Here is a 72,089-nt window from a genome sequence, read left to right as displayed (position 1 = left end):
GAATTGTAATCAAGTGCATAGGAGATGCTATCTTTGTAGTTCACTCTTCTTTCTAGATTGAACACTAGATTCATTTTATTTTCAGTGAGGCTCCTTTTGTGATGAGTGGTGTGCTCTAGGATGTTGGCCTTCCTACATGTGCAACCCCCTCATTTTGTAATCACATACTTACTGCAGAAGTATTTTCTGACTGTGGGTAGGCTTCCCACTATGGTTTTTCCCTTTATCGAGTTTTCCACGTATAAATCTTGGTGTCATGTGTCTGGATGGATGGTAACTATTTTTTGGTTTATGTTTATGCTTAATTTCTATATCCATTATTCTAGTAGTTGGTTTATGCATTCTGGTATTTGGTTTATGTGTTCTAGTAATAAGGATTTGAATTCTTAAAGTTCTATAATATGTTGACAACTGGTTCACCCCCCCTCTCAGTTGTCCTCTGGTTATCTAAGTTGTCTAAAATGTTTTTCATATCATCAATAAACCTCATACTCAAATCATCATCTCCTCCAAAACTAATGTCATCAACAAAAACTTCAACAATCAAGATGTTGTAATTATCAACCTTAAAGTATAAATTACTATCAGCAATACCTTTATAGAATCCCAACTTCATCAAATACCTATCCAATCTATCATACCAATCTCTAGGGGTTTGTTTAATTCCATATAGTTCTTTCTTTGATCTACATACCATTCTCCTTCATTTGATAATGAAAATACATCCAATTGCTTAATGTAGATTTCCTCTTCCAAATCACCATTCAAAAAGGTTGACTTTACATCCATGTAATATACCTTGAAATTCTTATAAGCAGCATATGAAAGAAGTAATCTAACAACTTCAATTCTAGATAGTGGAGCAAAAGTCTCCTCATAATCAATTCCTTCCATCTGTGAGCATCCTCTACATACCAATCTTGCTTTGTTTCTAACAACTTCACTGTCTTCATTTAGTTTATTTCTGAGTACCCATTTTGTACCAATCACATTCTTATCTTTTGGTCTCTGAATAAGTTCCCATGTATTGTTCTTCTAAATATGACTCAACTCTTCTTCCATAGATTTTATCCAATTCTCATCTTTACAAACTTCAACAACATCTTTAGGTTGAATCCTGCAAATCAAAGATATCTCCTTAGAAATAATCCTTCTCCTAGTCATCAAACCCTTATTTTTATCACCAATAATCTGATTTTATGAATGATTTAATCTCACATACCTCATAGTTTTTTTATTACTCTATTTCTCAGGTTCTTGAACTTCTTCACCGGCTACAACAATATTTGGATTAACTGTCTCTACTAGATCATTATGTTTTAGGCTCACAGTATGCACTTTCTTTGAAATAACATCCTGATCATCAAACTCATATCTCCATGCTCTGATTTTCTTTCCATGATGTTCATAAACCTTCACATTTTTTCTTTCCATTATCTTTCTCAACCTCTTATTGTAACACCGGTAGGCCTTCTCTTAGTAGAATAGCCCAAGAAGATTCCTTCATCACATCTTGCATCAAACTTTCCTATATCCTCATCTCTTTTGATATAACATTTGCTTCCAAAAATTCTAAAAATCTAACTATAGGAACATGAACAAACCATAACTCATAAGGAGTCTTACTGAAATCGCCTTTTATATGCACCTAGTTGAATGTGTATACAACAGTGCTAACAGCTTCTTTCCAAAAGGTCTTCATAACTTCTCCTTCAATCAACATAGTCCTAGTAGCATTCAAAATAGTTTTGTTCTTCCTTTCAATAACTCCATTCTATTGACGACTTCTAGGATCAAATAATTGTCTTCTAATTCCATTCTTTTCACAAAATGAATCAAACTCGTCGGATGTGAATTCTCCTCCCCTACCAGATCTCAAACATTTCAGGTTCAATCTTGTCTCTGTCTTCACCTTAGCTTTGAAAATCTAAAATTTCTCCAATGCTTCTGATTTCTCCCTTAGAAAGGTAACCCACATCATTCTAGAATAGTCATCAATCACCAACATGAAATACTCGTCACCCTACATACTTATCACTCTTATAGGACCACATAAATTAGTATGCACAAGATCTAATAATTCATTATATGTATACAGTTTTCTCTTGAATGAAATTCTTGTTTTCTTTTCCAACTGACATTCTTTACATACCTGATTAGAAGGTTTCACAATCTTAGGAAAATCTCTAACAACTTGAGTAGAACTTATCTTAATCATGTATTCAAAATTAACATGACACATCCTTCTATGCCACAACCAGCTTTCATCTATTTGAGTAATCAAACAAATTTTCTCACCAGCATTCAAATGAAAGATATTACCTTTAGTCTTAGTTCCTAAAGAAATCTATATACCGGATGCATTCAGAATCTTGCATTTACCATTCTTTAATTGAAAACCATATCCCCTATCGACCATCTATCCAACACTCAAAATATTATTCTTCAAACCTTTAACATATAAGACATCCTCAATATTATGTTTACCTTCAAGAGAAATAGAAGCTCTACCACGAATTACACAAGCTTTATCATCTCCAAATCTTACTACACCACCATATTCATACTTCTCCATATTCACAAATTGAATTTTATCACCTATCATATGATGGGAACAATTGTTGTCAATTACCCATTCATCTTTCTCTTCAATCTTAGCAGCCAAATCTTTCTCCTCAACAATGCTGCTTGTAGAATCCACTAGTACCGGATTATCTTCCTTGATAGCAATAAATAAAAATTCATCTTCTAAATTCCCATTCTCAGACTCTTCATCTATCACACCTTCATCAGCAGCATAATAACATTTCTTCTGATATTTGAACTTCCAGTTAGGCTTATAGGGCTTGTCATACTTTTCATGCTTCTCATATCTATCATACTTATCAAATTTATCATGCTTATCATAATTTGACATTCTTTCAGGACCCTTAGAAGCAAAATGTCCTATCTTATTACAAGAGAAACATTTCAAAGGCAACTTCCCATTATACTTATTGGCTCCCTTAGGCAATCTCTGAGCAATAAGTGCTTCAAGTTCATCCAACTCTCTTTAATGTTCTTCTATATCTCTCATTTCTCTTTCATATTTAGAAACCCTAGATTAACTTTCTCCTAGATCATACTTCTTCTTCTTGGATACAGAGGCTTCAAATGCAATCTCAAATTTACCATGTGATTCTCCAAATTCACTCAACTCAAAAGCTACAAGTTTACCAACCAGTATGTCTCTTCTCATAGTGGTCACAATCTACATATCATCAATAGCAGCAACTTTAGATTTGTAAGGAGGGAAGGATCTCAACACTTTACCGACCATCTCATCTTCTTCAAGAGTTCCACCAGCACATCTGATGTTCATGACAAGTTTATTCACTTTAGCCATAAAAGATGATATATTTTCATCTTCTCCCATCTTTAGCATCTCATACTTTCCTTTAAAACTATGCGGTTTAGCAACTTTGACATGTTTATCTTCTTAATACAAGGTCTCTAACTTTTTCCAGATCTTATGTGCAGTCTACAATCCCATCACATTAGTCATCTCTGAATCACTCAGGGCACTCAACAATGCTTCTTTAGCTCTTATGTTATGTTCAGCATCCTTGATCTCATTTGCAATAATCAAACCATTCTAAGGAACTTTGTAAATATTATTTGTAATCTTTCAATAATCATCTCCAAGACACTTCAAATGACACTCCAATCGGTCCTTCCATACAGTGTAATTGCTTCCATCGAATCCCAGACTCTCTTTCTTGAAAACATAGGTTGCCATCTCATATCTCCTCAAGTGGTCAAGCTTCTTCTCGAGGATCTAGTTCTAATACCAATTGTTGGCAACAACAATGAAGGAAAACTAAGAGGTGGGGGGTGAATCATTTTTCACCGGATCTAACAATTTAAGCATAACTTCATATCTGATGAATTGCAACAAGAAAAAAGATAAGAATAATAACAACACACATAACACCAAGATTTTGACATGGAAAACCTAGTTAAGGGAAAAACCACAATGGGAGCCTATCACAATAAAATGATACTTTATAGTAGTAGGTGAAAATATTATAATGGGGAATGCACATGCATTCAGGCACACTGCCTAGAGCTCAATGCTGAAAATAAGAAACCCAGAAAGGCTACAACCTTAAGGGAAGGCTCACTACCTTACAAAGATCAGACAACAATCCAGATTACATTAACTGAAGGAATATCATATCCTAATGCCCAATGACAGTTTCGTTTAAGCACATTTGTCTGCTCTACAACATAGCATCTACCAATGCCAAATTATAGTTCTAGTTAAACTCATTATACATACTACACACACTTCAACTCATGTTGCCCTACCCCACTTTTTTGCTATAATCTGGAGCACAAATCCTTCACTTGCACACATGAGACTGCACACAATCGATCACAAAACCTTTCCACATACCCACTGATATACAAAATGATCATTTTCATTGATCTTATATATCCACAACATGAGACTATGTCTTATACATGTCAGCTTCAACAACACTATACAAATAATGAAACATGCATACATAGTCGGCTCAATCTGAACTCCAATGCATATGCAGACCAAAAATAATTGTCCACACACTTCCCAGATATTGGCTAAACATTCTCGATCACAAAAATAATCAAATTTACTCCATCAATTATGCACAATGATCAATTATACAAGTCAGCCATATTACATTGTTTAACCCAAAAACTTGTACATTGGATCTCCTAAATCACTTAAAAATCATAACCAGATGCTAAGATTCTGGAATAATGTTCTCCAAATTTCTAACTATCTTCCTCTATCTCCGCAACTGATAGGGAGACTCTCACAAAGAAGTAGAATTTAACTTATACATTAGAAATAGGTCTCATTGTGGGCTTTCTTGTTTGTCCTATGCCCTTCTCTCCTTGTTTGAACCAACATCAACCTCCCAAAATCCTTTGGAGAACTCTCTATCAGTATATTTTCTCTAGTTACTCAATCAAGGTTAGGACTCACAGGAGTAAGTCCAACCACCAACATGTCAAATTCTTTGTCCTTCACTTATAGGGGACTAGGAGGAGTCTAAGATGGTTTAACAACTCCTACCATGAGGTTTTGAACTTTTTATCCCTTCATTTCCTCATCGCCTCCATATATCCTATTTTCAAGGCCTAGTAGCCCTATGAGCCCCTTTTAGCCCTACCTTCATGAATTTTCCTCTTTTGTGTTAAAATCTTCCAAATGACTCTCTAAAAGCTTTGATGATTTGGATACCCATTTGGACACTCTACAAGATTTAGGGGATGAGGTGGCCTGATATATCCGTATAGGTACGGCCCCCAAAATGGCTCTTTTGATGGATTTTAGGCTTAATAACTTTCTCTGATGGGGTTTATTGCTCTTCACACCTTGTCATATCTCCCTACTCACACTGGAGCATTGTACACACTCAACTTCAATGCCAAACAAATGATCCCAAGAAACTTCCAGGATACAAAATGAAATATTTATACTATTTATAGACTCTATCACTTGAATACCTAAGGGCATAGAGGAACCACAAAGGAAATTCAAGTTGGAGCCATTCTTTTGGCCTTAAACCCCTTGCTCAGACCGAGAGTAGTAAGATAAGAATGAATTTCAAAACACTAGTTAAATCTGCACAAAGAAATATCACAAGTACTTTCTAAGAACCACACCAGTACAGACTAAGTACCCATTAAGGTACAGTACAAAATCTAATCCATCTAATATGGACTGCAATAAGCAATTTGCCAAATTTTGTGAAAACAAGAAAATGTTTGAAGTTGCTTATTGAGGAATTTTATTATCTGGATCTTCCAACCCACTTACAATGATTTGAAATGCCTTATATATGCCTACTCACTCACAACCAACCACTCATCGGACTTCTACCCACCGATTTGAGCATTTTTCAAAAATTGCTCATATTGTTGCAAAATGTTGTCAAGCAAACATGACAACTTTTGCTCTATAATGCATTTTTGCAATTTGTGCATATCTACACACTCTAAACCCCCTAGGATGGTTTTCTAACATCAAACTAACATTTCCAAAAGCCTTATGAGGCCTTACAAGGATTTTTACACAATTTTGGTATATGATGTTGTTTTAGGCTTACAAAGGCACATTGGCCAAAACTGAGAAAACAAGTTAACATACTTTTGGACCTTTTAATAGTCCTTTATTCACTCATTGACCCAATGAGGATCATTCACTCCAAAATCGTGAAAATTCATCAAGAAATCTAGGTGCTCCTACACCAGCAACACAAAATATTCAACTGAAATGAAATGCCAACCAAAATATTACATTCTATCAGATGCTCTATTATAACTCACCTAACTTAACCAAATCTTGATTCCCACTTCTGGTAGGATCATATCACACACTATGGATAGAATATCTGACTTGAGTTGTCATCAATGACAACACTGGATGACCTATACAATGTCTCTTGCTAGCAAGGAGAATCAATTTTAGGAATGAGAGAAATAAGTGTGGCATTAAATTGCTTGAGGCTATTACCATTCTGTCTTGACTCCTCCAAATCTCTCCAAACATTGCGACCAACAAAATGCTAGTATTTTTGGAAGAACATAACAATGAACCCATCTAGTCCTAGAGATTTATCGAGAGGCATATAAAAAATTACATTTATTCCTTCTTCCAAAGAGAAGTGCTTAAGAAGTTCTTTATTATCCTAATGAGATATTAGCTTAGGAATGGAGTCTAATAATTCTTGGGAATTGGCAAGTTGATTCCTAGGAAGAGCTGAGAAGAGGTTGGAAAATAATTGCACTGCTTCCATTTGGATCTTCTCTTTATCATTTATTATCTCCCTTGATGAACTCTTGATTTGAAAGATTGAGTTAACAACTCTCCTCATATTAGCTAAAGAATGGAAAAATTTGGTGTTCTTATCCCCTTCTTTTAAGCAAACTTCTCTAGATTTCTGCCTTTAGAATATTTCCTCCCTCCAAAGAATTTCCTCAAACTAATTTTGAAGTTATTTCTAAAGGAGATAAGATGACTCATTAATTCCATTATGGGTAATGAGCTCATCGAATTATTTCAAATGTTGTTTTATATCATATTTTGATGTAAATATGTTTCTAAATACTTTAGAATTCTAGAGTTTGATCTCACTTTTAATAAATTGTAGATTTCTACATAATTGGTACACTCTCAAACCTTTGAAGAAAGGAGCAGTTTTCCACCAATGTTGTAACAGAGGGAGAAAAGAGGGATATCAAAACCACATTTGTTGAAATTTAAAAGAAGACTTTGGTTTTCTATGCAACGTGACAAAGCTAAGGTCTAATCGAATATTAAAGTGGTCAAATGCAAATAAATTTAGGATTAGAGATGTGGAAGGCCCAAATTTGAAAATCCATATTGGGTTCCAGAACAACCTATCCAACCTTTCTACAATATGTAAAAAATTTCTTCTCCTGTTAGTCCAAGTAACAATGTCATTACTAGGAGTCCAATCCTTCAATCCATTATTCAAGACAAAGTTATTGAAATATTGCACTGTCCTCAAGGGGGGACTATTCCTCCTGGTTGTTCTTAATTGAAAAAATTGTATTGAAGTTCCCTCCCAAGATAAAAGGTTCATCAGGAAAACTTGCCAAATCTACTGATAATCAGTCCCATAATAGCTATTTCCCAACAGTTGAGTTTAGACCATAAATGTTGAGTAAATGAAATGAATGGTTGTATATTATGACTTTGACATGAATGAAATTTTCTATAGCTTGAATTATTTGCACCTAAATATGTTTGGCATTCCACAAGATTGCTAAACCCCTAGATGCTCCAAGGGAAGAAGAGGCCACATAGCCCACTTTTTCCACCAATTGAATGATTGTGTGGCCTCTGTCTCTAAGAATTTGGTCTCTTGAAGCATAATCAAATTCACCACACAAGTCTTCAACTTAGACTTGACAAGGAATCTTTTGTTAGAGGCATTCAAGCCCCTAATATTACATGTCATAATCTTCATGATTCTCATGGAGAATGATATATTCTCCACAGTCTCATATTCTCATCCAAGGTTGACTGTATCCCCGCTTTGATTTCTTCATTTGTTTTGGATGACTTTTGCCATTTCCCACCCTTATCTTTAGACATTTTCAAAGAGGACTTCTTGGGTAGTGATAAAGGAGTTTGATGAATAGCTGATTCAAGTAAAGGACTACCAATAGAGTCATCTAAGCATATCTCAATTTGTGGATCCTCTTCATTATTATCAAGAAAAGGTGAGTCTTGGGAGTTGAAATTTGTCACTATCATGGCATTACCCATTAAGCTAGCAGATGTCTCTTCATTCTCTAATTTTGCCAAACCCAAGTCAGTAACAAATCCATCCTAAGAAACTTGAGAGACATAATCCTTTTCCTACTCTACACCATCAACTATTTCCTCTGTGATTTGTATATATGTTTTTAAGAGCATTTTTTCAATAGTAAGGTCCATATCTCTAGCTAAGAAAGAATCCTTGAATTCTGAAAAGATCTTGAATTTTGCCTTATAGGCATTTACAACTTTGTTAGGTGTGACAATGGCCCCCTTAGTGGGAATATTGAAGAACCTATCAACCAACAGGGGAGGGTTGACAATTAATTTATTCATTACATATCCTGGCCAAATCTTACCTAAGGAGGAAGACCCTTTATAAAAGCTCATGGGAATTTAGAGATTGAAGTAGATGCTGCCTATGGTCATTCTTTACTTAATTGACTTATATTTTATATAGACATAACCAATTTATATTATTTAAATTATTACCTAACTTGTTATTTAATTCTCTCATCTTTTTAGACATAACCGTTACACCCATGTAATACAATTCATCTATTAAATATATTTAACTTATTACTTAATTGTCTTACATTTTATATAGACATGAACAATTTTCTTAATTTAACTTATTACCTAATTTGTTTCTTTCTTCTCTTATAATTTCTATAAATACAATCAATTATTGTAATTTATTTAAGCATAACTACTACCTCCACATAATACAAATCATCTACTAAAACATATTTAAATTGTGACATGACTTAATACTTTATTGTCTTACATTTTCCATAGACATAACCAATTTTCTTAATTTAACTTATTACTTAATTGTCTTACATTTTATATAGACATAACTAGTTTTCTTAATTTAGCTCATTACCTAATATTTTTCACTCTTCTTTTATATTTTCTACAAATACAACCAATTCTTTTAATTTTTTTAAAGCGTAACTACTACCTCCACATAATACAAATAATTTATTAAAACATATTTAAATTGTTACTTAACTTATTACTTGATTTTCTTACATTTTCTATAGACATAACTGATTTTCTTAATTTAACTTATTACTTAATTGTCTTACTTTTTATGTAGACATAACCAATTTTCTTTATTTAACTTATTAGTTAATTATCTTACAATTCATATAGACATAACCAATTTTTTTAATTTAACTTATTACCTAATTTATTTATTTCTTCTCTTATACTTTCTATAAATATAACCAATTCTTTTAATTATTTAAAAACATAACTACCACCTCCACACAATACAAATCATCAATAAAACATATTTAAATTCTTACTTAACTTCTTGCTTGATTGTCTTTACATTTTCTGTAGACAACCAATTTTTTTATTTAACTTCTTATTTAAGCTATTTGTTTCTTCCTTTATAATTTTCGAAAAGCCTAACAATAACACCCACATAATACACGTGAAAATTATCAGAAATATCACACTTACCACTTTACTGGTTTGTTTCTTGCCTTGTATTATTCAAGAAGTTCGATGATTGCACCCAAATAATAAAGATGGAAGCTATGATAAATATCACAGTAATATCTTTCTTCACCTACATAATACAAAAGGAAGTTATAGAAAATATCGAAGTGTTGCACCCACGTAGTACAACTGGGCGTTATGGGGAACATCACATTTGAATGTTTTTAATCCAAAAGCCTGAAGCTTTACAATTATCATCTTTAGGAAATCCGATGTTTAAGCGACATTAACCATGGGGAATATACCAGATCTTTTTATAGATCTCCAGCCGTATAAAGAGTATATACTGTTGTTCTGTTTGAGGACAGGTTCGAGTCGGGTATAAATTCACAAAGGCAGATTAACATTCACTAAAAAGAGTATCTTGCAAGATGAAGAGCTTTTTCTCATTATCTGTGGACATGCTCAGTCTCTTAAGCTTTCCTGCCCTTGCCTTGATTGTTGGTTATATAATCTACCTACTGATATGCCAGAGAGACGATAATACTGTGCCTGCGTCTTATCCAATTGTGGGTTCATTGTTCGCTTTCCTGAAGAACCGAAGCAGGCTCTCAGAATGGCTGACGGAGCTTCTCGAACACGCTCCCTTCAACACCATCACTTTTCATCGCCCCGGAATAAAGGTGGTTATCACGGCCGATCCAGGCAATGTGGAACACCTTCTCAAGACCGGTTTTGAAAATTATCCCAAGGGCAACTATTTCAGGCTCCTCCTCAACGATCTGCTCGGCACCAGAATTTTCAACACAGACGGTGCTCCCTGGAAAGTGCAGAGGCGAGTAGCCAGTTACGAGTTCAGCACCAACTCTTTGCGCGACTTCATTGTGGAGAGCGTGCATAGCGAGATCACTAATCGCCTTCTGCCACTGCTCAGAAAAGCTGCTGCCACTAACCAGCCGGGGGAGTTTCGGCTGGATATGCAGGACGTCTTCAAGCGATTTGCCTTCGACAACATATGTCAGGTGGCGTTTGGCATGGACCCCGCTTACCTCGACATTTCTCTCCCTCTCAGAATTCGCAGAGGCCTTTGATGTAGCCACCAATTTGAGCCTGAAAAGATTCACGGATCCCCTGCCCTTCCTCTGGATACTCAAGCGGATGTTCAACGTCGGATCCGAGAAACGCTTACGGCAGGCAATCCGCATCATTCATAACTTCGCTCAAGATGTTATCGATGCGAGGAAGAAAGAAGTATCTCCATCCCACGGATCATGGCGTCAAGATCTCCTGTCCAGATTTCTTCTCCTCCACGAGAGTGCTATCGGTGCAGCAGGAAAGGCTTCGTATGATGTTTTCCTCAGAGATATTGTAATAAGTTTTATCTTGGCGGGCAGGGACACACCGTCTTCCGCGCTCACCTGGTTCTTTTGGCTCCTCTCCTCTCATGCCGGAGTCGAAAAGAACATTTTTGTAGAAATTACCCACATTATTGCTGCCAGAGAAGAGAGCAGTTTGTTAGAATGAAGAAATCGAATTGAAAAACAGCAGATAAACAAATTAATAACACACACAACAATAAACAATGAGACACAGATTTATCGTGGTTCGGTAATTGCCTACATCCACACTTGAAGCAAGGGAATCACTATATTATTCACCAATTTGGTTTACATCTACACAGCTGCAATCAGCTCTAGCAATCAACTTCAGAAAATGAATTACAATCAGCTCTTAAAGAGCTTTTAGGAAGAATATGAATAGCCAAGAGTTTTGGCGGCAAACAAGGAAGGAGTCCGTTGGACTTCAACTTCCAACAATCTCCCACTGAAGGCCAACGAACTGTTGCAACAAGTAATTCCCCCACTTAGTTCTGCTATCAGTTATTGGAAAGGCCGAGAGAAGCTCGACAGAAATTGAATTTCTCCCACTTAACTACTTTAGTGAGTACATCAGCTAGATTCAGATCGGTATGAATCTTATCTACATGAAACTTGCCTTCTTCAACCATATGGTGAACATAATGACTGTGAATATCAACATGTTGTGACCTCGGCTGAGATGTTTGATGTTTAGTCATAAAAATTGCACTGTTGTTATCACAAAACAAAGCAAAATCTGATTGCTTCAAACCCAACTCGCTGAACAACAGTTGCAGCCATACCATTTCTTTTGCTCCTTCAGAAAGAGCTATATATTCAGCCTCCGCGGTTGATTGAGCAACTGTATGTTGCAATTTTGAAGCCCAACTAATCGCTGCCCTGGCAAATGTGAAAGCATAACCAGAAGTAGACTTTCTTTTGTCTAAGTCACCCGCAAAATCTGAATCAGTAAACCCTTGCAAAACTGCCTTATCCTTTCCAAACCATAAACAAAAATCAGAAGTACCTTTGAGATACCTCAAGATATACTTAACCGCCTCCCAATGTGATTTGCCCGGATTAGCCATAAATCTTCTCACCAATCCCACGGCATGAGCAATGTCCGGTCGAGTAGACACCATAGCATACATGAGGCTTCCAACTGCAGATTTGTATGGAATTTTATCCATAAACTCCTTATCTTCTTGTGTTTTAGGACACAAATGAGAAGACAACTGAAAATGAGAGGCTAAAGGTACACAAACAGACTTAGCATCCGCCATACCAAATCTGTCCAAGACTTTTTTAATGTAGTCTTGCTGAGATAGTTTGAGTTCTCTCTTTTTTCTATCCCGAAAAATAGTCATTCCTAAGATCTTCTTTGCTGCCCCTAAATCTTTCATGGCAAATTCCTTTGCTAAGTGAGTTTTAAGTTCACTCACAATCCTCATGCTTGTGCCGGCTACGAGCATATCATCCATATAAAGGAGAAGAATGACAAATTCGCCATTAGGAAGCTTCTTGTAATAAATGCAAGGATCAGACTCGCTGTGAGTAAACTTGTGATCAATCATGAATTTGTCAAATTTAAGATACCACTACTGGGGGGCTTGCTTAAGCCCATACAAAGTGCGTTTCAATCTGCAATAAAGGTGTTCTTGCCCCTTTTTAATGAACCCTTCCAGCTGATGCATAAATAATTCCTCATCAAGGTCACCATGGAGAAATGTCGTCTTCACATCCAGCCGTTCAAGTTCAAGATCCCACGTTGCAACTAATCCCAATACTACTCGGATGGTAGTCATTTTAACTACTGGCTAAAAAAATTCTTTGAAGTCAAGGTCTTGCTGCTGAGCATATCCCTTTACAACTAGTCTCGCTCGAAATCGTTTGTGACCATCGGCTTCATCTTTTAGTTTATACACCCATTTATTTCTCAATGCCTTCCTGTCAGGCGGAAGTGACACCAAATCCCATGTCTGATTCCTCACTAGTGCATCTATTTCTTCGCACATTGTAGCATGCCAGTTATCACGGTTTGCATTTTTACAAGCCTCTTTATATGTTGCAGGCTCTGTTTGATCAGAGATGAGCAAAGAAGGTTCAGCCTCTTCACAAAACAATAAGTCATAATCAGAAAATTTTGCAGGAGGTCACCTCTGTCTAATTGATTTTCTCAATTGACTCTCTGTTTCAGTAGTAGAGTCTTAATTTTTGTGCTCCCTGTTTAACCATATTAACATCACTTCCTTTGTTTTTTATGCTGTTATTTTTACTGACCTGTGGATTTTGTTGGGGATAGAGACCACGTGAATGCTCTTCCACGAGACTTTCACCGTCAGCAGTAGAAGTTTGTAGTGGCGGTGAGCCCATGGAGTGAGCCTGCGGAGAGGAAGAGGGAGCTGTTGGAGGACTGCGGGAAGTCTGCAGAGAGAGCCTGCGGGATGGGGAGGCATGGAGACCAGCAAGGAGCTCACGGGGAGTCTGCAAGCTTGGCAGGTCCCGCGTGGAGTGAGGGGAGGTTGCAGGGGATCCGCAGGGAGAAGGGGTTGTGGGAGGAGCATGGGGAAGGCAGCAAGGAGCTATGGAAGACTCCCGGGAAGGACTGCAAGCTATGGGGTGTGGGGAGTGAGGTAGGTATGCTGTGTGGGTAGGCTGCGCAGTATGTCGTGAGGGGAAGACAAACTTTGTAGGGTATGGTGGTGTTAGAGACCACCGTTGAGTGTGCCCAGCCAAATGTGAGCCAAAATCACTTTGAGATTGATCTTCCAAGTTTCCTCTAACATTGGTGTTATTTTGAGGAGGATTTGCTCTGTTTTACATACTCGCAAATTCTGAATTAAATGAAGACCAAACATTTTCATCACTCCCTTCATCATTCTCAGCCTGAGAATTATATTCAATAGATGTAGATGTCATAGGAGCTCCCACTGAATGAGAGACCGGAGGCAGAGCGCTGGTAGTCTCATTCTGAAATAGAGACATAGGAACATATTTTGTCTCTGATTTACTTGCATCTTGCAGTGCGGGAAAGGAGGTTTCATAAAAGACTACATCTCTGCTATGAACAATCTTTTTGTGAACTGGATCCCACAATCTGAAACCAAACTGCTCTTCTACATACCCCACAAAGATACATTTCAGTGACATTGGATCCAATTTCGTTCGTTTTTCCTTAGGTATATGCGAGAAGGCTTCACATCCAAATACATGAAGATGCGAATATGAAATCCTCTTCCCTTGCCATTCCTCTTCTGGAATACCAAAATCCAATTTAGATGATGGACTTCGGTTAATTAAATACACTGCTATATTACATGCTTCTGCCCAAAAAATCTTTGCCTAAACTTGCATTAGACAACATACATCGTGCCTTCTCAAGGATTGTTCTATTCATCCTCTTGGCTGCACCGTTTTCTTGAGGACTGAATGGAACAACCTTGATTCTTCTAATCCCATTATCAGCACATAAATTATCAAATTCATGTGAACAAAATTCCCCACCATTATCTATTTGTAAGCATTTAATCCTATGCCCAATCTGATTTTCAACTAATGCCTTGAAAATTTTAAAGTTTGAAAACACTTTTGATTTCCTAGAAAGCATATAAATCCATACTTTTCTTGTGCAATCATCAAGAAATGTTACAAAATAGTTAGCTCCTCCAATGGAGGTTACCTCAGTTGGTCCAAAAACATCTGAGTATACAAGCTCTAGCAGTGTTGTCTTTGTTTCACGCCCACCTTTCAAAAAACTGACTTTCTTTTGTTTGCCATAGAGGCAATGTTCACAAAAGGCTAAGTCCACAAGCTTGAGGCCCGGTAGCTGATTTCTTGTATGCATAACATGGAGACTTTTCTTGCTAATGTGCCCAAGTCTTTGATGCCAAAGATCCGCTTTGCTATCCTCAATCACCATTGCAGCTCCCACTTCACCACGAGTCTTAAAAATGTAAGGATTTCCCACTTTATTACCATTTGCAATCAGCATGGTACCATGTGTTACTTTCCATGTATTCGGAAGAAGATTGACATTTAGACCTTGACCAAAGAGTTGTCCAACGGATATCAAATTCCGCTTCAATTTTGGGACATGGCGAACATCTTTGAGCAGCCAAGTTTTACCACCTTCTAATGGCAGCAATACATCCCCTTTGCCTATAATTTCACAAGATTTGTTGTCTCCTAAGAAAACATTGCCAAAGTGCCCTTCATGGTAGTTGATGAATGCTTCAAGACATGAGGTAGCATGATAGGAGGCACCGGAATCAAGCACCCATGAATCTGAAGTAGTGTCAGTTGTTGAAAGGATTAAGATGCTACCATCTTTATCATAAACGGTATTTGCTTCGCTATCCCGCACTCTCTCTTGTGCTCTTTTGAAATTTCTGCAATCCTTTTTCACATGACCCACTTTGCCACAAAACCAACATTCACCATTTTTGTTTCTAGACTTCGATCTCTTTGCTGATTTCAAACATCTATGGTAGTTATTTCTGCCTCTATTCTGATTTCTACCTCTATTATCGGTGCTGACCACCGTTAAGGCTTCACCGGATGAAGGTTCATCATTCTTTCTTCTCAAATCCTCGCTGAGAAGAGTAGCTACTACATCATTAAAAACTAATTTATTTTTACCAGATATAGATGTACTAACTGTTGTTACAACACCATCCCAGCCGCTTGGTAAAGAACACAATAACAAAACAGCCTTGCTTTCATCATCTTGTGTCATCCCCACCGAAGTCGCTTGACTAATCAATGTATTGAATTCATTGATGTGGTTTGCCATAGCACAACTTTCCTTCATTTTCAGTTTGTACAAGCGCTTCATAATGAAAACTTTATTTGTAGTCGAAGCCATTTCATACATGGCTGAAAGTCTATCCCATACTTCTTTTGTTGTTGCATCACCCGTGACATTGAAGAGAACATTATTGGACAGCGAGAGAAAAATTGTCGCTCTCGCCTTCTTGTCCAATTTTACAAAATCTTCATCAGTCATCCCAGCTGGTTTCTTTGCTATCCCTTCAAGCGCGATTGAAAGGTCTTGCTTTATCAGCAAATACTCCATGTGCACTTTCCATAATCCGAAGCTCTAACCGGAGAACTTCTCTATCTTCGATTCTTCCATGATTCTGGAAATTCAAACACCAAAATCTAAACAATGATTTAACCTCGCTTTGATACTAATTGTTAGAATGAAGAAATCGAATTGAAAAATAGCAGATAAACAAATTAATAACACACACAACAATAAACAATGAGACACAGATTTATCGTGGTTCAGCAATTGCCTGCATCCACACTTGAAGCAAGGGAATCACTATATTATTCACCAATTTGGTTTACATCTACACAGCTGCAATCAGCTCTGACAATCAACTTCAGAAAATGAATTACAATCAGCTCTTAAAGAGCTTTCAGGAAGAATATGAATAGCCAAGAATTTTGGTGACAAACAGGGAAGGAGTCCGTTGGACTTCAACTTCCAACACAATTCCTGTTTCTCTCTTACGAGGAATTGAAGAAAATGCAATACCTGCAGGCCACTTTGTGTGAATCGATGAGGTTGTACCCACCCATTCCGTCTGACACGAAACAGGCATCGGGAGATGATGAGCTACCGGATGAGATGGTGGTAAGGAAGGGGATGCGTGTGATATACCACCCTTATGCGATGGGAAGGATGGAAAGTATCTGGGGCTCCAACTGTTTGGAATTCAAGCCAGAGAGATGGTTCAACAAGATGGAGAACGGTTCGTTAGTATTTGTGGCACACATTGCATTCAAGTATCCAGTGTTCTAGACTGGGCCAAGAGTTTGCTTGGGGAAAGAGATGGCGTTTATTCAGATGAAGAGCATCGCTGCGAGTATTATCGAAGAGTTCAGTCTGCAGGTGGACCGCGAATGGAATCCCAAGTACGTTGCCATGATCACGGCTAAAATGGAGAAGGGGCTTCCGGTACGCGTTGTAAAAAGACCAAAAAATGGCCCATGACTAGGATTATGTGCATTTGTATGAAAATATGTATAGTAGCAATCTAAATCCTCTCCAAAAATAGTTAATTTATTCTTCAAGCAAACTATAGACTGTTATATCTGAAAAGTCATATCTTGACCAATTTGAATTCAATAAGAGTTTTGTTTTACCCTTAGAGCTTCTATAAAATTGATTGAAACTATAAATATTAGAGGAAAACTTGTAAAACTAGTTAGGAAGAAACCCACTACAAGACACAAAATGCAAAATGCAAAATGGAGTTGAAGACAAGGGATAGAGGTTACTAGTAGAGTTACAAATATGTAAATAAACATTAGTTTTAAAATGCAAATGGGAAACACAATTAGATTAAATCTCCCATTCCAAAGAAAAACAAACCTCAAATTAATAACACAAAGGAATATAAAGCAAAGCAACAAAGCAAACAACCAAAAAAAATTACCCATGAACTTCATTATCCATTTGATTTTTTCTATGTGATTGAAATGTGGATGCTCTTGTGCACAAAATAGTGCTAATTTTTGAATAAACGTAGTTATCAAAGATGGAATGAGTGAGATGCATAGGAGTGTGCCTCAATATGTAGATTTATGGGAGAGGCAATTGATAGTACTGGTGGTATAAAAAGATCAATATTGGATGATGAAACAAAGGACTTTCCTAAGATGGAGGAGAGAATGGAAGGTAGATTTTATTGAATTTGAAGAACTATGATGCACTTACTTTGAATAATAAGTTGCTTCAACCATGAGGATTATAGGGGATAGGTGTATTTAAGACATTCTTTATTCTTAAAATTTGCTGTAGGCAATATAGTTTTAAGTATATTAAACTGAGAGAGGCCCAAACCATTACATAATGGCTACATAGATGAAAGAGAAAGAAAAACCATAGGACTCGTGAGGAGTGAGAGCCCAAAACCTAAGTGTCAGCTACCAAAAAGAAACAAAATCCAGCAAGCACCCAAAACCAAACACCACAAAACCCAAAGACATACAAGACTATAGAAAAACATATAAAAAATACACAAACCCACCGCAACCAAAGGCATGAACTGATGGCCTACTTGGTTGGGGGGCTTCTCAATGTTCCAATCCTAAATCATAGCCTTCACATTATTGAAGAAGGGGAGTCTCTTGTTATATCCTTTACCAGACAAAATAGCAAGTGATTCTTGAATCGCTTTCACCCTAGACACTAACACCTCTAAACCAGTAGCAGGCAAGGAATCCACATGTCATTTCTTCCTAGCCTGCCTCTTATCGATATCCTCTTGGATGGCCTATAGAGTCGAGTTCCTTTTAAACATTTCACTATTCTAAGCAATCACTTCCCCCATTTTTTTTAAGGCAAACTTGGCTACTCTAAGGCTGGGGTCCCATGGAGGGGGGCTTCCTAAAAAATAGAGTGGGTGCTGCAGAGATTTTTTAGGAATTTTTAAAGCGCATGGTCCCATGAAATTTGTAGTGCACTTCTGCTTAAAAATTTAAGCTCCTAAATTGAAGGAAGTTGGTGGTCCCATGAATAGTGCTTAAAAATTTTAGCTCCTAAATTTAAGGATTAATTGTGTCTATTTTTGTAGTGTGCAATTTTAACAATAAATTTTTATTGAATTATAATTGACAAGTGGTATAAATTATCCCTAAGTTGTAGGGGCTAATTCCAACCCCACCCCATTTTCACCTGCTCAAAAATGAGAATTTTAAAAGTAGGAGCTTCTACTTTTTAGGAGAAGATTCCAAATAATCTTGTAGCCAAAAAAAAAATTCATGGGACCGCATTTTCCATAAAAATAGAGCCCAAGACCCTCCCATGGGACCCCGACCTAAATCCCTTCAATTGCCTTCATCGTTTCCTTCATGTCCTCTTTCTAGTCAATCTTCTCATAGAGACCCTTCAATTCCTCCTCCATACCTTCCAATTTATCAAGCAACTCAACCAAATCATTAGCCACTTCCCAAACCCTCTAGTCTTTTTCCTCCACTACCCAGCTAGAAGCTTTGGAACCTTCTTAAGTGAGCCCTTCCAATTTGTTAATTTTCTTCTTAGCCACAATAAGTTAACCTCGAAGCCAATGGATGATAGCTTCCTTCTTATAATCCCATTTCCTTGGCAAATTTTCAGGTGAGGGGGGAGAGGAACCAAAAGAACGGGTGGAAGGGGTAGCCACTTTGTTAACAAGGTTATCTAGGATCCACTCTGACCTAGTAGACCAAGAGGAAGTAGAATCCTCAGAAGAATTTTCCTCTTCATGTTTCTCTTCAACAATGCTTTCAATAGTGGGATAGGCCAGTGGGCTCTTGGATTTATCCATTCTGCTAGGGTTAACCTAGGTAGGGTTTCCTTTAGGTTTAGAAGTGGAGTCAGCATCTTTTCTCTCTAGGATGTCCAAAATCTCAACACAGAGAGTGGGGTCAGAAGGATTACAAGTCATGCCATTGGTAGGGGTTATAAAATCAAATGAAAATTGGAAAATCGTGGGATAAGCCATTGGTGCAATGGAAGGACATCTTTTTTTTTAATACAACTATAGACTAAGAGATAGACTGTAATAAAAGCGAATAAGGAAATTCATCTTCAACCCATACCATAAATGGTTGAGCATGGTGAAAATCTATGAGTGGAAACTTTTGAACCTCCTATTCAAGGTGATGAACTTAATGAGAAGCAATGTTGCCTCTTTCTAGACCCCAGGTAAGTCATTCCTATTGAAATCACTCTATAGATAGGCCACCATTTCCCCTAGCTTCAAGAACCTATTAAAATCCTCTTTGTAAGTGCCCTTCAACTTCTTAGGGAAGGTCATTCCTTCCACCACAAGACTTGTTGTGGCTGCAATAGTTTGCATAGACACAATAAATTTTACCCCACCCAGTTGAACTTCACTTTCATCCCATGATTGGGTGAACTGCTTAGACAAAGTAGGGTTATAAGCCTTCTTTCCTTCAACATAAGTCACTTGGGTACCCTTCACCATCTTATTCCAGAGAACCTCATTTTGTTTAAGCTTGTCACAATTTTCTGGCTCCATCTAAATAAGGTCCCCACCCATGGTATATACAGTAAAGCAAAGAATAGGGCTCAACAAGGGATAGCTAAAATTGGATTTGGGAAAAAAGAGAGAAAGGTGATCATATTGCTAAAAGCATAGTAATCATTATATTTAACAAGGCTAGTCCTTTCCATTAAATGATTGTAGTACAACATGGTTAGGATGAAGATTGAAAAGGTAATTATTAAATATTTAATTCTCATTGGGATAAATGTCTTCAAGGATCGTGGCACAAATATCTATAAGTAATTCATGTTGCACCATCCAATTTTTAAGGCTCTCAAAAAAAGGACCTAAGTTGGCTAGCTTGTGTGTAGTCCTACTTCCTTCTTTGAATGTGTTATGAAATCTTATGTGGCTGAATGTAGCAATCATGTCTTGACATTTGGTAATTAGATCCTCCACCGACCATCAAGGTTTCACCTCCCCTTACAACATCATAATTACAATTTTTGAATCACCTTCAGTGATGATTTTTTGGTAGCCTTTGTCTATCGCAATAGTGATACCAAAGAAAGTTTCCATCACTTATTGCACGTTAGATGTTTGAAAGCCCATATTTACCACATAGGCCATCATGATTTTACCACTCAGATCTTTAATGACCCCACGCCCACCTGCTAGACTTGGGTTACCATTAGAAGATCCATCAAAATTTAATTTCAACTAAAGAGTGTAGGGGGGGGCATTTATTGTTCTTAAACCCAAGAGGTGGGGAGTTGAAGTTTGAAAGGACTTCTTCCAACTCCCAATTCCTATCAATATTCCACTCCAAAGATGGGGGGGGGGGGGAGAGACTAAATTTTGAGAAACACCAAGCTTTATACACACAAAACAGAATTTACCTTGATAAACATCAAGCCTTAGACTTGTATTTTCCTTCGGCATCCAACCAAAAGGCTTGCACGTTTTATTTTGCAAACATATAAAATTTCTAATATTTTTGTTCATGCTCTCTGTTAGGTTTGCACATGTTTAAATCCAAACAAATATAAAAACCATGAAATTGTTAAGCTCTCTCATAGCTATCCAACCATATAATTCTTTTCACATTTTGATTATGTTAAGGTCTTCATCTGTAATTTATTTTGTTAATGTGTTTGTTTTATGTCAAAAACCAACATGTCATATTTTGAGCATAGATTTTTACTCGTTCATCGAATTTTGAAACAAATTACATTTTAGAGACTAAAATCCTTTCTACACAATTTAAGAACAATTTTTTTTTTATTATTTTTCACAATTTTTGGGGGGGAGCACACTCAAACTTCTATTTTTCCAGGATGTGTCCATTTTGGAAATTTGAAAAAAAACATATCTTCATCCAACAATTAGCCAAAAAATTCGGCATAAACCTTATGGTGTTAGCTAACTTTTCTCACCAAAGTGATTTGCAAATTTTGTTTAAAAAGTTAACATTTTAGGGGCACCACATTTGATGCTATGTTATATTTGTTTTGATACAAATAGGACCAATAAATGTAGTGCCCCTTTTTTAATACCTTAATATCCACTATTTTAAAAACAAATTAGTAATTTAGAAAGTAGATTCGGAGCACTTCAACTCTTTTTCTTGTTGCATCTTCAAATTTTGAGTGTACCTATCTTCAATTTCTCTTCGAAGTTCAGACTTTGTTGATTGGAGAAAAAAAAAAGTGGCATCTTAAGACCCCTTTTTGGTTCCCATCTTTGTGCACTTACCATACAACATCATAACATCATGAAATTATATAAGCATCATATTATATAGGAAATAATGCATACATAAGCATAACATAAGAATATCATATAGTCACCCTCTAATAGTATTTACATCATATATATATATTGTAAATTATATTAGAGTGCAAAAGTCAGAGTATTAGTATCAAGTGGAGCTCACAGGATCAGTAAAAGTAAAAAAGTGTTTACAAAAGAAAAAGGTCTATGTGACTAGAAGGATCACTCGATTCTCTCTCAATCCTCCTGGCCCTTGTCATATCCTGGGGATGAAGCTTCTCTTTTCCCTATTCCTACCTATTCTGACTCTCGTGGCCTCAATGGTCTTATCACTCCTACACTTCTTTATCTTGAAAGAGTGTGTCCTATTGCACAACCTACTCTAAACTTGAACTACTTGAAATGATGGTACCCTCTGCTCTGGTGGTACCACACCCTCATACAAGTCTCTCAAATACCTGATCTCCTATCCCTTGTGTAGCATATGATCTAGTGCATCATGTATGGTAGATCTTGCACCCCATTAATGAACTTCTGGACAGTCGGGTGAACTCACAATGCTAGTTCCCACTTTTTGGTACATCCTAATTTTTGTTGAAATCATACATTTTTTAGAAAATATAATGATTTAATATTTAAGAGGTCCCATTTGAAGTAATTAATTTAAGAGAGTTAGATCAAAGGCTCTTAGATCAAAATTTATTAGATAGAACCTCTCTACTTGTAAATCATACTTGGAATGGAGTCTCCTTTGCATCTATCAAATGCTGATAAAAACCCAATTTTACATTAGCTTTTATGGGGTCAAATGAATTCATTTAGAAGTTTTGTTTTTTAAAGTACTTAGTTCTTATTATAAGCTTTCCAAATAGTATAATTTTAAATATATTTAATTTTATTAATATATTTTTATTTTATTTCTTATGAATGTAGGCTTTTCACCAAACATGAACTTCTTTGTTCAATCCATTGGGAAAAATAGTAAACTAATTTTAAAAAAAATGTAAAATGTCTATGCTCTAGGTATTGATGCCTTCTTTCTAACAAAAAAATAAAATTGAATTATATATATATATATAGAACAAGTTATGTGTTCAAACGTACACCTATATCCAAATTATAATTAGTCAAACTTCAAAACTTAATCAAATGAAAATATTCAACATATCACTATCAAACCAACTGCATGCCCTTGGCATTGATGTTACAAACCAAAATTCAAAAGAATTAAGTTTTTATCATTTATAAAAAAAAAAGTTATGCGTTTTGGGATGCACATCACTCTTAAAAATGTCGTTTGCTGTTAAAAACTACTTTTTGATGAAGATTGAAAAATCAATAAACTTTTATTCAAAAAATTTGAAAAAAAAATATTTAGAATCTAAAAACAAGATGTTACAAATGACTAGTTTACATCATCTACAAATTCTTAACGGTTTAAAAGTTAAAAGTGTCAGAAAATGAAGTTTTTTTTTCAAAATGTTCATCTAAGTGTCAAAATTGGTCAAAAAGTGAGAACCAATATTTTGAGTTCACCCAGTCTTGTCTACTCTATGTGCCATGGACTATGTTGATTATGAGAGGATATAAGTGTAGCTCTATCTACTATAAACTTGTACCTCTTTACCAATAGTGATGCTCTCTCTATTGTCAATTGATCTCTCTCTGCAGTCAGAGATGACTGCTTTGTCTTTGAAGTTGTCCTATCTTTTGTGTCTCAAGAGGCTACAAGGTTAGCCCTTTCTACTATCAATTGATCTCTCTGCTTTCAACTGATCCCTCTTCTATTGATAAATTGTACACCCTTTCTAAGGTGGTACAATTCTACACTTAGTTTAGCACCCGTCTTATTGTGTTTGCATCTTGCATTGTAATTTCCTTTTAAGAGTTTAATTAATTAATTTAATTAAATCTAAAGTCATATTTCATCACTCCCTACATAATAAAATTGGGACCTTTACCCTAAGTGTGCCCCTTTTTATTTTATTCCTCCAATAAATCATTAAATCATAAACTCTAATTATGTCTTATTTTGACCTTTACGGCCTGATTTTGCATATCAAAACATCTCAAAATTAGTTGTAACTTTGAGATTCGCTCTAATATCGTCATATCTAATGACCTTGAAAATCTGGTGAAAAGTTGGTTGGACCAGGTGCAAAGTGCACCTAGTCCCTGACATTTTCCCCAAAATTTCAAGAACATAATTATAGTATATTATAATACTTAACCCCAAGAAATTGGTAGGAAATTCAAATCCTAGGTCAGTCTAAAGATGGAATTAAGATCTAGGGTTTTATACATAAGAGCTCTCTTTCCTCATTTGAATGCATCTTTCTAATCTAAGGAAGTTTTTAGCAAAGCGATTACAAGGAGCCTTCTATGCAATGAAAGAGTGGATCTTTTGGAGTCTTCAAGAAAATTCATCAAGCATTAATCAAGTATTCATCATCAATTAGGAGCCTTGAAGACATTGAATAATAATAGGATATCGAGTGGCTTGTATCTCTCCCTTGGGTATTGGTATTATTCATGTTATTTTCATGTCTTTGTATGAGCTTCTTTACACTCATTTTTACATTTACATCCATTCTTTAGATCATTTATCATATTTGATCTAGATAATTCTCATTTACATTTACATTTACATGCATTTAGGGTTTACTCTCCAAAGCGTAGGGTGGGTCTAGTTTCTTATCTTTCTCATTTTAGGGTCTTGCACACACACAAGATTCCTGCACACATTATTTTACTATATAAATCGACTATTTGTTGAGGTCAAAATCACCAAAACAAGGGTTTGACTAAGGAAAAACCTTATATAGCCACTTGAAACCCTATTTTCAGTTACAGGTGTAGGTACAGACACCCAGAGGACTTTGAAGACCACTGAAAGGCAGAAGGGTGTCCTAGACCCTCAAAAATGTCCCAAAATCATCAGGTACTAGGGCATGGCACCCTGGTCCTACCCAGGATAGGGGCCTGGTGCCCTGGTCCCCCTACTTTCAGGTGATTTTCAGAAGGGTGGAAGCTTAGAACCTTCAGTTTGTAGTCTTTCAGTTGCAGCTCTCTGTCAAATACAATAGAACCAAAGCGTAGCACTCCTGTCCAGGTCAGTTTTGCTCATTTTTCAACACTGGGTACACATCCAAATTCCTCCCCCTTCTCTACTTTCAGTATCTCATTTTATGTCCTACAATTTTTTGCAATTTCAGTTCATGTATGCTTCATTGTCCATCTCCTAGTCTAGTTGATCAATCACACCCTAGTCTTCACATCTTCCCTCCATATACAACAAGAGGAATACAAAACCTAAGAGATAATCCTTGGCTCTCTCTTTCTTACAATAAGTAGCCAAAGTGAGCTATCTCCCTAAGCTCCTTCATATTCCTAATGTGTTGGCAAAAGTGGGATTAGGTCCTAGTCACCCGGTCTCGCTTTTTCCCCTCCACATTTTGGTGAACCTGATGTGAATCCAATCTTCTTTAATTCTGATTTTTTTTCTCACATCTGAGTGTTTTTGCTATTTCAAATTCAAATTTACATTTACAAGTTTGAATTCCTTGCAAATTTCAAAAATTTAGATGTAAATTTTTTTAAAACCCTAATTTTTCAATTCAAAATTGAACTTGTGGATATCTTAATTTGGATCATTAATTTCAGATCTGATTTAGGAACACATTTAACTCAAAATTTTTATTTTTCTAAATCAACATTTAGAGTGCCTGCATTGGTTAAAATTGAACATTTTCTTCTATTTTTCATATGTTATCATTTGAAAGAGGAAAATTGTTGCCATGATGCATTCATTTCATAAATGTGATAATGGGTTAGCTTCCCTTGCTTCAATTTTTCCATCTCTTAAATAATCTCCTCCTATCTATGACAATGTTTTAGTGCCTAAGAGAGTTGTTACCAACCCCTTCAAAACTCTCCCATGCTCTAAGGATGAAGATTTGAAGAGTGATCTTGACAATTCTCCTAAAATGTGCCCTTCCCATCTAGCTATCTTGGAGGAAGAGGATGATATCATAAACACTTTTCTTAATGTTACTTTACCTTCTTTACATGATGCCTCTCTAAGTGAAAAGGTATTGGTGGATATTGGTTTATCTTCTCCTAAATTTGGTCTAACCAATGTGGGCATGTTAGTGCAACAAGAGGTTATAAACACTCCTTTCAAATATCTCCTTCTTAAGCATGAATCTCTGGAGAAAGATGTGCATCTCCCTCCTAAAGAATACTCCCCTCATGAGGATCATTTTATGAAAATTGATGGTATTGTCCCTACTTTTCCTAGAGATGGCATTTCCTCTTTTGACTTCAACAAAATTCCTGCTAGAGATGATGCATTAATGAGAAATGCTTCTCCTTGCCCCGAAGATGCCTTAGAAAAAGAATATGAAATCATAATAAATCTCATTAATTCTCTCTCCCCTAAACATCCTATTGAACACATTTTGAGCCAAGAGGGTGATTTAAACACCTTTAGTGATTCTCTCCCTCCTAAGGATGAAGAATTAATGAACAATGTTATCCCTTCTCCCAAAATTGGCAATAACAATAAGGACATCTTTATGAAAGATATTTCTAATAATTTTCTCAAAGACCTCACTATTTGGGATGAACCATTAGAAGAAGGTGTTGATTAATCTTTACCTTATGAGAGTAACTCTCTTTATATCATTTCATCTTCCATGAATCTCATTCATTTTTCCTCTACGGGTAAGGCATCTCCTTCTCCCCAACTTGGTTCTACTCATAAGGATACTTTAGTTCAAGAAGACATTGTTAACATATCTTTCAAAGATCTCCCTCTCAAAGATGAAACTTTAGAGAGTAATTTTGATCCTTCTCCTAGAGAGTATATTCCCCATGTAGATCCTTTGATGATAAAGGATGATATGACCTTTCCTACTACTACTCTTCCTTCAAAAACATCAATGCCTACTCCTAGTCTACCTCCTAAAATTGATCTCATCCATTATAACATTTCAGTGCAAGAAGAGACTATCAACAATTCTTCCAACAATCTTCTCAATTCTTATTCTAAAATTCATAAGGACACCTTTGATATTCCTAAACCATCTTCAATAAATTCAATACATGTGAATGAAACACCTAATAAATCCCTCTTCATGGTTCAAGATGCTTGTCCTTCTCAAAGTTTTCAATGTAATCCTATCTTAGTGGTTCAAGGTGGTTATGCTAATGAGTCTTTTTGAACTCCTAAGAAACCTATTAAAATTGTGCAAGGAGGTTATCCTACTAGGAGCCCTTATGAGTATGCTAATAAAACCACTAAAGAAAGTTATCATACGGTTTCTCATACCTACAACACAAGAAACAATAGGAAACCTAATCCTCTTCCATTTATCCCAGCTTCACTTCCTCCCTCTCAATCTACTCTTCCACAAGTACCTCGTATATCATAGACTCTTAGTAAGGAGTATGATCTCATTGAACAAGTTAAAGCTACTCCTGGCAAGATTTGAATTTGGGATTTGATTCAAACTTAAGCTGGTTATCATGGGATGTTACAAGATGCTTTGAAAAACTTAGATGTCTCACCTGCAATGACACCTAATAAAATGGCTTCTTTGATTGATCCTACGAACATACCTAAAGCTCAAATTGTATTCACACAAGATGAGTTACCTTCTCATGAAATTCAACATCAATATGATCCTCTTATGATTAAAATTATTATCAACAATAGTGCTATAAGACGAACCCTTGTGGACAATGGATCTGGCCTTAATGTTTGCAGTGTGGACTTATTGGATAAGATTAATGTGGATTGTTCTCTCATCGAACCCGCTTCTATTTCTATTCGAGGCTTTGATAATGTTGATAAACAATATTTAGGTATCATAACCTTGCCTGTTAAGGTAGGTCTTGTTACTTTATCTACACCTATTCATGTCATGCTTGGTAATTTGACATATAACCTTCTATTAGGGAGAGCGTGGATTCATAGCATGCAAGCTATCCCCTCAACTTTTCATAGGCAAGTCAAATTCATTTACAACAATAAGACATACACCTTGTTAGCTAATACCAATCTTCAAGCTCCATTAAAAGTTGGATCTTCTTGTTCAACTACTTCCCATTCTTCTCCCAATCCTCCTACTTCTTTAAATACATATATTTCCTTTGATGATTTCATTCCTTCTAGTACTCTAGATTATTCTACTCAATCAAAATCTCCTCCCAAAGATATATTTTCTCCTGAAGGAGTTCTCTCAGATGATGATTGGGGATCTCTATACTTTAACCCTACTTTTATAGGAGACTATAGAGTATCTTGGAAAGAATCTAAGACTGAGAAGAATAAATCTAAGGAGGAACCTAATGAGCAACCCACTTTGTCTAAACAACTAAGTAACCACTTTGTGGTTGCTTCTAATTCAAACAATTATTCAAAGTATTCCTCTTATTCATATAGGACTGAGACCTATGAGGCGCACAACCATCTCTTTCTGATTTGGCATCCCTTTATGGTTCTGCTTTTCAAATTTTAGCTAAGAGTGGCTATAATGGCAATGGTTGTGGCACAAATGAACAAGGAATAAAAATTCCTTTAGAACATAATACACATAAAGCTTCATTTGGACTTGGATATGATCCCTCTAAGCCCACCAAAGCATCTAAATGACCATCTCTCAATGTGAATGCTATATTTAGTAGTGATGGTGATCTCACCTCAATTAAACCATCTTCTTCTTCTTTCAACACTCATCCCCCTTATAAGGAAATCTTGGTGATGAACAAATCTCTTTGTGAATCTCCTCAAGAGATTTCTAATCCCACTTATGAGACTTTATCTTCTACTCATTCTACAATTATTTCTTCTAGGAATAAGGCTATAATTAACTACACTTATCCCTCTCCTAGGATTTCTTGTGCGTAAGAAAAGTATGACTTAGTGGCCTATTCTTCTCCTATAAACTTCTCTCTTTCTAAATACCTTTTAAAATTCATCATCTTATATATGTTTTTAATCTCACTTATAGTAGAGTATTTAACATGTCATATTCAAATACCTCATGCAATCTATCATGTCTTTAAATAACATTAATGTCTATTACGTTGCTCATCATTATGTGACATTAGTAGCTCACTTATTGGGGGCTCATTATCATTCATGATGGTACAATTTCACATGCAATCATACTTTTGGAAGCAACATAGTAGCCTATTTTTATCTCATCTCTTCTCTCTATATATAGGGGGGCAAGAGTGATTTCAAACATCTCTGCTTCTTAAGATTAAAATTTCCCCTTTGTGAAATAGTATCTTCTATAAGAATTAATTATTGATTGTAGAGGTGTATTCATATTTGAATTCCTTCACTCATATTGGAACAAGCATCCCTAATGGGGTAGGTATATATCCTTAATTGAGACCTCCTCCTTGGTGTTGGAAGTCTTTGATCATTCATCAGTTTATTTTCTTCATTGAGTAGTATCTTTTATAATAAACCCTTCTATTTTGTGAACGTGTGTGTGCCTGATGAGGATCTCTTGCCTTCTTGTAGAAGAGTTTTTCTATAAATAGTCTCTCTTTGATGTCATTTCAATCTTCCATTCTTTTCCAATTTCCTTTATGGAGTTGCATTTTTCGATTATATCTCTTGCATTTGTTTCCATTTAACTCTTTCATCTCATGTTAGAGAGATCTCAAATCCTCACACTCTTTGTTGGATTGGAATTGAGGTTTAGCCCTCTTTATTACCAAATGATTCTCTATTAGTTTTTGATCTTGTATCAAATCTTCCTGTGAACATTTGTCATCAATCTTCTTTCACAATTCGATGTGGTAAACATGATACCCTATTTCAACTCACTAAATTAGCAAACCAAAACAGGGGGGGCATATAGCTACCCTCTAATTTTCATCACCTTCCTTAGTAAGCATTTAGGTGATTTTGTGATTTTATCTAACATGTGGTTTTGTAGGGTACGGTTCCTAACTGTGTACTACAGATACCATTGGGGGCTTTCTCCGACAACTTGTGGATATATCCTTTTTCATGAATGTTTACTTTCCTTTACTTTATCTTATACATGCACATAGTGTCATAATACAATTAAAGTGAGGGATAATTGTAGAGTCATTAATTATACACCCTTGCTAGGGTGGTACAATTCTACGCTTACTTTAGCACCCGCCTTATTGTGTTTGCATCTTGCATTGTAATTTCCCTTTAATCATTTAATAAATTAATATAATTACATATAAAGTCATATTTCATCACTCCCTACATAATTAAATTGGGCCCTTTACTAAGTGTGCCCCTTTTTATTTTATTCCTCCAATAAATCATTAAATCATAAAGCCTAATTATGTCTTATTTCGACATTTAAGACCTAATTTCGCATCTCAAAATTAGCTATAACTTTGGGATTCTCTCTAATATCATCATATCTAATAGCCCTAAAAATTTGGTGAAAATTTGGTCAAACTAGGTGCAAAGTGCACCTGGTCCCCAACATTTTTCCCAAAATTTCGAGAGCATAATTATATGATATAATAATGCTTAACCCCAATAAATCGGCAGGAAATTCAAATCCTAGGTCGGCCTAAAGATTGAATTAAGATCTAGGGTTTCATACATAAGAGCTCTCTTTCTTCATTTGAAGGCATCTATCTAATCTAAGGAATTTTTAGCAAAGCGATTACAAGGAGCCTTCTATGCAGCGAAAGAGCAGATCTTTTGGAGTCTTCAACAACATTCATCAAGAATTCATCAAGTATTCATCATGAATTAGGAGCCTTGAAGACATTAAAGAATAATAGGAGATCAAGTGGCTTGTATCTCTCCCTTGGGGATTGGTATGGTTTCAATTTATTTTCATATCTTTGTATGAGCTTTATACTATTTTTTACATTTACATTCATGCTTTAGATCATTTAGCATATTTTATTTAGAGAATTCTCTTTTACATTTATATTTACATGCATTTAGAGTTTACTCTCCAAAGTGTAGGGTAGCTCTAATTTCTTTTCTTTCTCATTTTAGGGTCTTGCACACACACAAGATTCCTGCACACTTTATTTTACTATATAAATTGGCTATTTGTTGAGGTGAAAATCACCAAAATAGGGGTTTGACTAAGGAAAAACCCTATATAGCCACCCAAAACCCTATTTTTAGTTGCAGGTGTAGGTACAGACACCCGAAGGACTTTCAAGACCACTGAAAGGAACCTTCAGTTTGCAATCTTTTAGTTGCATCTCTATGTCAGACAGAATTGGATCAAAGCGTAGCACTCCTATCCAGGTGAGTTTGGCTCATTTTTCAACACTGGGTACACATCCAAATTCCTCCCCCTCTACTTTCAGTATCCTAGTTTCAGTCCTGTAAGTTTTTGCAATTTTTGTTCATATATGCTTCATTATTCATCTCCTAGTCTAGTTGATCAATCGCACCCTATTCTTCAAATCTTCCCTTCATATACAACAAGAGGAATAGAAACCCTAAGAGATAATCCTTGGCTCTCTCTTTCTCACAAGAAGTAGCCAAAGTGATCTATCTCCCTAGGCTCTTTCCTATTCCCAATGTGTTGGTAAAAGTAGGATTAGGTCCTAGTCACCCAATCTTGCTTTTTCCCTTCCACAGTACTTTTACCCATCAACTAAACTCTATCTAAAGTCAGTCTATACATCCCTACAATCAAGGATTCTTGCTCAACATCCCAATCTATCCTAGTTGCCTTGAATGTTGTCACATGTCTTTATAGTGTGGTAATATGATCTCTTTGAGTCCTCACTATGGCCCTCAAAGTCCTTTCATCTAGGATATCATCAACCTCATTACCCATATCTATTACCTACATAGGCTTATCATTTGGAGCCTACACATCATTTGGTTGATCCATCAGCATAGGGATGGCACCATGATCTCCTCCATCCTCATCATCATCCCTATCTATCTCCTCATCATCCTCATTATCAGTCTCCTCATCCATCTCATCCTTCATCTCCTCAGCACCTCCCTCTTCCTGCCCTCTACTCTAACCCCATCATGGTGCCACCCTCAAAACTAGTATCTGTGGATCTGTCAAAGTATAGGCCTATGCTCTGCAAACCATTTGTCATACTCCACTATGGTGCCTACATCTATAATATTTGGGCCTACTCCCCAGTCTCTAGGCTATATTTGATCAAACATTGTATATGCAACACAAGGTCCAATAACTAGTCCCCATTCTCCAATCTCTTTGTTCAAATGTGCATAATATATTGTGCCTATAAGGACATCTTGTCGCTCCCCAAACTGTCTCTTGACTCATTGTGGTAACTATACCTCAATAATCCTCTATCTAGATATAGTTTGTCTAATGAGGTATCTCATGTCTATAGTAGGGGAAGTTCTCATCATCATTTGCCCACCCAAATAAATCTCTATATGGTCTCCATATGAAGTCTCTGAGATGGTCTAGCTCATGTCTCCAATATAATGTATATCCTAGCAGTCCCTATGACAATGCACCAACGTAGCAATAAACATAGAGTAAACCTGATCACACCTATCTATATGGGATAAGTCGACACACTGCTATGTGCTCAAATGCCTAGACCTATAGTAAAGTCAATCCACAACTAATGGGAAATCCATGTATGTATGCCACTTGATGAATATGGAAATATAGCATATCAAGCATGCATGTCCCTCACATGAACACTATCATGTCCATAACCATATCCTCTAATACTCAGCCCCATCTAATAAGGAACCCATGCTCTCGTCTGTCTAGCACCACTAGGCTTGCAATGACTATACTAATAATGGTCACTAATCTCGAATGTTGTGTCACCATTGTCTACCATTGGATCTCATAGTCTACAATGCATAGCTCATCAACATTGCACTCAAATAGCCTATTAAGTTCTTCCCTCCCTATCAAAGGCTCTAATATAGCTAGGTCACCATGAATGGGGATCCTCAAAATGAACCATACATCCACTAGTGTGATCATCACATCTCCTATCAGCCGATGAGATGAGCATGTCTCTAAATGGTACCGCTCAACTAACACGATAGTCCTCTATTCACCCTTATCTTGGGCATATAAATAATGTAGTGTAGTCCTAGTGCTAAGAGGAAATTCCTCTCACATATCCTCAATTTATGGTGCAAGGACATGCATGCGAGATGACTCTCTCAAGCCTGCAATGGAGGAAGCTAGACCTAAATACAATGGGGTAAAATTATGTCAAGACAACAAGTATAAACTATGTCCTATCAAGCAAACAAATATGTTAATGCAAAAAAACCTATCTAATAACCCTAACTGAGCATCTGCATGGGGCACATTAAGTCAATTGTATCCCTCAATCAAGTGCACAACAAAACCCTTCAATTGCACAATTTTTAGTATCAATTGTGTAGTTCTGAGCATCAACTACACAATTATGAGCATCAACAATGCAACTTTTGAGTCAAGTGTGCAACTCTTTGGTAGACCCCCCCAACATGCATAAAAATTGACAAAAATAACCTAGAATTACATGCACAAATTAAAAAAATTACAAGTGGTCATCAGTGTACATACGTTCGGTCTTGTGTTCTCTGGTTGTCAGTACCTCCTCACATGCTCACCATAATGATTTTCCCTCAAAATTTGTACCATCCTCGCCCAGTCTTCCTTGCTCTAGAGCATCAAATTTCCAAATGAGAGAATGGAAATGAGCTCTTTTCCCCACCCAATTCCTTTTATAGCCCTTTGGAGTGCCTAGATGGATGTACGTTCTCTCCATTTTGTGTTGGTCGTGGCGTTTTTCACCTTCTGAGACTTGTATCTTTTGCACTTGAACTCCAATTTCAATTTCATTCATGTTTTTTGAATCCTGGCATCATTTTTGACAAATCGACCTATTGTTCCAATTTTTTTGATGGGGTTCCCTTGTAACTCTTTATAGTTGGAGCATCTTTTAATGCAATTTTTCTTGAGTTTTATTTGCAACAATGCTTTGAATTACAATGTCTCAAAGAGGGGAAAAATTGAGACACTAAAAAATGGTTTAATGCCTGCATCCCCCTTTTTAACATGTCTTCCTATTGCACATTTGGTCTTAACCATTCATCAATCTTGTGTCATTATTTTGTCCTCTAATTTAATCATTTTCTATCAATTTCTTATCATTTTGACCTAAATCACCCTTCTTCATGTCATAATTAAACAATTTTGTTAGTTACCCAATTTCCTATTCGTTGATATCAATTTGTCCCAATTTCCTATTTTTTTATATCAATTTGTCCCAATTTCTTGTCCAATGATATCAATTTATCCCAATTTCATGTCCGTTGATATCAATTTGTCCCAATTTCTTGTCCAGTGATATCAATCTATCCAAATTTCATGTCCTTCGGCATCAATTTGTCCTGGTTTATATCCTATGAAATCAATTCAATCACATTTTTATCCTATGACATCAATTTGACCTAATCATTATCCCTTGGAATTAATTTGACCTATTTCCCTCGTAGGGTTAATTAATCATTTAACTAATTAAACCTCCTTTATGCTAACTCATCCCTCTTTGATATATAAATTCATTATTTATTTATCCATAGTTTCCCCTTTTCACAATTAAATGAATATTTGATTGTCATTTTCTAATTCAAGTGAATTAATAAGTGAAAAATTATTAATTGTATCTCCATTTTGGTCTTCACTTATAACTCCCCTTATCTCTTCCACTTTCCCGATTTTCTCCACTTAACTCTAGTTACCTTCTATTTCACTCTCCACTTGCAAATGATACCTTTCATATTTTGTTCCACTTAACTCAATCTCTCCTTCAATATTGTCTATTGATTGCATTTGATCTTGTCCATCCATTCGATCTTTCAATTCTATAAATAGATCTCTCATTTCTCATTCTCAAAATGATTCTTTTTAAATACCCTCGTGATCACGCCACATAAATCAATTTTTTTTGTCATATGTGCACTCAATCTAGTGAGAGCTACACACCATTAGAGGAGAAAGAAATAACAATGAAGAAACATAAAAGGAATTAGTTTTGGTGATATCATTTTGAGGTCATATTTTTTTGTTTGCATTTTATTTTGATGTCTTTATCGGTTTGATTAGGATTAGTATGCATGTTATTTGCTTTCGTGGTGGCTTATGAATTTCATGTTTTGTTCTAACCATTTTCCTAGTCAACACTATCATTGTCATATATCTTGATGTATATTAAAAATCTTAATTTATTGAATAATCAACTACCAAGTTCAATGAATTTTTAGAGACTATCATTATCATTTTTCTTGATGTATATTAAAAATCTTAATATTTAATAATATAATAATAAGTTAATCATGTTTAACATGTTTATATTAAATTAATATTAATATAGTTCTCTTATATGTTTGGGGGCCGCACTGCTACTAGCATATATATCTTTAATTTTTAAGATATATATATTATGCCTATATATATCGAGATGTTTAATTTTTCCATTCAACTCTAATATTAAAAATATTAAATTAAAAAAATTAAATGCCTCGATATATATCAGCATAATATATATATCTTAAAAAATAAATAAATATACTTAAGTTTTATCTATATGAAAATTCATCAAGTATTTACTATTTTATTATTTTTTAATATTTATTTTTAAATCATTTGTGTTTAAAAAAAAAATTAAAATATTAATATTATTTAATTAAAAAAAATTTGTGTAATAATATTGATAAATGTTATTAATATCTATCAATATAAATAAAAAACAATTAAAACAACATACAATTATAAACTATTAAAATAAATATAGATGAATTAAACAAATATTTAATTATTCTTTATTTTAAAACTTTATTTTTTTATTTTTTCATCCTATTTTTTAGTTCATTTTACTTTGGAGTTATATTGATTAAGAATTAATATATTTTGTTGTAGAGTTATTTTATTTGATTACAGAGTTAATTTATTTTACTATAGAACTATTTTGTTCATTAGGGAACTATTTTTTTACTACATATTATTTTTAAAATTTCGGGTCATTATTTATTAAAAAATTACGCACTCTAAATAATTTTTATTTCAACTATTATTTCAAAGTCATTATATTGTCTTAATTTGACCCAAGCATCTTGTGAATGAGTTAGATCTAGCATACCTATATTTAGAAAAATCTATGTAGAAGATGTCAAGAGATATCAATTTTGAGGTGCCTTATTTATTTTGTTTTAATTATTTTATTTAACTCGGATTGAATCCTAAATGAAATTTGTACCAAGCCAAATTTGTGATGCTCATGAACAACATAAATCAAATGTGAATAATGTTGGCAACAACGAGGAAGGAGAACTAAGAGGTGGGTGAATCAGTTTACCTGGATTTAACAAATTAAGCACTATCTCAGATCTGATCAACTAGAGCAAAAAGAAAGATAACAACAATAATAGCAACACACATAACACCAATATTTTTGACGTGGAAAACCCAATAAAGGGAAAAACCATGGTGGGAACCTACCCACAATGAGATGATACTCTATAGTAGTATGTGTAAATATTACAATGGGGAATGCACATGCATTCAGGCTCATTGCCTAGAGATCATTGCTCAAATTACAATGACCCAGAAGGCTACAACCCTTAGGGAAGGTTCACTACCTTACAAAGATATCTAGAATACAATCTAGAAAAGATGACCTACAAAAATAGAACCCGCTAATGCATGATGACAATTCAGGTTAAGCTCATATGTCTGTCCTTCACCAATCTCTACTCAATACACCACACCGAAAGATGAATTCACTTTATCACACATACACCACCTTTGATAATGCAGACTCAACACCAACACATCATCGAACCATTGATTACATAAACATAATACCTATTTATACAAATCATCAAACTTGACTACAAGGTCAGTCAAACCCTTAACACCTAATTAAAAAATTGCATCACATGATACATAAATCAACCATCAGACCAATACAATGTCATAAACAACATAGCATGGACCTAAATCAACTCCTCAAACATGCACCACTACTTCAAATCTTTCCAAGATCAACTCCCTAGACCTCACTACTCAAATAAAAATGACCCAGAAGGCCACAACCCTTAGGTAAGGTTCACTACATTATAAATATATTCATACTACAATCCGGCAAATATGAATTGTAAAATAGCATCTACTAATGCATGACAAGAGTTTCGGTTAAGCTCACATGTCTGTCCTTCACCAATCTCTTCTCAATACACCACATCAAAAGATGAATTAACTTGATAACACATACGCCACCTCTGATAATGTAGACTCAACATCAACACATCACCGAACCACCAATTACATAAATATAATGCCTATTTATACAAATCATCAACCTTGACTACAAGGTAAGCCAAACCCTTAACACGGTAATTACAAAATTACATTACACAATACATAAATCAACCACTGGACCAATGCAATGTCATAAACAACATAGCATGGCCCTAAATCAACTCCTCAAATGTGCACCACCACCATAAATCTTGCCAAGATCAACTGCAACACGTTACACCACCAAGAATACCACTTAACACAAATAAGGTCACCGAACCCATAAGATCATCAAGAAAACAAACAATTATCATTGTGGACCATCAGAACAAATAGGAAATTATTAGGAAACACCAACAAGCATGTTATAACCATCTGCAATAGTTGCACGAACACCACTTAATCAAATCTTCATCGATCAGCGCATTAGCGCTTAAGAACACTTAACAGCAGCAACTCAAACAAGAAAGATAGCTTGTAGAGCATCAAATTGCAAACCATGTAAAATGAAGATACACACAAACATCCCAAACATTCTCATAAATCCGCAACATAATATATGATCATCCTAGAGCACAATGAATCAAACACCGGAACACTGCAATAATGAACACTGAAAACCAATCTCCATATCGGAATCCATAACTTGATTAAATCACCACATAGAATCATGAAATAAATAAAGAATTAAGTATCTCTAGTTGATTCAGTATAAAAAAAAAGATAAACCAATCAGATTAACTCACTGGAATTACCGGATCATCAAAACATTTCTTTGCAACACCAAAACCCAGGCATGTGTTGACATCAATCACAACAACATATCCTAGCAGCAGTAATATCAATGATCTCCCCCTTTTCCATTGATGGAAACATATTAATGTGAAAAACAATTAATGCAAATGAATAAATCGACACCAGCAAAATCCAACAAACTCTCCCTAAGATCATGCACACAAAGATCCAAACATAAGATAGTTTTTGACATGCTTCTCTTCGCCTTTGACAACAATTCCAAAGACATAAATAGTTTAAGCTTCTCTCCCCAAACTCGATAATCTCTTCCTCTAAGAAGGAAACACCCTACCCCTTAGGATAAACTCATAAATCTGAACAACATACTGACTACCCCAGTTGTGTAGTAGCACCAACTCATCAACATGGATAAGAAGATAAGACTATGAAGTCCACCGGATTGATGCATCTCCATGCACCTAGTTCTCATCAGGAGGAGTAGAGACCCCTAAATTGTCTCTCAAATACACAATTGTATCTGCAAGCAAAGGCTTAGTGAAAATATCTGCAATCTGATCTTTTGTAGATACATACTCCAATTTAACTTCTGAGCATCACTAACTTTCTCCCTCAAGAAATGATACTTAATTGATATATGCTTTTTTTTAGAGTGCAGTGTCAGATTCTTGAAAATATTAATAGCACTTGGGTAAAAGCACAAACTGTGTCATGTTTTAGGCTAACTTATCAGCACAAGTGCATTTAAGTAATTCTAACTAAAAGTTAATTTTAGTCAAACATATGGTCTAATATAGATTCATTATAGCTAAGTTATATATGGACCACAACTTTTTCAATTGGAAGTTTCTACTAAATGTATATTTTATACCATTTTGGGTCTAATTTCCCAAAAAATATACAAAATAAAAAAACTCGATGTTTCAACAACTCCTACTCTTATAATTTTTATTTTTTTTGAAATGTAAAAATACCCTTTTGTAGATCTATAAGTGAATTTTTCAAAATATATATCTTTTAATATTTTAATTAGTTTTTATATTTTATATTTTATTTTTAATTAGTTTTTAATATTTTATATTCTGGTATGGTAAGATAAGTGGTGAGAAACAAACCAATATTGGTATGGTAAGATAATGAATCTATGTCAAGGTAAGATAATTATTTTCTAATTTGGATAAATAAATAAGAAAAAAGTTGGTGGGAATTGGAAAGAGTTATATATTAGCACACGCAACTTTTCAAATTTATTGAAAAATATATTTTTATAAAAAATAGTTAAAAATATATCCATGCACTAAAGTTTCAAGTTATCAATATACACAAAAAAATTGATGAAAAAAAAAATTATTAAATAAAGTGTGGTGGCTTGTGTAACTTCAATTTCAGCATTTTATCAGCAACTAAATTATAGTGTTTACTTTATAAAAAACTACATTCAAATAATTTTTTAAAATTTTGTTAAAATTAAAAACATAAAATAGACAAAATAATATAAATTTTATGAGTTTACATCATTTCAAAATTCAAAACAAATATTTCGATTTCTATTGATTTACTCTAAAAATTTGAATCAGCATTGACCATTTGCTTTATAAAAGTGTGACACAAATTTGTACTTTTACCCACTTGAATTGTCACAATAAATAACAATAGGCTCATTATACACAACACTAATGTCCTTCAGCATCTGCTTCATCCAAACTACCTAAGTATAATTGCTAGTAGCAGCAATGTATTCAGCTTCGGTAGTAGATAGAGATATAGTATTTTTCTTCTTACTTGCCCATGAAACCAACTTATTCCCCAAAAAGACAGCTCCATCGATAGTGTTCTTTCGGTCATCTACATCACCTGCTTAATCAGCATCAGTATAGGCACATAACATGAAATCATCATTCTTCGGATACCATAACCCATAGTCAACAGTTCTCTTCAAATATCTAAAAATCTTCTTCACAATAGTAACATGAGTCTCTTTAGGATTAGCTTGAAATCTGGCACAAAGACAAATAGCATGCATAATATCCAGTCTAGTCTGACTTAGATACAATGGTCCAACAACCATAGATCTATACAAAGTCTGATTAATTTTCTGAGATTCGTCATGCTTAGACAACTTGCACCCAATCACCATAGGAGTTCCAACAAGTTTGGAGTCAACTAACCCAAACTTCTTTAACAGTCCCTTCACATAATTAGATTGAGAAATGAAGATACATTTATCAGTTTAAGTAATCTACAATCCTAAAAATAATTTCATCTCACCTATCATAGACATCTCAAATTCCTTTTGCATATCATCAGCAAACTTCATACTCAAATCATCATCCCCTCCAAAAATAATGTCATCCATAAACACTTCAAAAATCAAAATGTTATCATTCTCAACCTTAAAGTATAAGTTACTGTCAGTAGTACCTTTACAAAATCCTAACTTCATTCAAGAAGACCGACTTGACATCCATCTAATATACCCTAAAATTCTTGTAAGCAGCATATGCAAGTAGCAATCTAACAACTTCAATTCTAGTTACAGGAGAAAAAGTTTCCTCATAATCAATACCTTCTATCTGAGAGCATCCCTTACATACCAATCTTGCTTTGTTTCTCACCACTTAATCGGCTTCGTTTAGTTTATTCTGGAACACACATTTGGTACCAATCACATTCTTGTCTTTAAGACTCGGAACAAACTCCCATGTGTTATTCTTCTCAATCTGATTCAACTCTTCCTCCATAGATTTTATCCAATTCTCATACTTAAATGCTTTACCAACATCTTTAGGCTCAATATTAGAAATCAAGCATATCTCTTCAGTAGTAAGTCTTCTTCTAGTCATCACACCTTTATTTTTGTCACCAATAACTTGATTGTCTAAATGATTCAATTTCACATACCTCAGAGTCTTCTGATTATTCGGATTCTTTGGCTCTTGAACTTCTTCACTAACAATAGTAATATCCAGATTAACTATCTCAACTGAATCATTCTACTTCAAGATCTTAGTCTATGTAGGCTTAGAAATAATATCTTGATCATCAATCTCATATATGCACGCTCTGATCTGCTACCCAAATTCATCAACCTTCACCTTTGCACTTTCCACTATTTTCTTCAACCTCTTATTGTAACACTGGTAGGCCATGCTCTTAACTTTCCTATATCTTCATCTCTTTTGATATAACATTTGCTTCCAAAAACTCTAAAATATCTAAATGTAGGAACGAGACCAAACCAAAGCTCATAAGGAGTCTTACCAAAATCAGCTTTTATATGCACCCGATTGAATGTGTAAACAGCGGTGCTAACAACTTCTTTCTAAAAGGTTTGTGCAACATTTCCTTCAATCAGCATCGGTCTAGCAGCATCCAAAAATTCTTTGTTCTTCCTTTCAACAACTCCATTTTGCTGAGGGATTATAGGAGCAGATAATTGTCTTATAATTCCATTCTTTTCACAAAATGTATCAAACTCACCGGATGTGAATTCTCCTCCTCTATTAGATCTCAGACACTTCGGCTTCAACCCTATCCCAGCCTCCACCTTTGCTTTGAATATCTTGAATTTCCCCAGTGCTTTTGATTTCTCCCTTAGAAAAGTCACCCACATCATTCTAGATTAGTCATTAATCAGCAACATAATATACCTATCACCTTGCATGCTTCTCACTCTTGTAGGACCACACAAGTTAGTATGCACAAGATCTAACAGTCCATTAGATGTATACAACTTACTCTTAAATGAAGTTCTTGTTTGCTTTCCGAACTGACATTCTTTGCATACCGGATTAGAGGGCTTTACAATCTTAGGCAAATCTCTAATAGCTTGAGTAGAAATTATCCTTATCATGCAGTCAAAATTAACATGGAACATCCTCCTATGCCATAGCCAACTTTCATCTATCTAAGCAATCAAACAACTTTTCTCACTAGCACTCAAGTGAAAGATATTTTCTTTAGTCTGAGTTCCTGTTGCAATCTCTATACCAGAGGCATTCAAAATATTGCATTTACCATTCTTGAATTGTAAATCATATCCCTTTTCAACCATCTATCCAACACTCAAAATATTATGCTTTAAACCTTCATCATATAAGACATCATCAGTATTATTCTTACCATCAAAAGATATAGAACCTCTACCATGAATCACACAAGCTTTATCATCCCCAAATCTCATTATACCACCATCATACCTTTCCATATTCACAAATTTACTTTTATCACCTGTCATATGATTTGAACAACCGTTGTCAATTACCCATTCATCTTTCTCTTCAATCTTAGTAGCCAAATCTTTCTCCTCAATAATGCAGCTTGTAGGATTCACTGGTACCAGATCATCTTCCCTGATAGCAATAAATACAAATTCATCTCCTGAATTCCCATTCTTTGATTCCTCATTTGTCACACCTTCATCAGCAACATAATAAAATCTCTTCTAATTTTTGTACTTCCAGTTAGGTTTATAGGGCTTGTCATACTTATCATGCTTCTCATATCTATCATGCTTATCAAATCTATCATGTCTTTCATGCTTATCATACCTAGACATTCTTTCAGGACACCTAGAAGAAAAATGTCCTATCTTATTACAAGAGAAACATTTCAAAGGTAACTTTACATCATACTTATAGACTCCCTTAGGCAATCTTTGAAAAATAAGTGCTTCAAGCCCATCCAACTCTTTCTCCTTCTATTCCATCTCTCTCATCTCTCTTTCATATCTTGAAACCCTAGATGAACTCTCTCTTGGATCATATAGTTGCTTTCCATATACAGAGGCTTTAAATGCACTCTCAGATTTACCATGTGATTCTCTAAATTCACTCAACTCAAATGCAGCTAACTTACCAACTAACATGTCTCTTGTCACAGTAGTCACACTCTAGATCTCATCAATAGCAACAACTTTAGCTTTGTAAGTAGAAGGAAAGGATCTCAGCACCTTAGCAACAATCTCATCTTCCTCAAGAGTTCCACTGGAACATCTGATGTTCATAAAAATTTCATTCAATATAGCCATAAAGGAAGTTATGTTCTCATCTGCAATGTCTCATACTTTCCTTTCAAACTCTGCAACTTAGCAACTTTTACTTGTGCATCTCCTTCATACAAGATCTCTAACTTTTTCCATATCTCATGTGCAGTCTGGACTCCCATCACATTAGTCATCTCTGAATCAGTCAAGGCACTCAACAATGCTTCCTTAGCCCTTATGTTAAGTTCAGATTCTTTGATTTCATCAGCAGTAATCGGTCCATTTGGAGGAACATTGTAGACATTCTTTGTAATCTTCCAATAATCTTCTCCAAGACACTTCAAATGACCTTCCATCTGGTCCTTCCATCTATTCTAGGACTCTCCTTCTTGAACACATATATTTCCATCCCAGATCTCCTCAAGTGGTTAAGCTTCTTCTATAGGATTTAGCTCTGATACCACTTGTTAGCAACAACAAGGAAGGAAAACTGAGAGAGGAGGTGAATCAGTTTTCACTGGATTTAACAAATTAAGCACTATCTTAGATATGATCAACTGTAGAAAAAATAAATATAACAGTAATAACAACACCACACATAACACCAATATTTTTGACATGGAAAACTAGGTTAAGGTAAAAACCATAGTGGGAACCTACCCACAATGAGATGATACTCTACAATAGTATGTGTAAATATTACAATGGGGAATGCAAATGCATTTAGGCTCACTGCTCAAATTACAATGACCCAGAAGGCTACAACCCTCAGGGAAGGTTCACTACCTTACAAAGATATTCAGACTACATTCTAGCAAAGATGAACTGAACAAATAACACCTGCTAATGCGTGATGACAATTCCGGTTAAGCTCATATGTCTGCCCTTCACTAATATCTACTCAATACACCACACCGAAAGATGAATTCACTTTATCACACATACACCACCTCTGATAATGCAAAATCAACACCAACACATTTTCGAACCACCAATTACATAAACATAACACCTATTTATACAAATCATCAACCCTGACTACAAGTTCAGCCAATCCCTTAACACCTAATTACAAAATTACATCACATGATACATAAATCAACCACCAAACCAATACAATATTATAAACAACATAGCATGGACCTAAATTAGCTCCTCAAACGTGCACCACCACTAAAAATCTTGCAAAGATCAACTGCAACACATTACACCACCAAGAATATTACATAACACAAAGAATATCACCAGACCCATAGGATCATCAAGAACATGCACAATGATCAATGCAAACTATTAGAACAAATAGGACATGATTAGGAAACACCAACAAGCATGTTAGAACCATCTGCAATAGTTTCACCAACACCACTTAATCAAATCTTCATTGATTGGCATGTTAACACTCAAGAATGCTTAACAACGACAACTCGGGAAATAAAGATATCTTGCAGATCATAAAATCACAAACCATTTGTAATGAAGATACAAACAAACATCCTAAACACTCTCCCAAATTTGCAACATAAGATATGATCATACCAGAGCACAATGAATCAAACACCAGAACACTGCAATACTAAACACTGAAAACCAATCTCCATAAATAGATCAAATCACCACATAGAATCATGAAATCAATAAAGAATGAAGTATCTATAGTTTTGGCTAAGGATAAACGTGTTTTACAAGGACCCGAAACCTAAAGTTTTACAACAGCCGACCAACAGCCAATCCGGTAAGAAACAGCAACAAAACAGGGGAGCAACCCCAAACAGAAACAAAGACAAATAAAGCACAGACAAACAAGCCAAAGCTAAAAAGCTCTCAGTTAAGCGAGAGCACCAGATCCTTGTTCTTTTGGATGGAAATCATGTTGATTTCCTCAAGCTCCTCCATGATGAATATGGAGGTAGCCTTGTTGCTGCTTCTGCTCTTGGTTTTGGAACTAGGTCCCATGGTTTTCTTGTCTCCAGTAGCCACATCATCTCCACCAAGTTCTTTCACTAGGTCACTGTGGAAGGATCTATAATTAGCAACAATCGCATTAATCTTTTCTAGCCCCTCAATGTTGTTGTTCATGGCTTCTTTACTAATGTCAACCAGATTCTTGAGATTTTTCTTAATCTCAGCCATGGATTGTTCCACCTTATCAATCCTTTGTTCATGGTTACATTTCATAACCTCAACATTCTGAGATATTTTTTAGTCATGATCATGAGTTTTCCTGGTTTGCTGGGTTCTGGGGAAGCAGTGAAAATGTCAATTATTTCTTTAACCCCCATCTTGAGGGTGTCAATTTCACACTCGACCCACTTCCAGCAGCACTCCTGGCTTCTGGTGGCTTCCATGACAAGATTCATCAGACTACTATCTTTCCCTCAATTGTCTTTATGTACATTGATAGGGATGTCCAGTTTAATCCCTTGGTCCGTAATCTTCAGGTTGTGATCCTTCACTGCCAGCTTGTTCTTTTTGGTGAGGGGTTCACCCTTGGAGATCAACTTGCTGGTGGTTTTGTATTTACTAGCTACCCATCTAGGGGGATTCTTGTTGCCGAGCGTCTCAGGAGTGACCATCTTTTCCTTTTCATCAGCAAGTTTGTATTCAGGGTCATCAGCAGGAACCCCACTATCATCCAGGTCCATCTTTGAATCAGAGACATCTTGGACCTCCATCTGCAGACCAATCTCGACAAGCAAGGGTACAATTTCAAGGGATTTGGCATGTTCCATGATAAGGACGATAAGTCCCTCATGAAGAATAGGGTTGCTAGGGTTTTCATAGGTGCTTTTCTAGGCTATTCTCAAGGGAGGAGGCAAGATAGTAGGGAACAAAGATAATTTTACCATGGCAAAAATGATTTAAAATAGTGAAATGGTAGGAGAAGATACTTGCATACCTGCCATCAAGGGTGATATATCTCATTATAAACTCAACCATGTCAGCCCACGGGGCCATGAGGTTTTTTCTATTATAGCCACCATCAACCATCTTGGTGACTCTGGAGCGCTCCTTGTCTTTGTCGAAGAAGCTCGACAAGTCTTCCTCCCCAATTTTTCTATCCCTTTAAAACCTTCATTCAGTAGTAGCCAGACCAGTGATCATCACCACCAAAGTTCCATCTATCTGATAATCATCCCCATAGGCCTTGAGACTCCCTCTTTTCTATCCGTTAACAAAGGCCTCCGTAATCAGAGGAGAGGGGCCATGAAGTCGGTCCAGGTAGGGGACGAGACCACCATCGACCACTTCCTGCCAGACATCTTTATTATTTTTCCACTTCTCGCAAGTAGAGGGCTCTTGTCTGTTCTTATCCACTCCAATTATGCTCCTGGTCGCCAGATAATAGGAGATGAAGTATCTATAGTTGATTCAGGATAGCAAACAGATAAACCAACCAGATCAACTCACTATAATTATCGGATCACCAAAACATTTCTGTGCAACACCAAAACACAAGAATATGTTGACATCAATGACAACAACATATCCTAGTAGCAGCAATATCCAACAAATCATTTATAAGAAAATAAACAAATTCATGTTTTTTTATCAAGAATAATAACCTAGCAAGATTTCCACCTATAAATATAATCACATGAATGATGGAAATTAATTTGTAGCATTAATAATACTTACAAAGCAAAGTAGACTTAAATAGAAGTAACATAGAAAAAATGCACCATTACAAATTTGAAATGGCAATTGGAACATGCTATTTAAAATCTCATGATAATTTCATAAACAACACATAGAAAGAAACCTCAATAAGTTAAGTTCCACATTGCCATTTCTAGGTCAAAACAAAATATGTAAATATTGTAGCAAGAAATAATGATAACACACTATTTCACAAGATAAGAAACAAACTCTTGGACATAAAATGGGATTCGAGGACCAAAATAAAGTTCTAAAACCCAAAATAGGCACGAGACTTAAAAATATATATGGTACCAAAAGCATAATGTAAAACCAAAAATGGGGTTGCTATTGAAGGTCATTGCTAGAGGATCGAATAATTTCTAGACAAAAAAAGAAAGAGAATAAAATATTTAAACTTAAAATTTATTTTGAACAATTTTCTTAAAGATATATTTAACTTATTACATAATTTGTCATTTAATTTTGTTAATTTTTTATGGATATAACTAAATTATTTAACTTGTTACTTAACTATCTTACAATTTTTATAAACACAACCAATTTCGTTATCTTATCTAGACAAAACCATTACACCCATATGGCACATATAGTCTAATAAAACATATTTAACTCATTAATTAATTATCTTATATTTTCTCAAACATAACCAATTTTCATTATTTAAATTACTATTTAACTTCTTACTTAATTCTCTTACCTTTTAGACATAAACATTACACCCACACAATACAAATCATTAAAATAATTTAACTTTTTACTTAATTGTCTTACATTTAATATAGACATAATCAATTTTCTTAATTTAACTTATTACTTAATTTGTTTTGTTTCCTTTTTATATTTTCTATAAACACAACCAATTCTTTTTATTTTTTAAAAGCATAACTACTACTCCACATAATACAAATCATCTACTTAAACATATTTAAATTGTTACTTAATTTATTACTTGATTGTCTTATATTTTCTACAGACATAACCAACTTTTCTTATTTAACTTATTATTTAAATTATGTGTTTCTTCCTTATAACTTTGAAAAGGCCCATTGATTACACCCATATAATACAAATTAAATTTATGATAAATATCACACTTATTACTTTACTTATTTTTTCCTTCCCTTATATTTTCCAAAATTCCAATAGTTGGACACACATAATACAGATAAAGAGTTATGGAAAATATCACACCTATTACTTGTAATTTCTTCACCCACTTAAAACAAATAGGAGTCAGAGAAAATATCACACTTATTACTCAATTTATTGATTTCTTACCTTATATTTTTTCGAGAAGTCTTAAGTGTTGCACCCACGTAATACAACTAGGTGTTATGGGGAACATCACATTTGAATGTTTCTAATCCGACAGCCTGCAACTTGATAGTTATCATGTTTAGGAAATACGATATCTAGACGACACACCATTAGAGGAGAAAGGAATAACGATGAAGCAAAGGAATGCATTTTGGTGATATCATTTTGAGTTCATTTTGTTTTGTTTGCATTTTATTTTGATGTCTTTATTGGTTTGATTAGGATTAGTCTGTATGTTATTTTCTTTCAAGGTGGCTTATGAATTTCGTGCCTTGTTCTAACTATTTTCCTAGTTGGTACTATCATTGTCATATATCTTGATGTATATTAAAAATCTTAATATTGAATAATCAACTACCATGTTCAATGAATATTTAGAGTTACTATCATTATCATTTTTCTTGGTGTACTTTACAAATATTAATATTGAATAATATAATAATAAGTTAATCTTATTTAACATGTTTATATTAAATTAATATTAATATAGTTCTCTTACATGTTTGGGGGTCGCAATTCTACTAGCATATATATCTTTAATTTTTAAGATGTATATATTACGCCTATATATATCAAGATGTTTAATTTTTTCATTCAACTTTAATATAAAAATATTAAATTGAAAAAATTCAATACCACATTATATATCGACGTAATCTATATATCTTAAAAAATAAAGATATATATGCTAGTTTTATCTATATGAAAACTCATTAAGTATTTAGTAATTTATTATTTTTTAATATTTATTTTTAAATCATTCGTGTTTAAAAATGTTTAAAATATTAATATTATTTACTTAAATAATTTTTTGTGTAATAATATTGATAAATATTTTTAATATTTATCAATATAAATAAAACTCAATTTAAACAACATACAATTATAAACTATAAAAATAAATATAAATGAATTAAACAAATATTTAATTATTCTTTTTTTTTTAACTTTGTTTATTATTTTTTCTTCTTATTTTACAGTTCATTTTACTTTGGAGTTATATTGAATTAAGAATTTATATATTTAATTGTAGAGTTATTTTACTTGATTACAGAGTTAATTTAGTTTACTATAGAACTATTTTATTAACTAGGGAACTAATTTTTTACTACATATCATTTATTTTAAATTTAAGGTCATTATATATTAAAAAATTATCTATTCTAAATAATTTTTCTTTCAACTATTTTTCAAATTCATTATGTTGTCTTAATTTGACCCAAGCATGTTGTGAATGAGTTAGATCTATCATACCTATATTTAGAAAAATCTATGTAAAAGATGTCAAGAGATTTCACTTTTGAAATGCCTCATTTATTTATTTTAATTATTTTATTTAACTTGGATTGCATCCTAAATGAAATTTGTACCAAGCCAAATTTGTGATGCTCATAAACAACATAACTCAAATGCTAATAATTTATAAGAAACTAAACAAATGCTTGTTTTTTAATCAAGAATAGTAACCTAGCAATCCACCTATAAATATAATCACATGAATGATAGAAATTAAATTGTAGTATTAATAATACCTACAAAAGCATTAAACCCAAAGCAAAGTGGACTTAAATAGAAGGAACATAGAAAAAATGCACCATTACAAATTTGAAATGGCAACTGGAACATGATGTTTAAATTCTCATGATAATTTCATAAACAACACATAGAAAGAAACCTCATTTTACACCTTTTCATAAATAATATTAAATTAAGGTTCACATTATCATTTCAAGGTCAAAACAAAATATATAAATATTGTAGCAAGAAATAATGATAACACATTGTTTCACAAGACAAGAAACAAACTCTTGGACATAAAATGGGACTTGAGGACCAAAAAAAAGTTCTAGAACCCAAAATGAGCACGAGACTTAAAAACAGATATGGTACCAAAAGAAAAATGCAAAATCAAAGATAGGGTTGTTATTGAAAGTCATTGCTAAAGGATGAAATAATTTTTAGACAAAAAAAAAAGAGAGAGAATAAAATATTTAAACTTACAATTTATTTTGAACAATTTTCTTATAGATGTATTTAACTTATTACATAATTTGTCATTTAATTTTGTTAATTTTTTTATTGATATAACTAAATCATTTAACTTGTTACTTAACTATCTTATAATTTTTATAAACACAACCAATTTCATTATCTTTTTTGGACAAAAGAATTACATTCACATGGTACAAATAGTCTACTAAAACATATTTAACTTATTAATTAAATATCTTGTATTTTATACAAACATAACCAATTTTCATTATTTAAATTACTACTTAACTTCTTACTTAATTCTCTTACCTTTTTAGACATAAACATTACACCCACATAATACAAATTGAAATTATGAGAAATATCACACTTATTACTTGTTTCTTTCTTCACCCACTTAAAACAAATAGGAGTCATAGAAAATATCACTTATTACTTAATTTGTTGCTTTCTTACTTATATTTTTCGAAACTTAAGTGTTGCACCTACGTAATACAACTGGGTGTTATGGGGAACATCATATTTGAATGTTTCTAATCCGACAGCCTGAAACCTGACAGTTACAATGTTTAGGAAATACGATGTCTAAGCGACATTAACCATGGGGAATATACCAGACCTTTTTATAGATCTCCAGCCGTATAAAAGTTTAAACAGATTCGAGTCAGGTATATATTCAAAAAGACAGATTAAAAATCACAAAAAAGGAGATCTTTCAAGCTGAAGAGCTTTGCTCAATTATCTTTGGACATGCTTATTCTCTTAAGCTTTCCTGCCCTTGCCTTGATTTTTGCCTATTTTATCTACGTGCTCATAAGCCAGAAACACATCAATACTGGGCCTACGTCTTATCCAATTCTGGGTTCATTAATTGCTTTCCTGAGTAACCGAAGCAGGCTCACAGAATGGCTGACGGAGCTTCTCGAACACGCTCCCTTCAACATCATCACTTTTCATCGCCCCGGAATAAATGTTATCACGGCCGATCCAGGCAATGTGAAGCACCTTCTCAAGACCCGTTTTGAGAATTATCCCAAGGGCAACTATTTCAGGCTCCTCCTCAACGATCTGCTCGGCACCGGAATTTTCAACACAGACGGCGCTCCCTGGAAATTGCAGAGGCGAGTGGCCAGTTACGAGTTCAGCACCAACTCTTTGCGCGACTTCATTGCGGAGAGCGTGCATAACGAGATCACCAATCGCCTTCTGCCACGGCTCAGAAAAGTTGCTGCCACCAACCAGCGGGGGGAGAATCGGCTGGATATGCAGGACGTCTTCAAGCGATTTGCCTTCGACAACATATGTCAGGTGGCATTCGGCATGGACCCCGCTTGCCTCGACATTTCTCTACCTCTCTCAGAATTCTCAGAGGCCTTTGATGTCGCCACGAATTTGAGCCTGAAAAGATTCACGGATCCCCTGCCCTACCTGTGGATGCTCAAGCACTTCGTCAACGTCGGCTTACGCCAGGCAATCCACTTCATTCATAACTTCGCGCAAGACATAATCGAGGCGAGGAAGTAAGAAGTCTCTCCATCCCAGGGATCACGGCGTCAAGATCGCCTGTCCAGATTTCTTCTCCTCCACAAGAGTGCTGTCGCTGCAGCAGGAAAGGCTTCCTATGATGTTTTCCTCAGAGATATTGTAATAAGTTTTATCTTGGCGGGCAGGGACACTCCGTCTTCCGCGCTCACCTGGTTCTTTTGGCTCCTCTCCTCTCATCGCCGAGTCGAAAACATCTATGTAGAAATTACACGCATTATTGCTGCCAGACAAGAGATCAGTTCCTTTTTCTCTTATGAGGAATTGAAGCAGATGAAGTATCTGCAGGCTGCTCTATGTGAATCGATGAGGTTGTACCCGCCCGTTCCGTCTGACACAAAATAGGCATCGCCAGGTCGGCCCGGCTTAACCAGCACACTCTAAGCGCTGACCGCGCTTAAGTGGCTGGTGTGGGTCCCTTTACTCCTTTAACCTTTCCGTTCGAGGTTCCCACAGCTTTCCGTTCGCAGTTCCGTCAACAGATCTTCACCGTTTCTCTAAACAGTGACGCCGTCAATGTTTCATTCAAATTTTCTTCCCGCTCGAAACTTTGGCGCTTGAATGCATAATAAAGGAGCAACCCGATCAATTCCTCTGCCGGCGTACTCCGGACCTGTGCCAAAATGGTAGCTTTGGAACACGGTATGGACATCGATCAAGGCATAATGGAAATGGAAATGGGGAAAAATATGATAAAGTATTACAGTTGGAAATGCTCTGGTGGACATGTATACATAATGCTGAAACAGAGAAATAGACATGTATGCATAATGCAGAAGCATAAAAAAGGCATGCGAACTGTTTGACTGTTTGTGTCAAAGAAATGTGATCTGATCGAATGCAAGATAAGCACAAAATACGCCTGTAGACAAGGATTTGAAAACTTTCAACCAAATGCGATTGGCAGAGACTCCAAAGCCTTTGCTAGTGTCTGCCAGCCTGTGTCAAAATCGAAGCTTTAGAACAGGGCAAGGACATTCATCGTAAGAGTTTTGTCAGATGGTGTAGCTGCAACTTCCCTGGTCGACATGTATGCAAAATATGTAAGCATTGACAAGGTATGTGAAGTTTGAACTGCTTCAAAGAATGGCATGTTTACAGGATATGTAAAATATGGAAGCATAGACAAGGCACCTTAACTGTTTGACAAAATGCCTCAAAGAGCGTTCTTTTCTTGTAAACGTTTTTAGAAACTTCCTATCAAATGCAGTTGGCAGATGTGAAGCCAAATTCTGCAACTTTTGCTGGCATCCTCCCAGCCTGTGCCAAATGGGAGCTTTGGGACAGGGTATGGACATCCTTCAAAGCATAAAGGACAGAAATTTAGTAGACATGTACGCAAAATGTAACTACATACTTAATTACTGCCCTAATTTTCACACCACAGGTAATTGTAGCTACAATTCACCATAAAAACTAGTGAAGATATGTCTGAATTTATGAGTCTAATGATCTCATGTCTAAGTTGGCATGCTCATGCATGAATTTGATCGAAGACTTTGTAGACTAAGTTGTTGATCATCCTTCAAGCCTATGCAATGGTATAGTTGCCATTTTACAAAGAGAATAGCTCCATGGTCATTCATGCATAGAGTAATGCAATGATTATTTTGGTGGTTATATAGGACCAATGCACTTGTAAGACCAACAAAATGTAAAGCCTTGTAGGTATGTGATGTCCTTGCAATTCAATATTCAAGATTAGATATTAATGGAGATAGAAGCATGTCGATAAAAGAAACATAACAAGTATGCTTTGAATAGTCATTACTACCACTATGGAGACTATGTATATTATATAGACGTGTTGCATGAGTAGATTGGGCCATAACAAAGGCATTGGGGTCACCACCACCACAAGTGATGTTTCATTAGTGAAGACTTGCATCTGAATCCACATTGATCATCTATAAAGATCGTGCACTTGCAAGATAGAATAATTTTAACCCACTAGGCTTATTTCAACACTTGGACATGAGACACTCAAGGATAAATCATGTCCCTAAAGATATGAGGTGTAAAATATTTTGTATATGTGGCTAAATGGGGTTGAGATATATCAATATAAAGAAAATTGCATGCATTAAGTGGAAGCCTACATAATAATCAAATAGGAGATGTGTACTATCAAATTATGTGTTGTGCACTACTTTAATCAAAGTGTGGCATATAACAACAATGAATAGTGGTAGGGTAAGCACAACAACTTGAAGGGTTGGTGCAGGGGCACCAAGGCTTTTCATGCCTCGTGAAGGCTTTATTGTAATGGGTCTTTGTTTGTGTCTTATGGAGGTCTAATAAGGTCCAAAGGACCAATTGTAATCAGAACAATTCCATTTGTAAGGCTATTAAGTCATTTGTCCTAGATAGACCAATATAATTATGATATGGTTAACCATGGTCAAGGTTACCAAAGGTGTCCAATATGGGTGAAATCCATGTAATAAGGCTTTTTCGCCCATTTTAGTCTGTTTAGGATGATTTTGAGTCAATTTGGGGTGTTTTCACAAAGTTTGGCAACAATCTTCAAAAGTTACAAAAGTTGTCAACTTTGCAATTTTGCTAAGTTACAAAAAAATAAGTTGTCAATTATGCAAAGTTGACAACTAATGGTCATTTAATTTCAAAATTGGTTGGAAGCAGTTATAAAAGGTATGTTTCATGTCTATAAAGTCTCTTTTGGTCGAGGTAATGGAGGTTGATCTGAATTTTGGAGGAGATCTAATAAAACCAATTTTGATTTTTTTGAAAATTTATTGTTTCAGTTGTGTTGCAACGTTTTGTACTTGTTCGTACGATACTTTCTAGTTTAAAGAATCATATGGTTGGAAAGTAGAGTGGGTCTTTGGTGGTGATTTGGTCCAATTTCATCAAGTATTTTGGAAGATATAAGCGTTTTGGTGAAAACTGCCTGTAACTCCTTGCCACCTAGGGTTTTATCTCAAAAATGTGATTTTCTCCACATTCCACTATGGTGAAAGGCTATAACCTGGTTGAATGGTGGATTTAGGAGTAATTTCAATTTTCCTTTTTCTTTCAATGCATGGAAGCAAGTTTGGTGTAAGTTTGAAGTGAATTTGGCCTGGCATCCCTATGTGACAGGCTTGTGAAGAGGGGTAATTTGAAGGTATCAATGAACCTGTTGCAAACATGAGAGCTTGGAAGCCCAAAATAGTTGATTTGGTGATTTTGTGATGCATGAAACCTCTTGGATCCATTCATTGTGTATTGGTGTGCATTTGTGAGGTACCAAGCTTTGGAAAAGAGAGCTAATTAAAGCTCTAGTGCAGTGGTAGAACTCCATTTTTTATTGTTTTGTTAGAAAACAACCTATACCAATTTTTTGATATGATATAGAACTCCAAAAAGGGTATCCAAAAATCATTTCACAATCTTGATATCGGGTCTATATCAAAAGATATTCATGACAGTCCTAAAAGAGAGGGCTACTAGGAATTTGGGGTGGTTGTGAAGTGCCCTTTCATTCTACATGCTAGAAGCCATAACCGATTCTTGGAACATGTTTGGTTGGGTTTCATAAGATGTTTTTGAAGTTTTCTTGTGAATTCCTAATCCATTTGAATGTCCGCACTAGTTTGAGTCCTTTTTGCTTAGATGAATCTAAAGGTATTGTCAAATCTTACAAGCTCTTATAGATGGACCATTACCTAGTTTATACCCATGACCTCTTCCCTTCCATACAGGATTGCAGGAACTTATTGGTATCAATAGGAGTTATTATTTTTATTGAGTTCCATAATGGTCTTGAAAATACATTGCATAATTATGATATCTAAAAATGGTGGAGCTTTTTTATCTATGGTAGTGTTGGAAGATTGTGTTACATATTCGGTGTTAGAGCACTCAAATTCTTTAGGATAGTATTGACCATGTAGTTATACATTTTGGAGAATCTTACAACTCATTCAATCCCATATAATCATTATAAAATGGTTAATCTACTCCTATGCTATTGGTTATTGCTACAAAGTAAAATTATTTATAGGTTCTTGATCATTAACATGTAAATGGCCTAAAAAAAATTATTCTCATTCTCAAAATCCTTTCATGGTAAGACACGTGAGTTATTTTCTTGAAGGGAGAACTATTTTCTTAAAATAAAACTAAAAAGGTCTTGTATTGAGATAAATAGTTTGAGGAATATCACATACTTAAGGGGAAAGCTCTCTTTGTGTCAAATCCAGATTACACCAACCATTCATTCCACCTCCCACAATTTTTTCTTGGTTTTACAACTAAATTAACTTTTCTCTCAATTAATTATGAGCATTTAATTATAACCATCTACCATTATATATGCTTAATAACTAGTACTAATCTCAAACAGAAACTAAAACTGCCCATGAGTTCTTGAGCTCAACATTACTTTCACTCAATAGGACTATAATGTTACTTATAAGAACCTCATAATGACTTACTAAAAGAAGTTACTATGCCATCAATCCATACTTTCCTAGCTATAGATAATGTAATGTAGGGAAAATTAGGAATTAGGCTTTAAGATAATAAAACCACTAACTAGCCCAATTAACCCATATATATATTGAAAGAGGATTGAACCCAATAGATCTAGTATCAATCCTTGTGAAGAAAGAGACTAGGATTTGTGATTGGTTTCAATTGGGTGTGGGGTTGATTGATCCTCTTTCTAAGTTGAATTTGATTGATTATGAAATTAGGGTAAAATGAGGGATTATTGAAGTGATCTAGCTAAAATGGTAAGCTACAGATGTCCCATAGAACCACCAACCTAGATATAATCAAAATGAGATGTTTAAAACCCGTCCTCCAAAGTTTGGCCTAATTTTTTGAGACCAAGTAGCACAGATCCACCCTGGTCCTCTAACTTTGCTGCCATCAAAAGTTGACATGTTCATCACTATTGAATTTATCGTATTTCTTGAGTATAGCTCTGCACCTATTTCTTGTACATAGAAAGAAAGGAAAAGATGTTGGCCGAATAGGGGTTTGACTTAAAGGTCAAACCTCAACTTTGGAATTAATCATGATTGAAATAATGTAAATACTTGAATAAATGTTATGGAAATATAACTCAGATATGCAATTATTGATGATGATGCAATTATATTTGAATGCAATCACACATTTTGAATGTAATGGCATGAAAAACAAATGAGCATGAAAATCCCTAATCACATATAGATGCTTGCATGAACATTGATGTAACTTTTCTCCACAATGCTTGAATGATGAATATGTAGCCTTGAATCTCTAAAGATGCTTGATGATGAATTCTTCATAGATGCACAAATAATAGGGATAGAGTCTTAGATCTAAAAATAATTGATATAATGTTTTTTATATAGTGTTCCCTAGATAATTTACCAATTACGTTGACCTCCAACAATCATGTGTAGCCCTGGGGATCAAATGTTATCAGGGAGATATAGGTCCTACCCCATTGCAACTTGGGGCCCCTTTGAGAGGGACCGAGGTATGTTGGGGTGCCCTAGTCCTTCTGCAAGGAGGACCAAAACAAGAAGCCAAGGGGGTGGGGACCCATCAAAAGGTGTACATGACATCAAAGTTGGATAGTCAGGCCTGGTCAAACCTAGAGAGGGGATTAGGATAGGACACACAAAAGTGGGAGTATAAACATGAGGTGTACAAATTGTACCAGTGACAATTTATGATGCTACATTTAGCGCCTAATTTAGCAAGAGTATGAGCCTATACAAATACTCATGGTAAAGTAGAATGATGAGAGAGAAAGGAGCAATTAGGAGCGAAATCACAAGGAGATAAGACATCACTAATTTCGGGGAACCAAGCCCTCAACCTCAGTATATTTACTCACACAATATTATGCAAGGACACATAAAACAAGACAAAGACAAGAAGACAAGAAAAGACAAACAAAGATAAAAGGCACACAACACAAAAGCTAAAAATAAAAAACAAAACCTCAAGTTAACTAGCCAAAGAGACCTCAATAATCAAAATTTCTTAGCCACTAATATCATTCTTGAAATGTCATCACAAGTACAAAAGTGATCACATAAAAGGAGTAAGAGCATGCATTAATCTATGAACCACAAATCGCAAAGCCATGAGCTCATGGAGCTAAGAAAGGGGGAACATGGATGCCAGGGGGTAGTTGTGTATTTCTATATTAGAGGACATCTACACTACCTTCTACACATCCTCAAATTTTATGGAGGATAAAAAGATCCTAAATTTAAACTTTAGCCAATGCCATTTAACACTTTCACCTCTCCACAAGCCAAACCCTAGGCCATGAGATTAAATTTGATACAATTGTAATGCAAGGTCCCAAGTGAAGGTATGCCTAATTATATAGCAAAGAGACTCGCAATGAAGAACATACTCACAACAAGGAAGAAAATACAATGAGATGGTATGAAAACAATGCTTTCTAATTTAAGTTGAATGACAAATATTACAACTTTACAGATAACTCAAGTTTAACTATACATTTAGATTCACATCCTATTGTAAGGCTATCGAGAAGACGTTGACAACTTTAAACAAAACCACTATTTATTAAATTTAATAATAATATTTTAGTGGTCGAAACCCACCAATTTTCATTAATGTAGCCTACTCCAACATTCAAATTTACAAACTTTATGTAATACATTAAAGACATAAAATTCATTACTAATCTAAAAAATGTATTAGTTAATATTTATTGGATCATCCAATGACATGCAACAATTAATTATTGGTCTTGTTTTATTGTCATCTATCACTCACATGCAATTGGCATGTGGATATTTCATTTACTATCACCATCTGTTGTCAATCTTCTTTCTATTTTGCACATTCAATGTGGGTCTATCAGTCATGGAGCACTCATGACACAATGTGTGACATTGCATGATCTTCCTTCTTCCATACACATGCTAAAGATTACTTAGACAACTTCATGACTTGTAGGATTCACTTTCCAACCACGTGCCCTTACATCAATTGGAAAATGAATATCTCTATAGAAAGTGCTAATCTTTCTATTGTAAGTGTATACACCTAAAAATGGTCTGAAAATAATTAATTAAATAAGCAATTATTTAATTAATCCTCCTCCACAATTTAATTGAATTCACTAAGCAATTTGATTAAATTTCCCCTTTCATATACTTATTAATAAATCTAAGGATTTACTTAATAGGTTCATTTCATCCCCTTTAATTAATTAATTCAAATTAATTAATTCCCTCCACCAAAATCATTTCTTCTAATTCTAATTAATTAAAACAAATCAAATTCATGAGTTGTTGAGATTAATTAGCCTTTTCCTATTATTTGAATTTTTAAATTCAAATTCTCCTAACTTCTACCACTCCTAAACCTAACCCATTCTACCTACCACCATGTCCCCTTTCATCCAACCTCTTCTAGAACCTTTGTGACACTTGTCACTAAGTGTTCCCTTTCATCCACTCCTTCTAGAAGCCTCTTGACACTTGTCACCATAGAGATGACAGATGTTCCCTTTAATCCAACCCCTTTGCCAACTTCCTCCAATTTAACCATTGATATCTTCAGATCAATCTTGACTGTTGATTCTTGCCACCTCACCCCTAGCCTTGGAAAATCCTATAAATAGACCTCATTTTGAGTAATATGGATCCCATCTCATTTTCATCTTATGCATTGTTACTATATGCATCTAGTTTATAGCTTATCATCTTTAGCAATGTTATCATGCTCAATTTTAGCTTAATTGCATCTTAATCTTAGTTCATTTTCTAGATCAATCATGAACTCATATAGCTCAATCATGATATTCTTGCTAGATCATTCATTTTCATCATTCAAATTCTCCATCTAAGTGTAGTCAAGTCACTGGAATATGCATAATTAGATCTGAGAGCATTTTTCATACTCGCATTTACTAGGAGGCAATAAGTCGATTAGCTATGGTTTTGTCTTTCTTTGATTTAAATCTTTTTACCATGCTTTTAATGATTTATTTAGTGCATTGTGTTTGCAAGTACAGGCACACTTCACAGAGAATGACATTTTGGCACCCACCGTGGGGCTGAAATCATCTTTTTCGGCCTCTCAAGCTTCATCAAAATTTTATCTCTGCCGGACCTGAATTAGAATGTCATACGAGTTGATTTTCCAACTCGTACGATCTACCTTTGAGTCTGGTATGAAACTTAATCCTCTATCGTACGAGATAATTTTCTTGTCGCACGAGGTATAAATTGATGTCGTACAAATTATTAACTAAGTAAATTCTATGTCGTATGAACTAAATTTCATTGTCGTACGAGAGCTAAATTCATATCCTACGAGTTTCTGCTCTGGAATTTCTTAATCGTTCTAGCTCATTTTTGTTTTGTATGAGTCAATTTTGGTCTCTATATGAAATCTAAAGTTCTATCATACTAATTGGAAAAGCATTTCGTATGAGTCTCTGTTTCTGTGAATTTTAATAAACTACAAGTTAGGGTTTTCTGGTTTTAATCCGAAATTTTCTAATGCTAACCCTGACTGGTTTATGAGATTTTTTTGATAGCCTAACAAGTTTTGCAGGACGCTTGTCAAAGACGAAATTCAAAACACAAATCATGACTACTAACGAATTTATCTTGCAGGTTGCCTAAGAATTCAGTAAAATTTTGCGTATTCTTTAAGTTTTTTTTAGGCACACTTCAATTTTGCTAAGGAAAATGAACAAACATGTATTTGGTGTTTTGATGATAGGCGAGTATGCTCTCACCTTTCTTAGGTGATCATAAAGCTAGACTCGTCTTTTTTCTTCATTAGTGCATTTCTTTAGCAGGCCTACCCTCCCGAGGAGTAATAACTCTTAGCCATTAAGGCCAGTGAGAGGGGAACGACCTAAGTGGGAACGGCTAACACCATGTAATCCAACCCACTATAAAATAAATGTGTTTTCAATGAAAATCAAAGCAACGACAGTGCTCGTAAATAGCTCTCCTCTGTACCTGCGGGTATATCAAACCTTGGTTTTCAAGGCTGGGAGACCTCTTAATGGAGTTTATACCCCGACGTGCCGAACAGATCCCTTACTAGTGTTGGTTAAAGTAGAAGCTACCCGATTCACCTCCGAAAGGGTGATAATCTTTGTGCAAGAGAGATAGTAACTCTCCCAAGACACTTTCCATATCGTGCCCCCAATAGCATTTGGAGTCAGATAATATGGCATTAAGAATTCATTGCGTGAGACTTAGCGGCCGTATTCTTATTAGCTATTGGGTGTGTACCTAAGTCAGCAAGCAAAGGTTTTCATTCTCATCCAACTTCCTTAGGGTTTAGCATTCTTGGAGTCACTTATCACATCATGTGTTTGCTGTGTATTCATCCCTAAATCGACAAATCAGACATCTAAAAAATGGAAGACATAAGCAAAACATTAAACTTCAGATATCAAAAATTCCACCAAACAAACATTTTATCTCTACTCTGTTATCTATCATACGAGTTAGGATCTCTGTCGTACGAGCCTATTTGTAGAAAATCTTGTGTCATGCTACACAGCATTATGTTTCATACGAGTCAGCTATTTTGTCGTATGGTTCAGAAAAGTGTGTTGTACGAGCCTCTACTTTTAACATGAAAACTTTTGCTTTGTTGTACAAACTCATATCTTGTGTCGTTCTAAGCTGCATATCCTATCGTACGAAACTTTGCATTTGTCAATCCAGAGTTGTGTCCTGCATTCCTATTTCAGATATCATTTTCACTTGATCAATTTGCAGTAAACATAAACACATGTTATCTGTTAGTCTGTGCTTAAATTGTCTCCTTAGTTCACTTGGTCAAAGTTATCATCCGTCAAAATCAGACTCTAGAAGATAAACTTCCCAAGATTTTCAAGTGCTCACCCTCAACAAGATCAAGATCTAAACATCTCAAAGTGCATTATCACCCTCTTTGATAAACTGATCACTCAAAAATAGTTTCTCATCAGGATCAATCATCCTTTATCATGAAATTGAAACGTTTGGTCAGGATAACCTTGTCCCACATCGTAGGATATATCATTCCTACTAGACCTGGTTCTTATCAAATCACCATCATTGCACTCCTAAACTAAAGATCATAAAACTTGCAAACTTTTAAACACTTGAATTCTCCTTTAGTGTCATATCACTCTATTGTCTTGAAATTTACTATTGATCACTTACCCAAAACAACCTTTTGGACAATCAAATCTTAGAAAAATAACATACGTGTATGCCCGTTCTAACTAGAGCTCAGAAACGAAGGATCGCAGAAACTGAAATCAAAACATTGAAAACACTTGAAGAGAATATAAACATGGAACATGAAGATGAAATACAAGTTGAAGAAGAAATAACAGAACAAAACATTAGAGATGTCAAGAAAGATCCCCAATTCGACAAATTTATGCAGAAATTGTTGGAGGAAGAAAAAGAAAAATACTTTCTAATGCTAGCCAAATCCGGTGCTACACTTCCCCAGGATTTTGATACAAATAAATTGACACAAAAGAAAAAAGACCCTACCCCTAATAACGAACAATATGCGGACATCTTTGGTCTCCGCATGAATGACACATCAATTTCCAATACCACCAGGACCAATGAAGAAACCAACATACCTAGAAGAGATGAAGTAGAAATCCTGAATAATATCCAATTCAATGAGGATACAAGAAGAGATAGAGATGAAACAAGAAGAGATCCCAATCCTCCTAGAATGAAAAATCATGATCATGCAAGAACAAATCATGTTGATAATCCTATCATGACTCTCACACAACAACTATAAGCAATGCAAACATAAATCCAAGAGATGCAAAGAGGAAATGTTAGAAGATACTCACTTCAAGAAATATGTCCTTATCCTTTCGACAAAAAACTAAACATGATACCATTTCCTCTAGGTTTTGAAACCCTGAGATACAAAAAATATGATGGAAGCACTGACCCTCAAGATCATATACAAGAATTTTGCACAATGAGTATGGAGTTTACACATGAGGATACCTACCTAATGAGACTATTTCTGAAAAGCTTAACTGGACTAGCTATGGAATGGTTCTCCAAACTTACACCTGGAATCGGATCATTTTCAGAGTTGATGGATAAGTTTGTTTCACAATAATCCTACAACATACAACATGAAGTAACAATGCTAGACCTATGTAACACTAAGCAAAAAAGTGGAAAACCCTTCATGACATTCTTACAACGATGGAGATGCCAGCATCGTGATATCCTCGTACATTACTAGAGTACGAAAAAATGGACATATTCATTGACAGCTTAAATGATCAAATGAGTTATTACTTAAAAATGCAAGAAAATCAAAGCTTTGGAAAAATGGTTGACAATGGAATCAGAATGGAAGAAGCCATGATAAAGAAGGGTGAGCTAAAAATATACAAAGAAGGAGTCCATCCTCCTAATAACAACAATCACAATGATAAGCCGAAGTTTTGGAATAGAAATCGAAATGTCGTTAATGATGGAATAGTAGATAACAACAATGTGAAACCGAAGCAACAGGTTTTCAATTTATCTACTCACTCGGCAGCAGCACAACAAAATAACAATCACCAAAGAGAAACTATCAAAACTTTCTTTCGAAGACAATTCATAAACATTGGTGAACCCCTTGGATCAGCACTAAAGACACTTCTCGCAAACAAATTGATCACTTTACCAAAAGAAATGAATTATGAACCTCAAATCAAACCACCTTGGTGGAACGATAATCAGTATTACGATTTCCATCGAAACAAGGGACATCTCACAGATAATTGTCAAAAGTTGAAACATGTCATACAAGACTTAATTGATAATGGCGTAATAACTGTGGATGGACATACAACAAATGAATCTCATACTGCCTTTAAAACTCTGCTTCCAAACTATGAGAAAGGTGAGTCATCAACAACAAACAATGGTAAGGGTAAAGCAAAGGTAAACTATGCTCATACATATGACAACATGGTGAATGTGATTGTAGTTAAAGAAAAACAAAATCAAGAACATGCTCAGGCTATCACAAGAAGCAAAGTCAAAGTTGTTTTGTCGGGTCCTACAACAAACACATCATCCACTACAGCAAAACAATACAATCTAGTGGAACAATTGCAGAAAACACCCGCACAATTATCCATCTTGGAGCTTTTAAAACTTTCACCTACACATAAAGAAATTCTTGAATGAGCATTAGTAGATACAACCATATCCAAAGATCTTGATATCAATCAATTCCAAACCATGGTGGGACACCTCACAACCCCTCATTGCTTATCATTCACTGAAGAAGACGACACGTCCTTGCAACATCCTCACAACACTCCTTTACATATTGAAGTCCTCATCCACAAAACGTGAGTTAAGCATGTTCTAATAGATGGTGGAGATGGCCTAAATATTTGCTCATTGAGTCTTGTTCGTGCCTTAGGATATTCAGAAGATGCAGTTGATGTCCGGAAAAGGATCACTATAAAAGCCTATGATGAAGAAGAATGTTCCTCCAAGGGAATTGTGATACTACCAATCAGAGTGGGACCTCTAAAAAAGACACAGCATGCCAAGTTCTAGACTTGGACCTATCATATAATGTGCTCCTAGGGAGACTATGGATACATGACTTGCAAGTTGTCCCATCAACTTATCATCAATGTGTCAAATTTCCCTATGAAGGACAAGAAATCACAATCTTTGCAGATGCAAATCCATTCCAATATTGTAGCAATTTAAAAATGGGTCAGGAAGTAATTGTTCCTCATAACAGAAAAGCAACATCTTCGAACACACAATCCAAGGAAAAATAATTTGCCTCTATTCTATCAAGTATGGAAAAATAAATGCAGCTAAGAGATCGAGGGAATGGGGAATATTCAATATCACAATTACCACTTTCTCCTAAATCCTTGGGAAAACCATCAAACTCTAAACAACAACCAATTGTGAAGCATCTTCCAATATTTGATGGAGCATTCATTAGTGTTAGAACCTTATTAGAGGAAACAGAAGACAAAGATGTGCTACAATGGCTATACAAAGATGAAGAAGTTCAACAAAAGGTCAACAATGTCAGAATACCTACAGAAAAATATGGAAAAAGATTCAACATTCTTCGAAGGATGGGATACACTAGAACAAGCCCTATAGGAAAAAGAAAAGAAGGTATCTTAGAACCTATTCAGCCTCATACTTAGCAAACTACAGACAAAACAGGCTTGGGATATGGACAAATCACTCTACTAGAAGACAAATCTTTTAGTCAACAACAAGAGGAATATGTAAACAGACAAGAACAACTGGCAAATAAAAGGGAAGAAAAATCTGCTCAGCAACAAGCACAAGCAAACACAAAAAGACAAAAGAAGCAAGCTTCAAATCAACAAGAGAAACAAACTAAAAACATTTCTCAAGTAGCATTAAATATCAATCAAAACAAGAAAGAAGATAATATAAGTCTAGGAGAACTCATAGAAAAGTTGACAAAACTCAATCTTAGTCCTGAAGAGGTTGAATATGAAAGAAGAAAAAGTATAGCTAGAAAAGAAGAAGAAATGTTATATGACCAAATCTGTAGACTACAGGCTGCAAGTGATACAGATTCTAATGAATGGGAATGGGATTCATATCACTCCGAAGAATCAGTTGAAGAAAAATACTTTGAAGGAGATGTAGAATTATATGTAGTTCACACGTATGCAGGACAAACATCAGGAACTAGTTAACTTGAATTAGAATCACATTCGGCTAACTTGGACTTAACCGAGGACGATCAGGAACTTCTTATGCGAGATCATTCTAATGAGAGTACAGTTTTAGACATCAACACACATATTGAAAACTTTGATACATCCTTCATGACCCTTGAAACCCTTGAAACATCCCAACCTAAAGATCCCTTACCTCTAATCCACCCCGAGCTTATTGATTGGGAAAATGAAGGACATACTACCATTGATACCTTTCCAAATGACCATGCCATATCTGTATATCTTGACACAATCGAACCTGTAACAACTCTCAGCAGGAATATCAGCAACACATCTTCCAATCAAGTGGGTGCCAAATATCCTAGTTGCAAAAGTGAAAGTAAAGAAAACAATACCAGGTCTAATGCTGAAAACCAGTTATTGGCAACATTAGACCAGGAAAAAGTAAAAACAAAGGACACATCTAACGGTGAAAACCTCCTTGAGGTGCCGAAAGATGGGAGATTTGACACTTTACCTGAGCACTATCAAGAAAGGTCATCCATCTTGATCGAACTGACAAAGACAGTTAACATTGGCACAATAGAACAACCAAATATTCTTCATCCAGCAACATCTCTATCAGAGGTAGAAATGTAACAATATGTGAAATTCTTCAAACGAAGGCAAATCAATTTTGCCTGGTCATATGCAGACATGCCAGGGTTAGATCCAGAGATTATTATGCATCACTTGAATGTTAGTCCAGGAGCCAAACCAGTCAAACATAAGTTAAGGAAAATGCATCCTCATATCATTCTCCTAGTCAAGGCAGAACTAAAGAAATTACTGGATGTAGGATTCATCAGACTATTTCAAAACTAGATAAAAGCATTAGAATATGCACAGGCTTCAGAGATCTTAATAATGCATGTCCAAGGGATGACTTTCCTTTTCCTAACATCGACATCATTGTATATTTAACTGCTAGACACTCCATGTTTTCTCTAATGGATGGTTTCTCTGGATACAATCATATCAAAATAGCACCTGAAGATCAAGAAAAGACAGCTTTCACATGCCCATGGGGTACCTTTTGTTGGAACGTCATGCCTTTTGGATTAAAGAATGTAGGTGCTACATATCAAAGAGCTATGACAACTATATTTCATGACATGATGCATACATTCATGGAAGACTATGTGGATGACCTATTGGCTAAATCATACAACAAAGAAGAACATATAGAGATACTGGAAAAGATCTTTGATAGGTTAGAACAATACAAGCTAAGGCTAAATCCTAAGAAATGTGCCTTTGGTGTTACTTCAGGAAAGCTATTGGGATACATTGTTTCAGCAAGAGGTATCGAAGTAGATGCAGCTAAGGTAAAAGCAATCATGGAAATGGCATCTCCCAAGAATATCAGTCAACTAAGATCACTACAAGGAAGACTCCAGTCATTCAGAAGATTTGTGGCTCAACTAGCAGATAAATGTTAACCATTTACTCACCTATTGCACAAACATATTAATTTCAAATGGGACCATAAATGTGAAGAAGCATTCAACAAGATCAAGGCATATCTCATGCAACCACCTGTTCTAATGTCACCAATTCCAGAAAAGCCATTATTACTCTATGTATCAACTATCGAAGCATCATTGGGAGTTTTGCTCGCACAAGAGGATAAGGAATGAAAAGAATGAGTCATCTACTATATCAACAGAACACTAGTAGGATATGAGATTAACTATTCATCAACAGAAAAAGCATGCTTGGCAGTAGTTTTTACTTCTCAAAAACTATGGCATTATCTACTATCTCACTCCATCAATTTAATAGCTAAAATCGATCCTCTGAAGTATTTGCTCAACAAAGCCACATTGACAGGACGACTAGCAAAATGGATCATGATTCTAAGCAAATTTGATATCAAATATGTTGACAAAAAAGTTATCAAGGGACAAGTCATCACAGATCAACTAGCACAAACACCACTTCAAGATGATCATCCTCTACAGATTGAGTTTCCTAATGCTGATATCCTAATAGTCACAACAAAAGCATGGCAACTATACTTTGATGGTTCATATACACAACATGGATCAGGAGTAGGAATTCTATTCATCACACCACAAGGGCATATAATCCCGAAAGCATACAAATTAAGCTTTTCGTGCACACACAATATAGCAGAGTATGAAGAATTGGTAACAGGTATCAAAATGGATGTAGAATGGAACATTAAACAACTTTAGGTCTTTGGAGACTCTCATTAATCAAATCAATGATGACTATCAAACAAAAGATGACAAACTCATACCTTACAAAAAGATGGTTGATGATTTCAAGAAGTACTTTGTAGAAATAATTTTTTAACAGATTCCAAGAAATGACAACAAAGCAGCAGATGCCATGGCTACACTCGCTTCTCTATTACAAACACAGGAAAATCAATAGTGTTATGAATTCCTAGTTGAAGAGTTGTTTCATCCCGCCTTTAATTGTCCTGATTCCCCAACCATCTGTCAACTTATTGGACATGATTCCTCCCACTATGGCCAAACCCACACATACCTGAAAGACAATATCCTACCTCCAGATTTGTCGAAGAACCAAAAGAGAAACTTTATTTGGCAATCCTCTCATTTTACTCTCGTCATGGATACCCTATTTAAATGAGGTCTAGATGGTACTCTCTTAAGATGTCTCAAACAAGAAGAATTTGAGAAGGCCTTACAAGAAGTCCATAATGGCATTTGTGGCACTCATTCAAGTGGTCTTACCCTTTCAAAAAAACTCATACGCTTGGGCTATTATTGGCCGACTATGGAATGAGATTCTTTTAAAATAGGAAGAACATGCAAAAAATGTCAAATCCATGGGAACTTGATCCATGCACCAGCACAAGAACTTCACACTTTAACAACATCTTGGTCTTTTTGTCAATGGGGTCTTGATCTGGTAGGAAAGATAAATCCTTCTTCATCTAATGGACACAAATTCATCCTTGTAGCTACAGAATATTTTATAAAATAGATTGAAGTTGTACCTCTCATCAACATCACAGGAAAACAAATTGCTGCATTTATCTTGAATTACATCATCTGTCGCTATGGAATACCAATGACCATTATCATTGATAATGGGTGACCATTCAAGAATCAAGATGTACAAGAGCTATGTGAGAAGTTCAAAATCCAGCACAGATTCTCTACACCCTATTATCCATAGGGAAATGGGTAGGCAAAAGCATCTAACAAAACTATTCTGAAAATCCTTAAAAAGACAGTGAATGATGCTAGAAAATATTGGCATATTCAACTAAACCCTGCTCTTTGGGCCTACCGCACCAGTATCCGCACACCAACAGGTGCCACACCTTTCTCTCTTGTACATGGATCAGAAGCCATATTTCCAATTGAAGTAGAGATACCCTCTCTACGTGTATCACTAAAAGGTCTCATCCCAGATGAAGAACAAAGAGTATCTAGACTACAAGAGTTAGAACTGATCCATGAACGAAGACAAAATTCCTTTGATCATCTAAAGGTATATCAGCAAAGAATGTGTTGAAGCTATAATCACAAGGTTAAACCATGAATCTTTCAAGTGGGAGAACTAGTGCTAAAGGAAAATCCACGCAACCAAGCAGATCGAGAAAAGAAAGGAAAATTTGAACCAAACTGGTTAGGTCCGTTTGTGGTCACAACAGTATTTGGATCAGGAGCATATCAGCTATCAACACAGGATGGCGACCAACTTGAGGAACCCATCAATAACATGCACCTGAAGAAATTCTATGTCTGAAAAATTTTAAAAAATCAAAAACAGTGAAAAATCAAAAAAATCAAAAACAACGAAAAATCAGAAAAAATAAAAAACAGTGAAAAAATCAGAAAAATCAAAAATAGTGAAAAATCAGAAAAATAAAAAATAGTGAAAAAGTAGAAAAATCCTAAACAGTGGAAAAACCAAAAAAAATCCAAAAATAATCAAATATCTGAAAAAGTGCAATAAAAATAGATGGTGAAAAATTGGCAAATGGGCGCTATCAGTCAATTGGATCTTCCATCTATTATTTCATGCATCCTTTTGCTTGCATTCATTTTCCATCAGCATTGACCATCATAAGCCTTTGTACATATGCAAGCATCACAGCTGCTCTCTCACCATGGTTTGGAGCATTGGATATATCATAACGACTTTGTTTCTAGGCTTGGGGCAAAATCCTACACCTAGTCGGGGGCAAAACTCTTGATCATTTTGAGCTAAATCAAACAGGTAGAACAAACAATTAGACAACTCTTATCAAAGCGAAAATTGAGACACATCCAACATTGAACATGAGATCAAACTATCAACTATCAAGCTATCACGAAGTCAATCTAAGCACATCACACACTTTTCAGTGGATAATATCTTTTTGGATAATGATTTTAACATGATTGTTCAACTTTTCTATATTGATTTTCATTATCATGATTTTTTAGTGACTCTGGATGTCATTGACTAGAGGAACAAGGAAGGAACATGATATTTTTCTTATCTGTTGTCTAAAAATTAATTATTAATATGTGCAAATTTGTCTCGAGACATGATCATCAGAGTATCATTGAAGACATTTCCGATTTGCATATTGAACTGATTACTACTGCTTGTTTTACGCAAGCAACACTCAGGTCATCTCAGTTCAATTATACCTTGATGCTTGTGCTAACTTGCTATATTAAAATCCAAGAAAGAAGTGCTCAGGTCATCATGGTTTAATTATACCATCGATGTTTGCACTCACTTTCCACATTTCAAAATCTCAATGATGACAAAAACGCAAAATAATCCAGTGACTAGTCTAGTCATAGTTTGCATTCCATTGCATTTTTCATTTGCATTTTAGCTTTCATTTCATTCTTGCATGGGATGATAAAAGATTCTTTTATCCAAGGTTAAATATATCGCAGGAATCATCAAGTATCATCACAAGTGTATACGCAATCAGAATGATGACTCATCTTTCTCATGATATTATCGACCCAACAAAAATCTTATGCTATCTTTCTCAACAGAATCAACAATCAGCGTATCCAAATCTTTCTATAGCTTGCTATCAACAAAATACCAGTTCTTTATCCATCAACTTTATCAAATTAAATCAATCAATCAAACCTAATCGATTCTGATCAATGTCTTATACAAGATGTATCCTTCCTAAAAACAGACGATCTGATTTTGATTTTTGTCTTATATAGGATGTATCCTTCTTGAAACCAGACATTCTAATAATGTCTTATACAGGATGAATCCTTCCTGAAACCAGACTAAATCTAATCAATCAAGATTTTTCAATCTTACCATCTAAGCAATCAAGCTAATCGAAGAACTCGCATTTTCATCAAAACACAATTGCAGAAATCAAATCAAATCTATCAGGATATCAATCTCGCAAAAACTCCAAAGATCAATTATCTCAATTGATTGTCTGAGGGTGCATCATCATACCGGAATTTAGCAATCAAGAGATGGTGCATCCTATCAAATCAATATCATCATCAAAATGAGATTATTCTTTGAATCAACATGTCATCACACCTCGCTTCAAAGAGGGAAAAAATGTATACACCTAAAAATGGTCTAAAAATAATTAATTAAATAAGGAATTATTTAATTAATCCTCCTCCACAATTTAATTGAATTCACTAAGCAATTTGATTAAATTTCCCCTTTCATATACTTATTAATAAATCTAAGGATTTACTTAATAGGTTCATTTCATCCCCTTTGATTAATTAATTCAAATTAATTAATTCCCTCCACCAAAATCATTTCTTCTAATCCTAATTAATTAAAACAAATCAAATTCATGAGTTGTTGAGATTAATTAGCCTTTTCCTATTATTTGAATTTTTAAATTCAAATTCTCCTAACTTCTACCACTCCTAAACCTAACCATTCCTAAACCTAACCCATTCTACCTACCACCATGTCCCCTTTCATCCAACCTCTTCTAGAACCTTTGTGACACTTGTCACTAAGTGTTCCCTTTCATCCACTCCTTCTAGAAGCCTCTTGACACTTGTCACCATAGAGATGACAGATTTTCCCTTTAATCCAACCCCCTTTACCAACTTCTTCCAATTTAACCATTGATATCTTCAGATCAATATTGACCGTTGATTCTTGCCACCTCACCCCTAGCCTTGGAAAATCCTATAAATAGACCTCATTTTGAGCAATATGGATCCCATCTCATTTTTATCTTATGCATTGTTACTATAGGCATCTAGTTTATATCTTATCATCTTTAGCAATGTTATCGTGCTCAATTTTAGCTTAATTGCATCTTAATCTTAGTTCATTTTCTAGATCAATCATGAACTCATATAGCTCAATCATGCTATTCTTGCTAGATCATGCATTTTCATCATTCAAATTCTCCATCTAAGTGTAGTCAAGTCATTGGAATATGCATAATCAGATCTGAGAGCATTTCTCATACTCGCATTTACAAGGAGGCAATAAGTCGATTAGCTATGGTTTTGTCTTTCTTTGATTTAAATCTTCTAACCATGCTTGTAATGATTTATTGAGTGCATTGTGTTTGCAGGTACAGGTACACTTCACAGAGCACGACAATAAGCTAGTTGATATTTTGTAGTAGAGTGTACCTCGACATGATGACTTGATAATGGATGAAAATTGATACAAGAAAGTTGACTTTTCATTAAATTATGATGTGATTGAATGAGGCATATGAAAATCAATAGAAGAATATTTCCAATCCTTTGCAAAACATTCTTTTTATAATCATGTTGTTTTGTTTGCATTTTATTTTGATGTCTTTATCGGTTTGATTAGGATTAGTATGCATATTATTTTCTTTCAAGGTGGCTTATGAATTTCATGCCTTGTTCTAACCATTTTCCTAGTTGGTAATATCATTGTCATATATCTTGATG

At 35.1% G+C, this 72,089-nt stretch overlaps 2 protein-coding genes across 2 annotated transcripts; both read left to right on the top strand.

Moving 5' to 3' along the window:
* The first annotated feature begins 10,203 nt into the window (after positions 1–10,203).
* LOC131876652 (cytochrome P450 94B3-like) lies at positions 10,204–10,863 on the top strand. The gene has a single exon (XM_059222095.1). It carries the CDS (start codon positions 10,204–10,206, stop codon positions 10,861–10,863), a length of 660 nt encoding a protein of 219 aa, XP_059078078.1.
* A 6,106-nt stretch (positions 10,864–16,969) lies between these two features.
* LOC131051050 (cytochrome P450 94A1-like) lies at positions 16,970–52,767 on the top strand. Its single transcript, XM_057985395.2, has 5 exons — positions 16,970–17,095; positions 50,736–51,433; positions 51,584–51,766; positions 52,423–52,513; positions 52,666–52,767. Exons 1-5 carry the CDS (start codon positions 16,970–16,972, stop codon positions 52,765–52,767), a joined length of 1,200 nt encoding a protein of 399 aa, XP_057841378.2.
* Positions 52,768–72,089: the final 19,322 nt, after the last annotated feature.

Source organism: Cryptomeria japonica, chromosome 6 (assembly GCF_030272615.1).
Source record: "Cryptomeria japonica chromosome 6, Sugi_1.0, whole genome shotgun sequence".
NCBI lineage: Eukaryota > Viridiplantae > Streptophyta > Pinopsida > Cupressales > Cupressaceae > Cryptomeria > Cryptomeria japonica.
Note: the sequence above shows the minus strand (reverse complement) of the source record. Positions and strands in the feature narration are given on the sequence as shown.

Excerpts from the sequence above, each read along its gene's own strand:
- LOC131876652 (XM_059222095.1), top strand. The coding sequence starts at position 10,204 with ATGAAGAGCTTTTTCTCATTATCTGTGGACATGCTCAGTCTCTTAAGC.
- LOC131051050 (XM_057985395.2), top strand. The coding sequence starts at position 16,970 with ATGGCGTTTATTCAGATGAAGAGCATCGCTGCGAGTATTATCGAAGAG. Across the intron at positions 51,434-51,583 it reads GACATAATCGAGGCGAGGAA|GGACACTCCGTCTTCCGCGC; the intron begins GTAAGAAGTCTC and ends CTTGGCGGGCAG. Across the intron at positions 51,767-52,422 it reads GCTCTATGTGAATCGATGAG|GGCAAGGACATTCATCGTAA; the intron begins GTTGTACCCGCC and ends GCTTTAGAACAG.